The sequence below is a fragment of the Thunnus albacares genome, chromosome 5 (assembly GCF_914725855.1).
Source record: "Thunnus albacares chromosome 5, fThuAlb1.1, whole genome shotgun sequence".
Taxonomy (NCBI): Eukaryota; Metazoa; Chordata; class Actinopteri; order Scombriformes; family Scombridae; genus Thunnus; species Thunnus albacares.
The window spans coordinates 5,029,451-5,101,539 of NC_058110.1; the positions used below are offsets into that span (position 1 = coordinate 5,029,451).

Sequence of the window (72,089 nt, forward strand, 5' to 3'; positions counted from 1 at the left end):
TTTCAATTTCTATATTAAAATGTCTCCCATTGTTTTATGTGACTTGGCACATTGCTCCTTGCTCTCCAATGTCAACGGGCTGATAAATAAATTGATGGACAGTAAAGGGCAGTGTTATCATATGCCACAATAGACCAGTGTGTTCAGCAGCAGCTCGATCATCTCTCATTCCAGACCTTGTTAAGACTGTGCTTTCTCAAAAAGAATTCAGTGCAAAACTGACCTGCTTAATGTCTTTCTTGTAAGTCATGTGATATGTCATCTGTTATGACCTTTTGACTTTGGAAAGATATTTCAATATTCAGATCGGGAGTTGCAACTGTGCAGGTCAAACTGTAGATGTTGAGTTGTAGGATAATTTTGTTAAACTAGGAAATTAGACATATTAAAAAGTTCTTTATGGCATCAAAAATGATTCTGCTTGTAGCTTTTTCCGATAAGTGTAGTCCTTTTGCTTTGACTTGCAGCTCACATGTCTTCATCATAACCCATGTAGGTGTGTCCTCTCAGAGGCATTTTAGAGAAACAGCAGTGTGTTTCCATAATGTGTCCATAGTTCATAGGTTGAGGTATGATGTCTTGATGGATAGCCTCTGCCCTTTTTTTTGTTTTTCTTCTCTTTTCTCACTTGAAACATTGAGAAGATGTAATGCCACTGACTTTTCAATAATCCCACAGATTTAACAGGTTGTAAACACACCAAGGTTTAATCAAAACCAATGTCGGTTTATTTATTTATTTGCAAATTTATTTGTAACGTGTATGTTCTGCTTGATTTCTCCATTTCTGCAGCAGCGCTTCCTGACAAGCACTGTTTCATCCCAGTTGTAATTGCATACACACACTCCTGTCCTATAATTACTCACCTGCTCATCACACCCATAACATGAAAAACAGAAAATGACCACATCCACCATTTCCAGCAGCGTGTGTCATCTTCATTGCGTCCCCCCCATCCCTCCTCCTCCTCAGCCTCTGAAAAGCCTTCTCTCCCATTCGTTAAGCATAGCGTCTCCTCTCCGCTCAGCCTCAGCCTGCCATTTATCACGGTGGACCAAGGCAAATGGAGCTTTCAGCTGAGTGGTGATAAGGAATCGCAGCCACATTAAAACATCTGTCACACCTCCAGAGCTGTGCACAGCGGGCGATACAGTGGCTGGAAGAGGAGGAGGAGAGGAGGATTAAAGAGAGGAGGAAAAGAGGGTGTGTGGAACCGGACAGATCCATTTGGGCGCGCTCAAATTTATCCTTGATCTCCACTTTTTCCCCCTTTTTAAAAATCATTTCCCCACTTTCTCCTTTCGTCTTCTTCTGTCCTCAGTCAAATTCCATCCACAAGCTTCCTTCTTCTCAACCACCATCAAATTGTATGTTTTACTACCCCCCCCAATAAGACCACACTTCAAAGCAAAGACCACTTCAGCAGTTTATATGAACTTCAGGATGAGGCTTTATTGATCAGACATGTGCATTAGCAGTCAATGGCACACACACATGCATGCACACACAAAAATGCACCAGTGCTTTTCTTACACAGCATTTGTTCTTACACTCAATAGCTCTTCAACCATACCACACTTGTTCTGCACACACACTTCAGAATCTACAAAGTACAATAAAAAAGTCTCCATAGGAGAATGCATTTATAGCAGCATGTAACAAAGTACAAATTCACCAAGATACAGCATCTCAGCGTCTATAATTACCTACCTGGCTTGTTTTATTCAGATTTAGCAAATGACTTCAATGCCTTTTGGGTAATCTGTTTGATAGAGATAAATCCATGCAGTAACTGGTGCATGCTGGGTATTTATCCATGGATGAGTTTCTGCATCACAGTCCAATTGTTTCTGTGCAGAAAGCTAATGTAGCTTCAATTTTTAGATTTTCCAAGCTGTTTTCCAGTAAATTAGCTCAAGTCTTTCCACTGCTTTTCTGTCCCTCCACCCAAGTGTGTGTGCATAATTCGCAGTGATCAATGCACAGCTACAGCTGGTTGAAGGGGACCAAATCCATTGAACAGTTGATTTGGTTCCATTTTACCAGCTTTAGCAAAGCATTTTAGGGGTGGGCCTGGTCTGAAAGGTGGACAGAGTTGAAGAGGAAGAGGAAGTGAGGAGACAAATCTGGATGGAGACCTGAAAGAAACAGAGCGAGAGGGAAGATATTATAAGAAAAGGGGTTGTCCAGGCAAGCAGCTGCTCATTCAAAATGCGCTCATTTGTACATGCATGCACAAAACACACCCAAACATGCAGACACATAGCAAGCAATCATTGATTATCGGAGGAGACGTTGCCCTTGAAGGAGCACATGTTACTGCATAGAAGAAACAAAAATATACAAAAAAGAAATAGACTTTTTTAGAAACAAGATGAAGAAAAACAGAAGAGGACGAGAGTATGTGCATGTGAGAAGGAGATACAGAAAGAAGGGGAAAAAAACATTGTGGCTGATGAAAAAGAGATGAGAAAAACAAGGAGAAGGGCCCTAAGAGATAAGAGAAGAACACATATAAACAATGGTTGCAGACAAACTTGAGAAAACAATGAATTCATCACCTAACTGCCAATACTGCTAATGAAGCCAGCAAGACAGCAGGAAAATTAACACTCATTGACCTCTAGTGCTATGTGGAACATCTCCTCCTCTCATTCTAACACATACACACTAACACACACAAACTTCCTCATTGTTCCAATCTCTTCTCTTCCCATGATCACTTGTATTTCAGTTTTTTTGGCCCATGCATGGTTCAGCCCTGCTGCCCGCCTGAACGTGGGGGCACAGAGATGATGTACTCAGCAGTCTTCCTGCTAACTGCACGGCTCTGCTTGTCCTTGCAGCAATTTACTCATTTCCTAGTTCAATTAGCTTAGCTAATCATTTAATCATTAGGAAATAAACTGTTAAAGCAGAGTCTTGGCCCCGGAATCCAAGCTATTGATATTTTCTGTCTGGATATTTTTTGCACAACTGACTGATATTTTCTGATCATTAATTTTTTTTACATATCTAATCAGACACAGTATCTTTCCTTGTAGATTACAACTTTCCCTACACATTACTACTGATGTTCGAAGCTTAAGCTGCAACAATCAATATTTCAGTATTAATTAATGGATCAAATGACTGTGTAATGTGAAAGGAGTCGCTGTAGTGAAACATCTACAGAGCATTATCACCCAGCTTTGCAGTTCCCCTCAACTGTACAGAGCCTAGCATCTTTCAACTCTTTTCTGTTTTGCCAGAAATACTCAGAAATGTGTATTAATCCACGGTTGAAAATTGTTCTCAACAAATGCACTTTTTACTCCTCCTTGAGTAATGTCTGCTAAAAACTACAGTGCTACTGGCCTTATTCTTTAATATCACGAAATGTGATATCTGTCTAACTATAATTTCTCTTTCATGATTGTGTACTGCTACAGCTTTCACCAAAATGTAATTCTCAGCTTCATGAATTTCCCTTGATGTGCTCCTGTTAGTATTTAAACCAGTATTTAAGAGAGAGAGAGAGAGAGAGAGAGAGGGAGAGAGAGATTGCATTGTCAGTCCTGTCTCAAAGCTATCCACCCCTCTCTAGATAACAAATACATCAGCCTCACTGCACACAAATTACATTAAAAAAATAAATACTTAAATACAAGCAGTGCATACAAGGAAGCATGGAGCAAGACAAGGCCTGTTCATTCTTCCTATCTCTCTCTCCCTTTTGTTAGATAAACTTGTCACCTGAGACTTTGATGAGGGGGATGCATCCTTGGCTGAGAAAAAAAAACTGTGAGGAAAAGAAAGGAGGCTGGAAACGGAGGGGAGAATGGCAAGAGGAAGAAAGTGGGAAGTAGCACACAGACAAGGAGAGGACGAGCTAGTATGGCCTGAATTCTCTACCTGTCCCAGAGCTGCTGTTGTTCTATCTGCAACATGAAGCACTGCAATGTGTGTTTGTGTGTGTGTGTGTGTGTGTGAGTGTGTGTGTACAGAGTTAATGTGAATGTGTGTATTCCGTGCTTCCGAGCATATAACCTGCACGGCTGTTCATGTCTATTTTTTATCTCCAAAGTGTAAGTGTGAATGTGCATGGACAGTGTTCTCGTTGTGAGCAAGTGTGTAAGTTCTGCGTATTGGTTGGCAAGCTTCTGTGTGTGTGTGTTCAAGTGTGAATATCAACTTCAGAGGAGAAAGCCCTGCACATGAAATCCTTTTCATAGCAGGATTTTCAGTAGATTAGGGAGAGAATCCCTTCACTACGCCGTCTGCGCTTTATTCCAGCAATCTGTGGCCCACACACTTATCAAATGGGCAACGCTCCTTCACCCTGTGCACCTCCACTCAGATCCAACTTCAAACAGAATCATTACACTCGCAGCGTTTTATCATTAACCTTGCTCAGATGCCTGCTGAAAGCTTCACTGGTGAGCACTCTTTCAACATTAAACTATAAGGTGCTCCATTAAGATAAAAACTACTATAAATGGAGGTGTTGTGCGTTTGTTAGTTTAGCAGAGCAAGAGTTATAGCCCGGATAAGTGGCGCTGCAAGTGTGCACTCTTGCATGTGTGGATGCTGTAGGTGCCCTCTGTCATCCTGACTGCATGGTTGGAGATAGGCTGGCTACTTGTCTATTCTGGGACTGTGCTGCCCGCTGCATTCTTGCCCTTATATTGGAGACAGGGAGGAGGGGATGAGGTTTAGGGACAGCTGGACACCAGCAGAGAGGGAGGGAGAGACGTAGTGGTAACAACAGTCAGGGAGTCATGGTGGGAAGGTCAGTCGGGGTGTGAGGCGTCCCTGGGGAGACTTACACAGCAGAGGTGGTGTTATGGAGCAGCTGCCAGCCCACCACTATATACAGCCTTCGCAAGACGAGTGACACTTTGAAACTAGTCCCGCAGCGGACTCTGTCACTCTTGCTCACCGTGATATTTTCATTTCAGATGTATGGCCTGACACCAGGGCTGTACAAACACATCTTGCCGCAACTCCCATCGCTCACTCTGCCTCTTCACTCTCGCTGACCATGTTGCATGCTCTGTGTCTCAGTCTCTTTCTCTCTCTGTATTCCTCTCAGCTCTCTCTCTCCTTATCAGGAAAAGTGGCTCTCAGTGACTCACTGATTGACTGACTGTCAGGACATGGCTTTCCATTCAGCGACACGCTGTGGGAGGGCAAGGCCCGGAAAAACTCTGACAGCACCACTTTCTTGTTGTAAGGCCACTGTTACAAAATAACCATTAAAATCCAATTAGAATGCAATAATCTTCTATAATGCAGCATTTAAATTAAGCAGATTTAGACAAACCATCCTAATGAAGGCCTCTGTGCATGTCTGATGATGTTTGCCAGTTGGTAATTACCTTGATGCAAGGCACACTATAGTAATGAAACAAGTTGACCTGTGGTCAGGCTGTAAACTTTATCTTCTATGGCTGGCTGTATTTATTCCTGCTAATTACCCACTGACTAGAGGCAGAGGGAAAAGTGGGATCTATATATCAAACTGAGTGCCAACATTTAGGGTGGAGCTAACAGAACCAACAGATCCACAAAGGATGCCATCTCCACTGTTCTCCACTCAGTTTTCGCACACCTTAAAAATAACACCTACACCAGAATGCTCTTTGTTGATTTCAGCTCAGCATTTAATACAATCCCCCCCATGAAACTGATTGGAAAACTTAACACTCTGGGCTTGAGTACCACACTCTGGATATCGGACTTCCCACAAGCAGACCCCAGACAGTTTGGATTGGTGGTAACACCTCCTCCACTCTAGTGTTCAACACCGGAGCCCCCCAAGGTTGTGTGCTTAGCCCTCTACTATTCACGCTGTACACTCATGACTGCAACCCTCGATATGGAGAGAACTCTGTTGTGAAGTTTACGGATGACACCACCATCATCGGCCAAATTTCAAACAATGATGAGAGTTCATATCAGGAGGAAATCAAAAATATTGCAGAATGGTGCACAGAGAACAACATACTGCTCTATGTCAACAAAACCAACAAGCTGATTTTTGATTTTAGAAAAGTAGGCAAAGACACACACCCCTGTCTACATCAGTGGAACTGGGGTGGAGCAGGTGAACAGTTTTAAGTTCCTGGGTATCAAAATCACAGAGAACCTGTCATGGACATCACACATCTCCACCCAAGTAAAATAGGCTCAAAAATGATTGTACTTCTTAAGGAAACTTAAGAAGGCAAAATTCCTGTCCCAAGTTCTTGTTAACTTTTACAGAGAAGAAATAGAAAGCATCCTGATTGGACATATCACAAATTGGCACGGGATGTGCATGGCCCAACTTAGGAAGGCTTTGCGGCGGGTGATTAAAATCGCCCAGAACATCACCAGTACCCATCTACCGAGCATCAGTGATATCAGTGAGGTGAGGAGCCTGCACAGACCCCAAAGGATACTAAAAGACAATACCCACCCCAACCACAGCCTGTTCTGTTCCTGCCTGGCAAGAGATACAGAAGTATCCGCTGCTGTACCACCAGATTACAGAGCAGCTTCTTTCCTCAGGCTGTGAGACTCCTCAATTCATCCTTTGCACTCCAATATAAAAAATAGTTTCATTTTTATGACTTGTTATTAATTAATCCATTTATATAATTTCTGTTTTTGTGAGTAGCATTAAGGGACTACAAACTACATTTGGTTATTCAATCTTGTGTTATAAAATGATAATGAATCTTGAATCTTGATTGTCTATAGGATTGTGATGAGCATTGCATAAGTGGTGTAAAATAACAGTCCATCAGACCCCCCCCCAGCGAAGGCCCCCTGTCATGAGGTTAGCAGTGCTAATGCTACTGCAGTCCACTGCAGACACTGGCTGGCTGGCTTTTCTTCCACCACCACCCCTCCTCCCCTGCATTCGGACGTGAGCAGCACTCAGCAGCTGACTCAGCACTATTCCCGTGCCTGATTGGTTGATCAGAGAAGGAGACAGGAGCATAACAGGACCCTTTATCCTCTGCTTAGCCACTTCCTCACTCCTGTACTCTCCCTTAAGATAAAACATGTCTGCCGGATAAAAACACTTCCTGACCTTGTGCGGCTGCTCGGCTCAGGTGCCATACTGTGCCTACCATATGGCACCTGAGTGGTGAACTCTTTCCTTATCAGTCAGCAGCAGTCTCAGGGTTACTGTAGCTTATGATGATGGTATCTCTAAAGCTACGTCCACACTGTTGTTCATAATGTGGAGCAACTTTGACAGTATCTCCACACACATAAACAGCAGGGTTACCTGCTTGACCTTCTGTCGATATTTCATCAACAGTGCATCCAACCTAAACTATCTTTCCAGTAGATTTGTTTAAACTACTGTGACCAGTTTCGGTTATGGTCCTTAAATGCATCTTGACAGCATCTTTAATGTGTCTATAGGATATCATTAAGTGTGTCTGCAGCACTCATACTTTGTGATTATTGTGGTGTTTATCTTCCACCACTCTTGATTTTACCTCACAATGATTTAATTCTCAAAGCGGTTTTATTCCTTAACCTTTTAATCTAATGGCAACACCCTTAAGACGATCAATACCTATTTAGATGATATATTTAATTATATCCTCTCCTCCCTCACATGCTCTCCCCTATCTGCCTTTATTTGTAGATGAACACAACATGTAAACTGGGCTTAACACTTATTTAACCTTTAAAAAAGTACCAGAGTATGTATTCTTGATTAATATAACCTTACTGGACTCTTTAGGACTTTGTCTTTTCTTAGACTTTGCAGAGGTGAAATTCTTCACACTGTAAGTGTCCTTAATGAGCCACTTTATCCAGTAATTTCACCAAATATATTTCCAGAGAGTGTGCAAGCTAAAACACTGTTCAGTAAGGAGACCTCCGCATATTACATGTGCATGTGTCGTCTTACCAGCCTTAACTGCCCTTCAGACCTGTCCTCAACACAGTAACTCACCATCAATAACTCTAATGAGATTAAAAACATGGCGACAACGCCAGCATTGCTGTATCCGATTTTATGTGATATAAAATGCTGAGAAGAAAAAAGCTAAGAAAATTAAATGGAAGCGGTGGTGTCTAAAGATGCTTGGGACAGCCAATATCAGTAATTATCTGCTCATAAACTCACATAAGGATATAAAAATTGCTAAGAGCTAACTCCTGCACACAGTCTGTCACTAAACTTCTTGGCAAAGTAGAACAAAGGGAGATAAACGGAGACAGCTCGGATAGCAAGAAATGATGGGAAAAGCTTCAGTTTCTCAAGTGAAAGGAGATCGGATTAAGAGAATGAAGGGCACAGCGGAAATTAAATGAAATAGTTTTACATGTGCAAGCTCTTCATTTTGAAAGGAACTTTTTGAATTTTCTTTTTTTTTTTCCACAGAAAAAGATATCAAAGTGGAGAAGACGTCATCTCGTTTTGTCAGGGAATGATGTCATGATCCATGTGCAGTGGCTGCCAAACCGCAGCAGACCTGCCTTCTGTCTTCACCTTCCTCTCTCTACCTATGCAGTCTGATTCACACTCTGAGCACGTTCAAACACCCCTCCTCCTCCTCCACCTCTTACCCTGCTCCCTCCATCCCCTCCCTTAACGAACCACCGCCACCACTTAGGTATTTTTTAGCCCTGCATTCATTACAGGCCGAAGCAGGGCCACAAAGGCACGCTTGATATACGTTCTGTCGTGAAACAAAAAATCCAATGCAGTTTAAGTCAGAGAGGAGCTCAGGCATAAAGATAGTCCCAGCTGACACGCTTTCTATTGTGAGAGAGTTGGACACCCGCTCTTTCTAAGCCTATATATGCACAGAGATTGAGAGGCTTCATTACGACTGCTCTGTTCTAACTTGGGACAATGGGGATCGAAAGAGGCCTGAGCTAGTTAGAGACATCATGATTAGAATCTGTGTCAGATCAGCGTCTTGGTTGCTTGTGTGAAGATATATGTGTCGGGATGGGTAAGTGTGATTAAACTAAGTCAACAAAGCCTTTAGGCTTAAAGGCAAAATACAGTTTACTATGAAGGGCCGGAAGGTGTCTAAAGTGCAGTGTGGCCAGGACTCTATATTGATTTTCTTATCAACTGTTGGTCAAAGATGAATAATTTAGCTGTAAATTAAACATTTAATTTAGAGCCATTACATTTATTAATTATAGAAAATTTTAATATTCACTTTTCCAGAGGTGGGAAGTAATTTGGTAAGTATATACAGTATACACAAGTAATGTACTTAAAGTGGCTACAATAAGTATTTTTATCCTAACTATGGATTGCATGACTAGTTGTATGTGAAAGGGGGCTCTTGCAGTGATGAACCCACAAAGAATTATCCCCCCCAAACTTTGCAGTTCCCCTAAGCTCTACAGAGCATTTTAGCATCTTCCAGCTCATTGTTTTTGTTTTATGCCCCACAACTTACTATTGTTTTGGTTCACTCTCACTGCTCTCATCATCGTCGTATCCAGACACAACAGGCAGCCGTTTTCAGCAAAAGACCTCTGATAAACCCACTGTACACTACCTGTTCAGAACAAAAAACAGGCAAAGTTAGCAGCTAGCTGTTGAACATAGCGGAGCCTTTAGCAGCTAAAATGCCAGGTATTTCTCTCAGTTGGTGCAGAACAAACCAGAGTTAAAAAGATAGTGAATGACTCTGAATGAATGCTAATGTTGCTTCTGACGAATGTATAAATAAGCAACTGCTTGCTAATACGTTCACTATATCAACTTTAAACACTGATGATATGTCAATCTTGAGCTTGTTTCCACTGCTCTGAAGTGGTCAAAAATTTCAGAGACAAATATTGTACTTTTAACTCAGCTACACGTATTTAATAGCTGTAGTGATTACTTTGCAGATTAAGACTTTATATACATTAAGTATGATTCATTGAATCGCAGTTAAAATTAATTCCACCTCAAACAGCTAAAACAGTAAAATGCACTTATACTTTTGATACTTAAAGTATACTTTGCCGGTAACACTTTTACTTAAATAAGATTTTTAATGCAGAACATTTACTTGTATTGGAGTATACACTGTGGTATTGCCAGTTTTACTTAAGTAAAACATCTGAATAAATTTTCCAACGCTGTGCTTCTCAAACTTTCCCCCCTTTTCTTTCCACTTTCTCCTCTGCTCTCCTCCTTTAGGGACTTTGTAGCCAGGCCAGAACTCCCCTTCTGCCCTGCAGCTTTATTGTTCTCATAACAAACCACTAGAGTCCAAGAGTTTCTCTCTTTCATTTTTTCTCTCTCCATCTTTCACTGCCACTGCACTGACCCAGCCTGGCATCATGAAGCTTAGAGTGGTCCTCTCAGCTGTGTGTCTGGCCACAGACTGACCAGTGGAGACGCATGAAAGGAAATCAGATCAAATGGAAAATACACCATGACCATAATGCAACATGAAAATGTTGCATTATGTAATGTTATGTACTGTAACTGTTTAATGCAATTAGGAACTTATTTACCATTAGTAACACTGCCTCAATCTATCTTATAGTATACATGTGTTTCATGTCATGACATCACTGAGCCCAATGCCTCAGCGAACATGTTTGTGTGTAATAGAGTAACATGCATGCCACTGCTTTTATTAGTTATATTACATTTCTTATCATTAGAATTAACAGTATATGATGGAGTAGTCAGTATGGAAGTGATCAAAATCTGACCTCCACTCAGTCGGCACCATAATGCAAATCACCACTAAAACAAACAAAAACTACTTTATGCATTTTTACCATATAATATGACTTCATCATCACTAAAGTGGATGATACTTACTGTTATGTATATTCTCAATTCATAGTGCAATGATTTTTGTCAGCTTGCATTAAAAAAATGATTGCTTTATGTGAATTAACCCTAAACTACATCACTGCTTAAAGGATAAATATTTTTCTCAGTGTATTTATTATAATATATATAATTCTATATTATTATAAAAAAAACCCTTTTAAAAACACATTTATGAGCCACACTATTGCACAGCCTGAGATTATTACAATGAACACACACACTGTAGTTTATTTTGACTCAATCCCACACACACCGTCCTGCTGCTCAAAAACAAAGAGCACCAAATATGTATTAATCCGCCGCTGTAAATGATACCCAACAACCCCACAGCAGTATTTAATACTGTTTGAGTAACTTTTGCTAAAAATTACAGTTCCCAGATTTGATTCCATTGAGGTGATGTGTTGATGTTGCTGGACCCAACAGGGAAAAACGTTTTCACACCTCTGGGTGGAATTCTACGAAAGGAGACCATAGCTACTACAATAGCTTTAGGCCAATACACAGCCCACTCATGCTGTTCACTAAACCTATAGTTTCTACAGCACACTCTGTTGCTGATACAGCACTACTGGTGCTGTGTAAAGCCCACTGTTACAGATAGTAATCCAGCTATCATATACTGTAATAGTCTCTGTGCAACAAAATGGAGGCAATTATCTCAAAGCACACAACAATCAGTGGAACAGATCACAACACATAATTCTTTATGAGTTAGTGAGGTTTACTTTTGGCAACTGACTCTCTCTTTCTGTCTGCGTAATCCAGGTTCTTTATGATCCCACCCTCTTTCTCTTTTGTTCCTCTTTTTCTCTGCCTATTGATCATTTGTTCCTCGCTTTTCTTGTTAGCCATGACCCCTTCACACATTTTTAGGTTCTAATGTAGCCTTTACATCACAACAATTTCCTTATTCGTTTCTGTCTTCTGTTCTTTAACCCCTTCCTAACACCAACCTCTATTTCCATCTCTATCTTTTCCTTGTCAATAAAACAAGTTCTGAGCAGCGAGTACAATGACGTAGGAATGCTCATAGCGCATCCCTGCCTAACTCACTGTTTGACTGACATACTCCCTGACTGACAGGCTCATTTTACCAGCTGAACTCCACTGCTTTCGCTCTCAGCCTTGCTGGCTGCTTCACTCATTCTCTCTTTCTTGGCCTGTTTGCCTCGCTATCATCCTGTATCACTGGCTATAGCAGGCACTCAGCACTCCTGCATGCTGCTCCCAATTACACTCCTCCTCTGGTAGGCCCAAGGGAAATGGATGCATGAGGCCCCACTCCGATAGAAGACATGTTAGCATTGGCAGGTTGATGGAGGCATGGGCATGCTAAACGTAAATCACATATAGCCACATGACACAGACACAGTCAAACACAACTAATGTACATCAAAAGGCAATGTATCTGTTGTCCACTATGCTCATACACTTCATACACACTCACACACATTAGTTGATTAATATGATCTTCTGAATGACGCTTGACTTAAAATTATTACTTACTTCTGAAAACCCTTAAAGGCACTGAAACCTATTTTTGTACTAAGCTTCTTGCTTACTTTTTCACATGAAAGATTTCTGTAGTTGTGCTTTTGCTTGTGCTCTTCTCACTGGTTTGAAGTGGGTGGGCCTGAGTTGGTGAAAAAAGGTGAATTTCCATGCACCAATCAGGATTTAGCAGCATTTTAAAAATCAAAATCTACTGACAGCTCTGGGGGTTTCTACCTCATGTTGTCAATCAAATCAAACCACACCCACACAGTCCTGATGAAGCAGATTAGCTTTTTTTGTGTTTGTAACACAAAAATAAATCATAAGAATTTTTTAAAAATTGCTTATTAAGTCATAAATGTTTAATTTTAAACTGAAATACTCAAGATTTGAAAGCTGGTTGTCAGGGGCTTTAACAATCCTTTCAGTTCTGCTTCAGATCACTTCTCAAAAATGAACCTACAGAACACTCTCTCACACAGTCCTCATTCACTATTCTCATAAACAGTAATGGAAATAACAATCTGCCCAGGAATGCATTATATCTCGAGTTATACCTTATGAGATATATCACTGAGACTCTATTTTATATTTTCCCTGAGATGCCTCTGCAGGCAATATATTCTTGAAATGTTGCAGGAGATGGATGCATGTGCTCTGAGGTTGGGGGCTGTGTTATGAAAGGACAAAAATATCCTATAACTATTTTCTGTCATAATGTATTTTGAACTAATTAAAAATGGAGTGTTTATTCTGAGGTGGGTGATATCGTACTATGAGAACAAAGAATTAGAAGGGGGCAGGGGGCTTTGTTCTCATTTTTTGGTCAACTGACAATCACTGTGTCATAAAATTGTAAATGTTACAACCTTATAAACATAGACAGAGTGTAATTAGAATATTAGGATGACTGTAAACCCTGGCAGTAATTATGAGGGTGTCAATGTAAGGGTAACCTGCGTGTGAAAATGTGTATGTGTGTGTGTGTAATCTTCAGCGAGCAGGGAGAAACAGTAGCACAGTGGGGATGTTGAAGAGGGGGGTGCGGCCCACCACCACCATGCCCTTGTTCCTTTAATTACTTCCCTCTGCTTCATAGCTTCACTGCATAACAATTATCCTGTGTGTTCATTTGAAGGGAGCAGACCCTCTCTCCTTGTATTGTACAGTAATGGACAGGCTCTAGTATCGGCAACATAACTTGATGTACAGAGAACAATAGTGGGAGCCATTAGATTAGACTTGGGCTAATACAACTGTCTTTTCCCTCTTTTTTTCCTCCTTGCACCATAAACAATAAACAAGTGTCAAAGTTGCCCCTGGCATTGCTCATTCCAGATGAAGTTTTTCCTTTTCCTCTCTGCATTGCATCTTAAGACGTAAACGTGTTTGGCAAAGAGTATAATTGGAGGAAATGAGGAAATAAACTGCAAAATGATGTAATAATTTACAAATCCAGCTGGTGTCCTAGAACTGTTCTAATCAATTATGCACTGTAAAGGAATTATTCACCTTTTAGAGATATGTTTGTGGTTTTGCTGTGTCCACACGAAGGACACACGTGCATGTGTACACACACACATAAGCACAGGCGGATGGGAAGGGGTTGGGCCTTTTGCAGTCAATTGGAGTCTAATTCAAGCAGATGTCTGTTTAATTGATCGAAACAAATTACCTCAACATTGATCCCTGTCCCAGCATAGGGACTGATCGGCTTTTTGGAGGCGCACTGTGTGTGTGTGTTGTGTGTTTGTGTGTGTGTGTGTGTGTGTGTGTGTGTGTGTGTGTGTGTGTCTGGCAGGGTGAGGCTCTTCGACTCTGACCCACTCACAGAGAATGTATGACTTAATTGCTAAATTATAAATCGTAATTTGGTTTCTGATTATGCTGTGTTTTCTTAATTGATTCTCAGTTTCTCTTTGAACTGATGCACCATCATTCTCACATTAAAATGCTGGGCCAAATGACTAATTGACTTTTAAGGCTCATAATTATGAGTAATTCATTAGGTTTCTGAAGTAATTTATTATCAGGACTTTATCTTTTTTCTTTCATCTGATGTCATCTGTCTTTTTTCTTTCTTTCTTAGCAGTAATTTGTCATGATTTCAGGGGGATAGCTACAGTACCATCATGTTCCATCTTTGACACACTAATAAGCCTAGTGTCTGTTTTAACAAAGAGACTATTGTTTTGTGATGACTGAGTTCATGAGCAGCCTGCCAGTGTAAACTGTGAAATTACACATTTGTCTTGGCTTTAGCCCATCACTGATACTACAAATAAAAGCAGCTTCTACAGTGCGAGAAACAAATCAGTGAGCCACTGCTCTCAGTACAGACACACCATGTCCATGTAATATGGACATATTAGAAAAAAGAACATAAACAGCTGAATAAATCAATACTGCGGCTGTTATTGCTGCTGCTGATAGCATATGTTCTATTGCAACTTGCCAAGTGTGTTTGTGTCTGCCTATCTACACATTTCATTTACATTACACCAGTACATGTAACGGTATTTCTTTGTGTATTTTATGTCTTCCTATTATTGGAAGATGACTTTGGGGGGTTCAGATGTACATTCCCCCTGAGATTCACTTTAGAGACATAAACATAGGAGGGGATATAATAGGCTGTGTCTGTGTCCTTGTATCAGGGCAAAACGACACATACATTACCACTCCACCGCATCTATTTCAACTTCTATTACTCTTTACCCCTATTATATTCCGTGAACTGCCAGAGATGCACACTTACTATAAACATGATTAAAACAGAAGAAAAAAAAAATCCTGGTAATAAACTTTGACACTTAATATAAAATGCCTGACTTTACAATCTCATCCCTCCATCCTCTGCGCACATCTCCTCTTTTTCTCTTCTGTCACACACATACAGGTATACATGGATACATACTAACAGTCCATGATTTTATGTTTGTGCACATCCACACACACACAATCAGACAGAAACTCTATGTAAATGCTAAAGGCTTAATTTTCATTTCCCATTACTATTCAACCACACTTCCAGCCTCACCCCTACACAATGTTTATTTCCATGAACACCACATTTTTCTTGCATGTTTGTATTGCCATCAAAAAATACCACCCTAAATACCTGCAATTATTTTAAAATGGTTCCTTTTAACATCCTATCCATTTTAATTTGTCCAGCATTGAATCATCACCACTGTGGTGAAAGACATTTTCTACAAAGTTTTATTGGGGATGCTCCTATTTTGTCTGTTCAGCCATGAAGACTACTAATTGCAAACTACCCTATCTTCTCCTTCTTCTATTTATTGCTTTTTTGAGGGGACATTTTATGCATTTATTCAAGAAATTATAGTAGAGAGATGACAAGAAATGAGGGTAGAGAGAGATGCTTAACTACATTCAAAAAAGGTCCCCAGCCAGATTTAAACGAGGGCTGTTGTAGTTCATGGTCTGTGCCTTAACTCCTAGGCTAGTCTATTAATTTCATATGCACCAGAAATTTAAAACAAGTCTTTTTCTCTGGATAAGAGAAGTAGGCACTCTACAGGTGTTTGGAACAGTAAATCTAAAATCTTTCATGAACTCAGTAAGGTTGAGCAACTATTATGTGTTGACAGAGAGTTGAAAATCAATCATTCCCTTGTATTACCATGTTCATTATCATGTTAAACTACAGCTGTACAGTTGGTTTTGCATGAAATTCTTCATTCACAGACTCAGATTTCTTCGGTCGTTACAGTCAATGTTCCACATGACTGATCTGTATGTAACTACTGCTAATCCCTCACTGGACCTGTGGATTACTAGCTTTGCCTTTGCCCTTGTGTGGACTTCCAGATGGGGGAACCAGTCAACCAGCCAGTCTGTCAACCGGTAAGTCAACCAGCTTTACCAGCCAGCTACCCGCCAAGCCAGCCAAGGAGAGCAGGGAGGGAGGGTCAGGGCAGCCCTGAGACACCAGAGGTCTCTGTGTGTGTTTGTCTGTGGATGGATGGCTGTCTAGTGTGGAGCAAGGCAAAATGGTGCGGCTGGTTTACTTTTAGTGGGGCCCCCCTAGTCATCCAGCTTTGACTGTCTCAGCACGGTGCCGCAGTCAGCATTGTTGCATATTTAATGTCCTGATGAGAGCTTCCACCTGCTGACACAGGCAAAGTGACAGAACAATACCCGCCCAGCCCCCTCCCATCCAACACACAAACACACACACACACACAGATACACACACACCCACACACACACACACACATACATACACACACACCAGCCCTGAACACCATCATCAATCCAGTAACTCTCTCTCTCTGCCTCTCTTTCGACTCGCCTCATCTCACACGCTCACTCGCCACAACTCCCTACGCTCCAATCCCACTTCAGTGTACGCTGCTCTCTTGTTTCCCTTTTGTCATCCCCCCTTCTCTCTCTGTCACCCTCAGCACTGTGTCCTTCTATCTTTGAATTCTCCCACAGTACAACAACCTTTCCCTCTGGTTCTTACAAATCACTGCAATAAATCCCCCCCAACATAAAAACACACACGCACACTTGTACTTACTCACAAACACGTTTTCTATGTTTGAGGAGCTTTATGAATATGTTCCTCGCTGAAGTGTGTTTCACACATTTTTGGACATTGTTTATCTCAATGGCCTCTTCATCTGCAGCTGTTAAGATTAGACCTGTCTCTCATATTGATGCTTAATTAGCTTTGAAACACACTGTCTGACTGCATGTATTGTAGTGCTAAACAATTCTGTTCTAACCGAAGCGATTCTTCTCCTTTATTAACCCCCCTGAGATTAGATAAGATTGACAGGAAGTGTAATCCAACTGCAAATCCCTGTTGGCTCTGGCACAGTGCCCCGGGGTGTACACCTGAAAAGGGCCAAATTACTGCACTGAAACTGGCCCAAATAACACCTAAATAGGGACAGGTAAATCCTAACTAGGTCACATACAGTATTTATATACAAAGTAGGCCACTAAAACCTGACACACTTGTCATACCTGCTTCCAAATCACATCCAGATTAGTCATTGTTCACACACAAACACACACACACGCACACACACACACACACACAAAGTGGCACCTATGTGTTCTGCTGGCTCAGCAGACTGAGATAGATATCATGTAGACTGACACTGTAGATTTGACTCAGAACCACCGTCATAAGTCATTTTCTCATTCTTGCTTCACTTTCCCTCTTTCAGCTATCTAGTAAATACCAAAAGACATAAAACTTTCCCAAAACAGACACTGCTCTTCAGATTTTCAAGTACTGTGTCACAGAGAGTGAAAGAACACACAGAGCAAGATCTAACAAGGAGCTGCAAAGACTGCTGTAAAGGATCTGCATATTTTTGATCACACAAAGGACTGATTTAGATCAAGATCACTACATTAAATATGCAGTGTTCATAACCAGGCCCAACAAGTTGAGCCCAGATCCAGACAGTGTGACTACAGACAGGCATCTGAGCTTAAGAGTCCACCAGCCAGTCTCTGCTTCTTCCTCTTTCTGACCATCCTCTTGGACTGTGCTATCCATTAGCAAGCATTTAATCACTGCACCATTTACTGGAAACTGCTGTCTGCCTCTGGTGTTTGCATGTGTGTGAGTGTGTATTTTTGTAGCATTAGCGAATTCACACTATCCAATCCAAAAATCTGATAAATAACAGAAAAGGAGTATTCCGAAGAAAGCAGAACACGTTCTTGAAACCGTTGCCATTAGTGTATAAAGAAGTATGTTTGCTTTTCCGCAAATAAACTCAGAAGAACAGACTGAAAGAGATATCCAAAAATCTATTGTGGGCAAGAGGAAAATGCTGACTGGAGTTGTAGCTGCATCTACAGTCTTCTACTGTATGCATCTCTCTGCAGCACCAAGCTGACTGGACTCAACTGGGCTACACAGGGCAGACAAAGTATGTTCACACACTGCACATGTACATGAAGCATGCATACAGAACACCTGAGAATATGATATGGAAATAAAGCACACAACACACATTATCCAGTGAGTTTCCATAGAGTCAGTTTGCAGATTCAGTCATGTTTGCAAAGCACAAATTCTTCCCATTTAAATGTTTGAATTTTGTTCAGAAGCAGCGCTGTAATTTTTCCTAACCTGGGATACATACTTCTTTACATTCCATAGTTGCTCTTGTTCATATGGGCATATAAAGAAGTATGTCCCCCAAGCAGGCCACTGTCCTTGGTGGCGCATCAGGCCCCTCCACCCCAGCTTCTTTTCTTCCTCTTCCTCACCCCTCTTCCTCCCCTCCTGACACACACCCACTCAACGAGGAAGAAAAAGATGTTGAATCAGGATCCACACTGACCACTGAATGCACATAAGCCCCTATCTGATCCCCCATGGCACTGGCTTCAGGGTCCCTCCATACACTAGTGACTTAGATAGAAACTGAGTACACACAAGCAGGTAAACACACACACATACAAACTCAGGAGTACAAAAACAAATTGTTCATACAAAAACATACTGAAACGCCAGTTGTTACACCTCAATAACTTTTGTAACTCCTTTAAAAAATATTTAGCTTTGTTCTTCTGACCTGTCCAGCACTTTTTCCACCAAACCTCATTACATCATTAAGATGAAAAATTTTTTTTTTCAATTTAGATTGACACAAGACCTTTACTGCCTGCAGATTAATCCACACCTTGTTTCATTAACAACATATATAACTGTCACCCAGAAACCATATCTCACTCTTGTAACATTGAAACACTGTAACATTGCCTTTTTTCTCACTTAAGGAAACATTTTTTACACTAGCATAACTACAATGTCTGGCGATCATGTGTCTGCTCTGCTTTGACATACTGTACATTATGAAGCAGTTTCACACACACACACACAGACACAGACACCCGGCACGCGATTCACCTTGAGTGTCACGCTTAGAGGTTCAGCTGCAGCAGTGGAAAGAGGGAGTGGGGGGGGGGGGGGGGGGGGGGGGGGGGGCAGAAATGAGGGAGATGTTGCACTTACCTACAGGCAGATGTTGGATAGAAACCCCACCTCTCCTCCCTCTCTCCCTCCCCCTCCTCCCTGCCTCCTCCTCCCCTGCTTCAGCTGGGCCGATGCACCAAAGAGAAGAGGTAAAGCAATAAAGCAAGAGCAGAGAAGAAAGGAGACTGGAAAGAAGAAGTGCTTCGCTCTCTCTTCTCTCAGTCTGTGTCCCAGGTGCTGCCTCTGCAGTCTCTCTCTCTCTCTCTCTCTCTCTCTCTCTCTCTGTCTCTCTAACATCCCCACTCTGATCCTCTCTCTGTCTTTCCCTCTCTCTCCTCTCCTTAATCTCTCCCTCTTCCTCACACAGAAAACTTTTAGTCCGGCGCGCAGTGGCTCGTCCCACCAGTCCTCCGCCGCTGAGAGCAATTCCACTTTTACCTCTTTCTCCCCGCTCTGTGCTGTTCTCCTCTTGCACACAGACACTGTCCCATGCAGTCTATAGGCTAGCATGCTATGCAGTCTCCCCTTGACTGCCCACTCCCCTCTATATAGCATGTGCTCTCATTGTCTCTGTCTCATGCTCACACACTCCACACCACACTGTCTGCCCTCCTCCCTCTCTTTTAGTCAAACTACAGCAGCATTACAGTCCCATGCTGAGCAGACAGTGGTGTGATGAGGGTGAATGCCATGTGTGGAGTGGTGCATGGACAGGTTTATGAGAAAGAGCAGCCAGAGCAAACTAAAGGGATGCCAATGCATGTGTGTGACCTACTGTACATGTGTGCTGTCTGTCAATCTGCAAATGTATGTCAGTGTGTCTTGTGTATGTGTGTTTCTATGTGTATGTGTGTGTGTCTTCAGTTGCCCTTGTTGGCTGACAGAACCCCATTCACCTGAGACCACCTGCCCCCTCCCTCAGTCCCTGATCCACAAGCAACCACCCTCTCTATACACATACACATTGACACACAGCCCCCAACCTCCTCTACTGTTTCCTCCTCCCCCAAGCACCCCCCCCTCCATCTTCTCAAAGATCAATACCAATTTATAGGCAAATGCACAAAGGCTGAGTCGCGCTTTTAATGAATTGAACCATTGCTAACGTCAGACATCTAATAAAGGCTCCGGGAGAGGTGCTAAGAAAACCTATGGCAGAGCAGCAGGAAGCATATAAGGGTTATTTGGAGTGAAGTGTGTGTGTGTGTGTGTGTGTGTTTGAATTACAGGTGAACAGCTGTTACTGTGTCGCAATTTTCCAACTGGGCTTCCCCTTCAGATATCTGATTCAGTTAATATGAGGTCAGTTATGATATTGAGGACATAGAGAGTGTGACAACTAAAAAAAACAAGCAAACAAACAAACAAAAACAGGGCAGACACCAGTCCCAGCATGCATTTCTCCTGGAAGCATTGGCATTGCCAAACTGCATTAAGTCTTTGTTTTGTCTTTAGCTGTCAACCTTTCACCTTGAATGAACAATACAGGTAATCAAATCTCTATAAAACTGTTGACACAGCACATTATTCACACTTCTTATTTGTAATATTCTATTTTTTTACTTACAAGGAACAAAAGATACATTTTTCTACATGACTACTCCACAGTGAAGTGTGAAATTGCTGTTTTGTAAAAGCAGCTATGTCAATATTTCTTCCATGTGTCTGCACACTTGTGTTTGTGCATATCCTTATGTGTGTCCACTGCACAGGTACTATATATTGCTTTTCCATGCCATATAATTTGACTTTTGTGTCTTGTCCTTTGCTTTGAACAGACAAATTGCCTGAGTGTATCAACTGCATCTTCAGAATCTATGTGAATATGTCATCCTGCTTAGCCCCCACTAGCCCCTTTGTGTGTTCCTACCACTGTGTAACCAGTGCCATGGGGGCTGCGCACATCAGCCCTACCCGCCCAGTAATTAAACTAAAAGTCTCTTCCATAAATCACACTCGTCCTCTCCTCTCTCTCATTCCTTCCCTCTTTTCTCTACCAGTGATGGAACGAAGGTTTTGTAAATCACCAGCCAGGGCTGGTAAACGAGGGGGGTTTTGCTCATGTGCACACTAGCGAACACGCATACACACTTAAAGCCTGCACTAGACATGGACACATTGCAAAGAATTAACCTGCCTATCCACTCTGGCCTCTACACCACCACTGTCACAATATTCCAGGCAGGAATTACAATTCTCCAGGGAGAAATAGCCAACTGCTGTAGATTGCAAGATAAGGATAGTGTGTAATATACACCCACATTGCACACAGCTTTGCAGGAAATGGATGGAATTTGCCAACGTCTGGCATGACTTCTGTAATCTTTACAAGAGGGTGGTATTGAAAATCATGTTTCATCCCAATAAACCAGTCGGAAACAGATTGATATATATTGGAAACACTGTAAAATTCTCATCCTCTTCTTCTTATTAACCTTGTTCCTTTCTGTATGCTCTCAACATTCATAGTCATTGCAGTTAACGCCATATATATACAACCAAGCAGGCTGTCCCCCATAGGCCCAGGCTGTGCTGGGACACCCGACACCTCTCCACCTCAAGCAATTCACCCTGAAGCCTGTCAGGGCTCTGGACGCTTGACAGACAGCTGACCACCACTGATCTCCCTGGTATCTGCTAACTGGGTAAAATTAGCCTGGGCACCGGGGCGGGGGCAGAGGGATGGGAGCATATGCATGACACTTTTAGAAACTCGCTTCTACTTTAAATTTCTCTCTCTTTTTCTCTCTCTCTGGAGAGTGACACGTGTGCACCCTGTCTATAGATAGAGCTGAGGCCTGTTGGGATGGCCGCACCAACACTGAGCTTAACACTGGGACGCATTAGAGCATACTCGTGGTGTTTCTACTGATAAACCTCACCTGTCCTCCTCATGCAATTATAGCACACTGTGCAGGCCTGCGCAACACCATGCGTTTCTACACCAGGTTCTGCTACTGACATATGGAAATATTTTATGATGGGTGGCTCATATGCTGGCCAAAATGCAATGCAATAATTTGCTAAAAGATATTTATATAAAAGAATTTCAATAAGAAAAAAAAAACAAAGTGCAGAGAAAAAGATTTCATGTGATTTATAAAAATAAACGTTAATATTAATTTTTATATCAAATGACAACAATATATACATCATTTTCTGCATATGTCATATGTTTATGAATTCATAAGTTCAAATAAATTCAGCACGCACATAAAAATAGGCAAAAACCTAAGTTTATTACCTTTAGTTGACAACTTACTGTACTGACACTCGAGCGCTGTGCAAACTTCATACAGGGCAAATTGTGGAGTATACTGTAAGGACGCTTTTTATTCTAAATCATTTGCACTGAATATCAATATGGCTGAACAAGCTGATTAGAAAACACTCCTGAGTGTAACACTTCAGAGATAACCCTTGACCTTTTAACCTCATGTGAATGTGCAGAGATGGTTCTTTGCCAACATGCAAATCACAAGCTGCAGTTGTAATGCTTTCTCTGCTGCAACAATTCTAACAAGGAGTGGAGTGATAAATAAATAAGACTTCTAGCTCCCTAACTCACAATCTATCTGTTTTCCAAAGAGCAGAAAAAAAACTGTCCTGTGTGAGAAAGTGGCTGGGATAAAGCACACTGACACACACACACACACACACACACACACAGAAACACACATTCACAAATATATGCTGTAAGCAAACTCAGAAAAAAACACTCATTTCACAAATAATAAATACACAGACATTTCTACACCTACCATAGTAAAGGTGGTCCAGATAGGGATGGTGGCTCACATGGAGTGAAGCGGTCGCTGCAGGCGGAGTCTCTCCTCCCTGGGAGCTGAATCAGCGATGGAGAGTTTAAGGATGCAGAGAGGAGAAGAGGAGGAGGAGAGGAGGAGGAGTGAAAAGAGAGGAGAGGAAAGAAAAGAAGACGGTCATGGGACTTGCTTTGCCTCTCTCTCGCTGGTTATGGTGAAAAAGGAGGAGGAGGGGAAAAAAACAGGCCGACCAAACAAAAATAAAACAACATAAAAACATAATACCCTGTGCAGGTAGACAAGAGAGAAAAAAATATTGGCCAGTAAAAAAGAAACAATAAAACTTTGAGAGGTTTGTGTAAGAAGCTTCGATTTGAAGTGATGGCTGGGAAGGGAAATGCGTCAGCTGCCAGTCCCTCCTCACCACACCAGGCCATGTAAAGTTAGAAGGAAGACAGCTGATCAGACTGCCAGAGAAGGAGATGGTGCGAGATAGTGAGTGCTGACAGAGCTGAAGGACAAATCAGGGAGAGGGAGGGAATGAGAGAGAGAGGGAGGGGTTGAGGGAATGAAAGAGTGACTGAAGAGAGAATGTGGGTAAGGAAAACCAAGGAGGAGTAATGTAGACTGAAGAGTAAAAGCAAATAGAGGGAAGGTGGAAAAAAGAAAGACTGGGAAGGAAAAGATAGAAAGGCAAGGGAGCTGAAGACAGAAATAAGAAAAAAGGGAAGTTAGGAGAAAGATGAAATGGATGGAAGAGTGAAAGGAAGGACAAGAACAGAAATAAGGAAGCAAGGAAGGAAAGAGGAAAGGAAAGAAAAAAGCATAATGGGAGGTAAAGAACACAGGTGCAAAGTTTGGATGGATAAAAGGTGGCAAAAAGATGAGCAAAAAGACAAAGAAAGGTAGGTAGAAAGGAGTAGTAGCATGGGAAGCTTTTCAGAGTACACTCAATTATCTCTTACATTTTCCTGTCCTTTCTTGTCCTTTTGTCCCCATATTCCACTCAGTCACTTTCCTGTATGACGTCCAGTTGATGAAAACAATTCCTCCAAAATAAAGAGATGAAAGAAAGACTACAAAAAAAGTTTGCACACCCCAAATGAAGGAAATATGAAATTGTTAGGTTCTGGGGTAAAAGGTCAACTGGTACAAGCAATGTTTGATTTTCTTTTTTTTTTTTTTGTATTTAAATTTTTTCCACGGAGAGTCAAAAATAGAAGAAAGCAAGTTCGAATGAACGGCACTAAAGGACACACTGTCGGGGGGAGCAAGTGACAGGTTCAGTGTGATCAGAGGAAACCCCCACCGTCCCAGGGTTTTTATACCAAGGTAAGAACCGGAGACACGCAGCCCTCTGCCAGCCCACTCGCGCAGCCATGCTCCACGGCCTTATTTAGTGAAGAGTGGCAAAAAATAGCCTCCCAAGTGCTGCTGGGGGGTAAAAGTGGGTGGGTGGGAGAGTGGGAGGGATAAGGCGGGGAAGACTGAGAGGTGAGTCAGAGGGGTGTCAAGGAAGGTGAGGGTGGTAGTGGTAATGGAGTCAATTTCAATCATTCTCTCTGCCATTTGACTAGTCTGGTCTGAGCTTGATTTACCCTTCATTCACATGCATCTATTTCTTTTCCTGCATCTGTTGTCACCTCTCAGTGTGTCATGTTACTGTCCTATATTCTGCCCTGCTCAGGATACTTAAGCTACTGTACTTACACTCTATCTGCACCATGCGTCTTCTAGCCTGCATTACTTTTCCTGGGCTCAACTTTTTAACAGCAGTCCATGATTAGTCCTTTTGATGGTTATTTTGAATCTGTAAATGACAGATTATTAACTAGTCATTTTACCTAAACATTTTGAAATATTACCTCAAAGCTCAATCTGGAACCCTACATATTTTTGCAGTGCAGATTTTTGAACATTATGACACAAAATTTTGTTTGCTTTATCAGCAATCAGAATTCTTAATCCAAGACTAAGTTCAGTAGATAAATAGAGGGGACTTGCTGCACGTAGCCAAACTGGGTGTCCTGAACTGGCGCTTCTGACCACACTGGGGGTCATCAAAGCTTCACAGGGGGTCAAGACCCCTGTTGATTTTAAGGGATTTGGGAAAAAGATGGTGCACATGTCTTAAATGGTAAATTGACTGTACTTGTATTGCGCCTTTCTAGTCTTCTGACCACTCAAAGCGCTTTTACGCTACGAATCACATTCACCCATTCACACACATTCATATGCTGAATGGGTACAGGGGCCACTATGCAAGGTCCCAACCTGTCCATCAAAAGAAATCTAATCAGTCACACACATTCTCACACTGATGGCATTGCCATCAGGAGCAATTTGGGGTTAAGTATCTTCCTTAAGGACACATTGACATGCGGACTGGAGGAGCCGGGAATCAAACCAGCACTCTTCTGATTAGTAGGCGACCCGCTCTACCTCCTGAGCCACAGCTGCCTAGCATTTCAATCATCATGCAGCATAGGTCTATGGATGGCAATCTCAGTTGGTCCACCAGTTTGGTGCGGTCTGAAATGTCTCAACAACCATTGAATGGACTGGCATAGAATTTTGTACAGATATTCATGGTCCTCAAAGGATGAATCCTAATGACTTTGTTGATCCCCTGACTTTTCCTCAAGCACCACCATGAGATCGACATTTTTATTTTTTAGGGAAATATCTTGATAACTATTGGATGGATTGTCATGAAATACACACATTCATGTGCTCCTCAGGATGAATTGTACTTACGATTGTGATCCCTTTTCCTTTCATGCAGCACCATCATCAGGTCAAAATTCTTATTTCCAATAGATCCAATATTTTGGCTTATGACCAAATACTTGCAAAACTAATGACATTTTTGTCAGCCTCAGCTGTACTTGTGTTTAATACTAATTAGCAAATGTTAGCATGCTAACATGCTAAACTAAGATGGTGAACATCGTCAGCATTTCCTGCTAAAAATCAGTATGTTAACATTGTCATTGTGAGCATGAGCATTATAACAAATCTTTTCTTTTTTATGAAATAGAGTTTTAACTCTTTGGGCCTCAAACGGTCATTTATTTGAAACTATGTGAGAAGTTTGGAGGTGAAATGTCTCTTTGATTAAACTGCTAACAACTCACAGACATGTGAAATGTGACAAGAAGCTCCAATCAGACACTTCTTTTTGTAAAAGGGGTCACAAGCCAAAAGGTTTGGGAAGCACTGATTTAATCTTTAAAAATGCAGTGTAATTTATAAGCTCATCATATACCATGTATTCCATGTCAACTTTAAATTTGAAATGTAACCAGTGACTAAAGCTATCAAATAAATGTAATGGAGTAAATAGTAAAATATTTCCATCTGAGTAGACGTATCAAGTAGCATAAAAAAGAAATACTAATGTAAAGTACCTCAAAATTGTACTTAAGTAGCCCACAGTACTTAAGTAAATGTACTAAGCTACATTCCACCACTAGTATTTTATGGTATTTTTGCCTTAAATTAGTAGCTATGTATAATGTGTATCTTAATCACATGGAAGTCAATCTCAAAAACACATGTGTCTTAAAGCACATGTGTAACTCTACCTTCTCGAAAGTCTTGCCCTTCAAAGTTGACACGCACTGAAATCAGCACTATAGTTGCAACCTCCTTAAGCCTGTCCCCCTCTCTATCACTCTCCCCTGCCAAATCTCCCTGCTGTATTTTTAGCCCTGCCAAATAAAGGGGTGCAAGGCCTTCCACCACCAAGCACCCACCCAAACTCCCACACACCCTCCCCACACTGACTTGCCACCAGTTGTAGTCCAATTGCACCATGCCCCAATCCTCAGCTCCAGGGTGGTGCTAGGTATATATGGAAAGTTATAGTGTGAGAGATGGGACCCTCATAGAGATGGCGGGGCAAGAGAGGTGTTCACTTGGTGTACGGCTCAGATCTGATGAAGAGTCTCACGTGAGGGAAATATATCTGTGCAGGAAGTGGCTGAGAGACACGGCGAGATGGAGAGAGAGGACCCGGGAATTGAGAGGACAGGAGGAAGAGAGCAGAGATGGGGAAAGAAAGGATATTGATTTCCACCTTAAAGAGGCAATCTCCGCTTCTCAGGAGCTCCGGGGACTAAGCGTGTGTCTGCGCTTGTGTGTGTGTTTGTGATCTGTCGTGGGATCACAGAAGAGACTGGAGACACTAGTGCAGACATCAAGCACACACACACACACACACACACACACACACACACACACACACACACACACACACACAATTTTAGAATGTTAATGATGTTCAAAAAAGTAAAACAGAGAACAAAGGAAAAAGACAAACACCTTTAAACTATTCACTTTTCGTCTTTGGCTTCTTCACCAGTGTCCCATTGCTCCAATTAGTCCCATTACTCCTTATCTTTTCTTTTTTTCCCTCTTCTTCACATCCTTTGATTCCCATTTTTTCTCTCTTTTTTCGTTCTTCTCAGCAACTTTTTACATTTGCTTACATTGAAGCTTTATATTTCTCTCAGAGCTCTCACTGACAAATGCTTAAGTTTAACACAAAACATGAGAGCAGTGTAGATAAAAAAAACAAACCGAGAACAAGAATATAGAGTGAAATTGGCGTCAATATTAGTGACACATGAGTATTTCATGATCCACAAATTGACGATGACAATTTGTGAATGAATTATTGTGCTCAAAAATGTGTTTTCTAATCAGCAAACAAATATAACGCAACATGAACAAAGATAAACTGATTTTACAAATAAATACAACCCAACTTTTATATATAGAATATATAAAATATATAGAGAGTATTCTACATATTTCATTGTTTAATTTGGAGAACTTGGTAGTTTTGCACAATTGATAGAGTTTGTCTTTTTACAGAATTTTTTATTATAAGTAAAAAATGAAAACACAAGCCAGTTAACTAGAATTGGCTTTCCTCTTTGGCCTCCCATGTCATAGTAATGTTAGGAGTATTTTTGTGTTTTTCTGGTGTTTCTACAAACAAAATACTCCAATATTGACTAATAATATATATATGCAAAAGAAGAATTTCAAAAGAAAATGTTATTGTTGTGAAAATGATGATGACATGTAGTATACTGACATTTATTCAAGCTTGGTCAAGTTGTGTCAGTTTGAAAGTCAATATTGAGTTAGATTACATCTTTAATTTCTGAATACACAAACGCTCAGTGAGTGAAGTGTTTGCCTACTGTGTATGTGTGTATATGTGTGTGCTAGGGGTGTGCCCGAATACAAATACATTATTCGGCAAAGCACAAATAATGGGTTTTTTACGAATATTTGTTTCATACAAATATTTAAAAAAATATTTGTTAGTTAGAGGTCTGTCTGCAATGAGGTGATGAGTAAAGTTTAGTTCAGTAGTCAGTGCAGTTGTCTATGATCTGGGAGACTCCAGTTCAAGACCCAGTGTGGGGACTTCCTTCATAAGGTAGTTTACTTACAAACACTTATTGTAACACTTTAATTTTCTAAAATTAAAAGCGTAATAAAAACAAAAACAGGATTTTTAAGCCTCTTTCCACTTTTATTCAAATACAAATACAAATACAAATACAAATAATTTTGCTGCCTCAACAAATACAGATACAAATACAAACACTGGGCTTTCTGCTCAGTGTTGGGAAGGTTACTTTGAGGCAATGCAATGCACACTGATTTGATTGGCAAATGAGAGGCGGTGTAAATTCAAACAAGAGAATCAATCAAAAACAATGCTCAACATTTAAGCACATACTGCCAAATGAATGACGCCTGTCTAGATGTAGAGACAGTTTGATGGTGATGCACTCAAATTTGTCCCAACAGCTTTGCTGACCCACGTTGTATTGAAATTTGCCATATGAAGGCATTCCTGCATGACAAAATACGCAAAGCAACAGAATGAATGTTATATTTTACATATAAGCTTTTTATCAAAAATAATATATTCAGATATAACCCCTTTGTAATCACTAACATTTTGATTAGTAACTGTAATTCAATTGCATATTTATTCTCAGTAACTGTGACGGATAACAATTACATTTATTTTGTAATTTAATTACATAATGCTGTTACATGTAAATAGTTACTGCCCAACACTGTGTGTGTGTGTGTGTGTGTGTGTGTGAGTGAGTGTAAGCATTCCTGCAACATGCCTTACTGTCTCTTTCCAGTCACACTGTACCTGCAGTGCTGCATGTGTGTGTGTGCTGATCTGTGTGTTTGTGAGTCGCACAGTGTTGTCAGTGTGGGCACTTTAGAGTCTGTACACTCATCTGATCCAGCTTGGTGAGCAGACAGAATAATAGGGTTGTGTTGTAGAACAAAAAACGATGAGCTCCTTCAAACTCTGTCTCTCTGACAGAACAGTCCTATCGGGGCAAACTGCTACTACCAAGACCAAACACCAAAAATTCCCTTGTTTTTTCCCCCTCCTGTTTCACTACTCCTTCCCCTCCTCCTCCCTATGATGCGGTTAAAGTTCCCTGGGGACCATTACTTTAGCTGGCGTGTGAAATGGCCCCGGAGATGAATGCTTTTTCTGCATTACCTGGTGGCTGGGGAGAAGCAATGGATACAGTGTACAGATCCCGCAGACACTTTTTAATCTGGGAGAGAGAGCTCTCTCATCCAAGCCAGCTACAAGATTGAAAAAAGTAAATGTAAACAGAGAAGGGAGAGGCCAGAAGGCAAAGATGAGGAAGCAAAAAAAAAAAAAAAAGAAAAGACGGAGGAGTGACAAAAAGAGTAAGATGTGTGATTGTATTTTTAATTACTACCACTGGAGAAGAAAGACTATGACTTTGGGTAATACCTTACCGTAGGAAGACATTGACTTTCAATTTGGCTTTAACCCTAATTGTGCCGGACTAGCTGGACCAACTGCCAGTCCCTGAGCACCTCATGAACAAGGAGACCAAACTGTGGGTGGGGGGCCTCTGTCCGTAAACAGGAATTAGCTCACATTATGTGTCCACACTGAGGAGCTGGAGCCAGAGGAAGCAGATGCTCTCAGAGGTCAATGACCATACCAATTGGTTAAGTAGCAAAATGCAAATCAAAACACAAACAGACTCAGGGACCCAGCTCATATGTTATTCACAGCCACTGTGAAGCAGCCAGTGACCTTGTACATTTTCAAGCTAAATTAAAACCACAATGACAATCTTGTGAAAGAAAGAAAGAATAAAGCTTTTTAAAGATAGGTGTCTACAGGTGCATATCTGAACAAGAATATGGACTTGCAGTGGCAGACTTTATTGTTTTTATTGTTGTCCACCATTGGACATCGGATATATATATATATATATATATATATATATATATATGTATGTGTACATATACATGTACGTTTGGCCTAAATTTTAAATTTATACAAAGAAGGAAACGTAATATGAGGGAAATATCCCTCCTGTTTTTCAGTGCTGGGCAAGTTACTTAAAAATTGTAACTAATTGCTGATTACAGATTAGTCATTGTAAAAGTAATTAGGGCCTGAGTCCCAAAGGGGCGAAGATCCTATTGTATTTTGTGTGTTTGTTTGTTTCTTTTTCGTCTTCTTCTTCTTTCTTTATTATTATGCCACTTCAGCCCTTAATTTGATCCCCTAAACATGCTCAAAAACTCACCAAATTTGGCACACACATCAGGTCTGGTGAAAAATTTGATAAAATGTAAAAATGATCCCCCAAAGTGCCAAAATGTGCTCTATAGCGCCACCTATGTATCTAATATGGCTGCCATAGCCCGTAGGAATGTCGTAGAGAGATCAAACCAAAACTATTATTCGTCTCATCAAGACTTACAAATCATACACAGACACCCCTGACCTAAATCCAACAGGAAGTCCGCAATATCAAAGTACGACTTTGCGCCAATTTTGGACCCCCAAGAAACGCTATCCCCTCCTAGGGCGTTAATGGTATCGGCTTCAAACTTGAAGACATGACTTATGACACTGTGCTGAACAAAAGCTGTTAAACACTTTGTAATAACTCCATCGGTTTAGATATTGTAAGCCCTGAAAGTTGTAGTGCCACATCACACCTTACAATGTAAACCAATGGGGAGGCAATCTCTAGGCATGAACTTTGTGTCAAACAAATGGTTGAATGCTCATTGAGTGAGAGTGACAGTTTAGTGATAAAGTGCTCCAGAAAAATAAAATCAAAACTAAAATTTGTAGCTCTGTACTGCAGTTTTTCCTTAATTAGGTCCCAAGCACCTAGCAGAGCAGAGTATTTTTCTGTGTCCAGCTGCAGTTACTTATTGTCTCTACATACCTGACAGTACACATTTCAATCAAACTTTGACCAGGTCATGTGGATTAAGTCTTTACTTTTCTAAAAATAAACTTGATGAAAATTAGGAAATTAATTTGTTTTACACACAAACTCATCAAGCATTTTCAATTTACTAATTGAAATTCAAGTGAATGGGCCCAAAACTTGCATAATTTTGATGCCACAGGTGTGAGCAAGACAGACATGTCTCACCCTGCAGAAAATTCTCATCCTCACACCATTGAGATTTGATGCTTCGCCATGACAGAGGAAGTTGTTATAACTTTATTGTACATGCTCCAGTCTGCACCAAACTTTACATGTTTGATAAGAGTCCCAGCCTGAACATGTCTACATGACAATATTCCGTCAGTAATACAAACTGGCTGAATAGTGCCCCCTAAGAAATCAGCGAAGCAGCCCCAGCAGCAGGCAAAACAGTGGACAAAGGAAGTGATGTTTATCTCCTTCTCGCATTGTCTGAAAACAGCCCGGGTCTGAAGACATCTACATGCCCATGACAGAAGACCTTCGATTGCATCGTGGCCCAACGTGCATGGAGGTGCGAGGGCCCGTTCATCGCTGCTTGCAGCTTTTATTACATTATTTATTACTCAGCAGCAAAAATAATGTGTTATATTACTCGTTATTTTACTTTCATTACTCAGCCGTCAGATCCATCAAAGTTGCCCTTTTAAACAACACAAAGTCCTCCACACCCACACACTGCATCTCATTTAACACATGTAGAAAATGAAACATTTGTGTTTTAGCAAGTGGGCAGGACACAATTTGGAAGGATTTACTGACCATCCAACAGCTAGTGTTAGCGTAGCCTCGTTAACTGCACACAGCACTCCAGCAGTGCAGACCCCAACTGCATGATTCACACACCTTCCTATTCTGAACTAAACTAGCATCAGGTGACTCCTGAATGTGGGCGTACCCATGGCAAACATTACTAAGCCAGCTAAGTACACATGTCATCGCATTTCTCCTGCTCCAGAGCAATCTGTCTGCTCAACGCAGAGACCACACTGATATCAACCATCCATTAATCCGGTAAGACAGCGAGTATGCCAACCCTCAAGTGTAAAAGTAACAGAGCATTACTTGGATTAGTAACTGTAATATAAGTAGTGAATTTGAAATTGTAATCCCTTACACTACTCTACTACTCCCTTACACTACTGAAAAAAGTAACATACTGCCCAAACACTGCTGTTTTTATTGTAAAAATCTGTTGTTTTTTATTTTACTTGTACATTTTTATTTTTATTGGTTTTTTGGGGGGGGGGGTTGCCCTTTTTATTTGTATTAGCTGCTTTTGTCTTGTGTTGCATTATGGTTTTTCTGTATCGGAAAAGTTCATGGAGAAAAAAAAAGTCCCATTTGTTTCCCAGCCACTGAGGGTGCAGGCCAGAGTGTCTAATTAATATTCAATGTTGCATATTTGAGTGACAGGTAGTTGGCAAGGGAGATGCAGTATCAGCTTACTAACATGCAGTATTAGCTTAGTATGCTAGTAGCACGCTTCTGTAGTTGTAGCTTGCAGGCCAAGTTGTAGACACTATAGCAACTTTTTTGCGGACACCATCATCCAGTATGCCAACTAAGTGTCATAACATTTTTGGTATTTTATGCAAATTAAGTTTAACAAGACTAAGAGTCTACAGCTACATTAGCAGCTCTGTGAGGCTTTGTTTAGCCACAGGGGTGCTTTATGCTAAATGCTATTGTCAGCATTCTAATATATTCATAACCATGCTGATGTAGAGGAGGTATAATGTGAACGGTCTGTACCAAATGTCATAGCAATCCATTCAATAGATGTCAAGATATTTCACTCCTCAGTGATGCTAGAGGAAAAGTCAAGCGATCACCAAAGTCATTGTGAATGGCTGTAGAAAATTTCATGGAAATCCATCCAATAGTTGTTGAGATATTTTAGTATGAACCAAAGTAATTAAATTAATTGATTAATTAAAAGTATCTGAATGTATAGCATTGTAGCATCAGGAAATCTAATAATGTGCCTTTACACCTTAGCTGTGAATTTCCACTTAGACTCCTAAGAGCCCATTTCTATTTAGAATAAACAACTGCACTGCCAAACTCAGAATTGGCAGTAAGTCATATTAATGAAGGGGTAGTACTGGTGATGTTGGATGACATTGCTGCAACTCATTTAAAATGTCTTAATTATTTCAAATGGTTTCATTGTCTGTGACACACTGAAATACTCATATGTTTGTACACTGACCTTCGTGTAAAACTATAATTTTTCAATTCAGGAAACACGAAATGCAGATTGTTAGTTGTTGTCTTTTAATAATAAATAATAATACATTTTATTTGGAGGCGCCTTTCAAGTCACCCAAGGTCACCTTACAAGAAATAGAAGTATAAAAGAATTTAAAAAAAAAAACATCAATTAAAACAAAACATCAGCATAAAAACAGGTAAGGTGCACATTGTCCAGTTATAGAGAGTATGCCGGTTTGAACAGGTGAGTTTTAAGGTGGGACTTAAATGAGGTGATGGAATCTGACTGTCTTATATGTGGGGGGAGAGAGTTCCAGAGCCTGGATGCTGAGCAGCTGAAGGCTCGGGCATCCATGGTACTGAGGTGTGACATGGAGATGGATAAGAGTCCAGCAGAGGTTGAGTGGAGGGTGTGGGAAGGAGTGTATTCATGAAGGAGGTTGCAGAGGTAAGTAGGGGCTAGGTTGTGGAGAGCTTTATAGGTGAGGAGGAGGTTTTTGTAGTGAATGTGGTATTGTACAGGGAGCCAGTGAAGTTGGATGAGAACAGGGGTGATGTGGTCGGATGATTTGGTACAGGTGATGATCTGGGCGGCCGAGTTCTGAATCATTTGCAGTATGTTGATGAGTTTGGTGGGGAGTCCAGTGAGGAGGGCGTTGCAGTGGTCAATGCGGCATGTGACAACTGAGTGAACCAGGATTTCGGTGCTGGATTGGGACAGCGATGGGCAGAGTCAAGACATATTGCGAAGGTGGAAGAATGCAGTCAGGGTGATGTTTTGAATATGGGGTGCAAATTAGAGGGTGCTGTCCAGAATGACGCTGAGGCTCTTGACTTGTGGGGCAAAGGGTACAGGGAATCCATTGACGATGATGGGTGGAGCTGGGGTGAGTTGGGATTTGGTGAGGGTGGATTTGGAGTCGATGAGCAGGGCCTCGGTTTTATTGCCGTTCAGTTTCAGGAAGTTCCTGCTCATCTAGCTCCGGATGTCATCAAGGCAGGTGATGAGGGAGATGGGGGGGCGGTGGCAGTGGTGGGTTTGGAGGAGATGTAGACCTGTGTGTCATCGGCATAACAATGAAAAGGGACCCCATGGTGACGGAGGAGAGTGCCTAGGGGGAGGAGATAAATGATGAAAAGATGTGGACCCAAGACTGACCCCTGGGGGTCACCCAGTGAAACACCCAAACACCCAGACTTGTGGTTCTTTAATTGCACAAATTGGCCGTGAGGTATGATGTGAACCAGGAGAGTGCAGCACCAGTGATCCCAATGCCAGCCAGATGGTCTAGGAGCAGTGGGTGGGAGATGGTGTTGAATGCTGCGCTGAGGTGGAGGAGAATGAGAATGGTAAGTAGTACTGAGTCAGCTGCACGGAGGAAGTCGTTGGTGATTTTGACCAGGATTGTTTCAGTGCTATGTTTTGGACAGAAGCCGGATAGGAAGGGTTCATGGAGGTTGTTTGTGTCGAGGTGGGACTGTAATTGTGCGGCAACCACCCTTTCAAGTGTTTTGGCGATGAAGAGGAGGTTGGAAATGGGCTAGTAATGGTTAAAGTCAGCTGGTTCAGGACCGGGTTTTTTCAGGATGGGTGTGATAGCAGCCAGTTTGAGAGTGGGAGGTACAGTACCAGTGGTAAGGGAGGAGTTAATTATGTTGGTGATCATGGGGCAGATGGATGGCAGACAGGCTTTGACAAGGGAGGTGGGAAGAGGATTGAGCTGACAGGAGGTGGTTTTGGCTTTATGGATGTGTTCTGAGATGGTGTGTTCTGATACCGGGGTGAAGTCAGAGAGGGAGCTGATGAGAGGTTGGCCAGTGGTGATCATCCAGGGTGGATCATTTGAGGAGGTGCACGATGAGCCCATTTGTTGGTAGTAACCCCAAAGGTTAAAGTGGGAAGAAGCAGCAGGTCTGACGGGCAGCTGAGTGAAGTGGAGGAAGCACCGGGCCCATCGGGGTGACAGAGTCCATCGAGGGAAGCGCAGTCAGGCGGCGGAGGAGAAGGCTACATATCGGCTTCTCATAATCGGCAGAATTCGCAGATGCCGATGTTTCACTTTAGAGCTTTTATCAGCCGATACCGATGACATGCCGATAATATCGTGCATCCCTACTGACAAACACCACGAAGACCTGCAACAATATGGAAGCCTGCCTGACTTGATTAGACTGAATATAATTCTGACTGGATGACCTCCTAAAACTCAAAAAAAAAAAAGTAATGTAAAGGAAAATTACACATCCAGTGAAATCTGAAAATTACAAAACATTACCATGTGCAGAAAGTGCAACATTTTGCAGGAAAGGCAAAATCCTTTTCATTCAATATTGGCATAGTATCTCGATTCATTGCAGTGTAGAAATTTTAATGAAAATTTCATGTTATGCAAGTGACATAATTTTCACCATGCAACGATTGTTGTGTGGTTACCTCACTGGCTGACTTTTTATCCAGTTTTAGGGCATATTTTTGCCATACACTTTGTGGATCTTGGTTGTTTTTAACTGAATATTTTAACCAGATGAAGGATTTTAGTCATTGGATGTGGATCTTAAGTTGTTTTTCATGCGGTGACAACATGACTGCAGCTGGCAGCTTGGCTCCCAGCCGCATCGGATGTCTTCTGTCCACAAAACTGCATCAGAGAAACACTGAGTTTTGACGTGGGAAGTCCTGACCGGGAAGGCTGGCTGTGGATCACCATCTGTATGAGGAAAGACTTTACCCCTGGGAACAGTGTGGGGATTTCAGCTGCGCAAGTAACTTACCTGTGAATATAACTCCTGATTCCTGCTGCCTATGGACCTTGGACCTTGGTAAAAATGGCTATCACAGTAAGTTACGCAGTTTTTATAGAGACTATTGGGATTATTGTGTATTCTGGACTATCTACAGGTGATTTGCCGGCAGTGCCCAGATCAGACTAGCTTGGCTAGATTTGTTTGTCTTTAACCTGTGGTTAATCTAGCCAACCAACGTAAACAACTAAAATCATGGCTGTGTGGGGAAAATGCCTGCATAAATACTCACAGCTGAAAGACAACAAGAGGGCTGAAGGTGGAACTTAAGAAAAGGGATTAGTTAATCATGGTGTAGAAGGCAAGCCGATTCCTTTGGCTGATGTCCTGGCTTTAAAGGATGGTGGTGGTGGTGATGGTGTGGTTGATCCTTGGAGCTAAACCCATGTCCCAACCCTGCTCCACTCCCTGCCTCCTGGAGCTATGGGTCCTGGTCAGGAACAACAAAGGCCATGGTAAACATTCCATTTGGTCACCATCCCCAGTGGCTCTACAGCTGAACAATAAGTTCCAAGCCTTAGATGAGATGGACTGTCCATGTAGTGGTGCACAGAATTATGTCACATGGATCAATCCGTTGCCACACATTCAATGAGGATCTGCAGAATGCACAAATCACTTTAAGTTGACAATCGCTACATCACTGCCTCTATCTTGTACAAAGAGATTTTCTGATTTTTCTCAAAATAAACAATAATAAAATACCGCAAAGTCATAAAAATAAAAGATTACACCACCTCTCAAACAAATCTCAAAAACAGTCTTGGCTCAGCATAACACCATATTTCTTAATAAACAGTCATACAAAATACTAACAGGAGCGACAGTGGCTTCCTCACATGAGGGCTCCTTGTCCAGGCTCCTGCCCTGCACTCTGACTGCTACAATGGCAGGCGTACTGCCCAGAGTACCTAAATAACTTCACTAGCTTGCCTGCAGAATGCACAAATATCACTTTAAGTTGACAATCGCTACACAGCATTTTCTGCCTCTATGCTGTACACAGAGATTCTCATTATCTGATTTGGTCAAGCAAGATTTCCCTGTGACTCCCCCTGCACATACACTGCTCATGTAGCAACACTGATGCCTGCTGGTGATTTACTGTACCACTGCCTAACAATGACACTGGCAATGAATAACGTTATGCCATAAATTTTCAACTGAAATATTATGTATAAATATATATATATATATATATATATATATATATATAAATATATATATATATATATATATATATATATATATATATATATATATATATATATAACACACCACCTCCTCCCCATGAGGGGTGGTGTGTCTTCCTCAAACTCGGGTCCTCTACCATAGGCCTGGGAGTTTGAGGATTCTGCGCAGTATCTTAGCTGTTACCTAGGACTGGGCTCTTCTGGACAGAGACCTCAGGTGTCGTACCTGGAATCTGCTGGAGCCACTCTCCCAGTTTGTGGGTCACAGCCCCCAGTGCTCCGATTATCACTGGCACCACTGTTGCTTTTACTCCCCACATCTTTTCTAGCTCCTCTTTCAGCCCTTGGTATTTTTCAAGCTTCTCATGTTCCTTCTTCCTGATGTTGCTGTCGCTTGGGATAATAAATTCCACTTGGGCAGAGGACGTGTTCAACTAAAAATAACTTATTAAACAAAATATGAGAAAAAGAAACAAAAAAAAGGTAATTACCTAAAAATGTCAGCCACCAGGGCATAACCCAAGAATTATTGGCACAGGAAGGCGAACCAAAAAGGGAAGAAAGGGTTGGGGCTTACCAAGGCAGCAGGGATCAAACCAAGGCAGGCGAATTCACAACAAAAGAAAAACCACCTGTGACACAGCAAACCAGCAAACAAAATTGGGAGTGCGAAGGAAACCCACCACCGGGGGAGTGGACTGCTGATTGGGTCCCCAGCACCTGTGAAGTAAAAGAAAAGAAAATTAATATACAGCAAACAACAATGGTACAAAAGCCCTGGTGGTGACAATACAATCTAAAACAACTACATAGGCCCCAAATTAATATTTACAGAATATTGAAACACCAAAATAACCCAAATTGTTTCAATTCTTAACACAAATCAAAAAAAAAGAATAAACTAACTAAGTAAAGGGAATAATTATGTCAGTAAAAGAAAATACACGCAAACAATAAGAAAAACGACCTATTTAAAAAGGATTACAGACTGAGTGGCCAGAGCTGTACGCAGGAGTTACCATGCAGCTCAGTCAGCAGGACAGCTCACCCGCAAGGCATCAGCTGCGAAGCAGCAGCGGTGAAACAATAGCTGAAACAGCAATAACTGAGAAAATACCGAAGCAGCAGCCGTATTTAGGGGGTGGTGGCCAGTGCTAAGCCACGCACCTCTACAGCCTCTACAAAAAGGGCGCAAATGATTTTTATGTAGTGGCATGGAGAGCCACTACATCATACGGCCACATTAGCCATCACCAATTTGTCAGACTGGATCTGGAAGTCCCACAGGATCTTAGCTTGGTCATTCTCAACCACCTTAGGAGGTGTCTTCCATTCAGACCTTGGGACTTCCAGCCCATACTCAGTGCAGATGTTCCTGTGCACTATGCTAGCCACTTGGTCATGGCATTCCATGTACGCTGTTCCTGCCTGCATCTTACACCCCGCTATAATGTGCTGAACTGTCTCAGGAGCATCTTTGCACAGCCTGCACCTGGGGTCCTGTCTGGGATTCGCTTGGATGTTCTTGTAAAAGTCCTGAAAAGGGTATTTCTCTGAAAAATACATGGACACAAACTTTCCTCTGGTCAGCTCTGTAATGGCTGAAGTTAATCAAAGCATACTACAGTGAAACAAAACTATCAAAACAAAATATGATAACTCAGCTCATCCATACTGAAGTGGTTACACTAACTCCATCGATGACAGAGCTTAACTTAATTAATTACTTAATTACTCTACAATAAGTGGACATACTGCAATATTGATATTTTTCTGAACACTTCACACACATTCAACAAACCCGTGAATATAAAATGTTTCTACAAAAGGACTCATACCTGAAAAGGGGTGATATTTTTGTCTGGAGCCCTCTGGTGAATACAACTACTATTAGTACTGCCAGTGTTAGGGTGATATCATCAACATAAAACATAAGGAAACACAAAATCCGCTATTCTCTGCTGCAGCTGACAACAACATTTTAAACATAAGATAAAATGTAACATGAAAATGCTGGTAATGTACATTATTCCATCTGTTACACACTACCCTTCAAAATGAGATGTTGTCCTCAACATCATTACCTTTAACCTGAAGTTCTTGAATACCATCAAACATGTACAAAACACTGGTTTACAGACTGGAACTCTTTTGATACACCCAGTTCTTTTCACAGTCAGGAGAATGTGTATATCTCCAGTGTCTATAGGAGTGCCACAACTGCTCACAATACTTTTGAATTAACCACAGTCAGCTTTGTAACCAAGTCCTCAACTGTGCAATGTTTGTGACGTTAACAGCACTCAGCTGTGTGTTACATCCTCGAGCATGTGATGCGCATGAATTGTTCATGCATGTATGATCATCAATACTCGGTTTTGCTGCAAGTCTGTGAGTGTACAGTATTTTGAACAGTCTAAAGCAGATATCTATGGAGGACCACAAGGGTAACAGAAATTGTGATAAAGCATTTCTTTAATTAATAACTAATTGTACAATAAAAACAGGAGTTAATAAATTGGTTTACAAAGCCATTAATAAATCCATGAATAAAAACAGGAACTATAAAAATAATTAACAAATTAAATAATTATCCATCAATAAATTGTTCAAATTAAAAAAGGATTTATAAAAACAATTTTAAAACAGTTAATAAATACATCATTAAAAACACATTAATGAATTCCTAAATAAATGATGGAATTTCAAAATCAATTTGAAAATGCAGTTTTAAAAACAAATAACTGAATTTGCAAACTGAATTAAGAATACAGCAATCAGGCATTTGAAAGGGCAATTCCCTTATATTTTCCTTATCCTATTAGCTAATTGATTTGCTGAGTCATTTAGCTTCTCCATTTAACCACTCCACTTAGCCTTTTCTTGACACTCTGGGTCTTGCACTGGTAAGGGTAAAACAGTGCAAATTAGCCATGTAACAAGCTCTCCGATTCGCTATCACTTGGCATGTCATATGCTGAGGTATGACATGGATGTGGGAACGAGAAGGTGGTAGAGGAAGAATTGCGCATTTGAAGCACTAGAATGGAAGAAACAGCCTCAAACACAACTCTGACGAGGGTGCTTCAGCTAAGGGAAAACTTGGAAGCATCCAACCAGTGGCATTTAGAAGACGCTATTCAGGCTAAATTTAATGAAGTGGAGCATTTAATTTGCCGAAAGGGTAACATTTCAGTGATTCTGCCCTGTCTGGACATATAAAGAGACCAGTTACAGCTGCAGATCTCCCTTGGAATCCCATGCAGGGAGATAGCGAGACATTTCGATGTGTCTTTGAAAACTCTCCATCACAGAATGGCCCAGTGGGGATCAAGGTAAGAAACCTAGCTGTTTAGCTAGGTAAGGCTAACAACACCTAGCACTAACTGTCAGCCCATGCAAGTTGTTCTTAGAAAATATCATTTTCACTGACGGAGGAAAGATACTATGACAAAATAGTTTCCGCAGAAATTTAAATTTAAATATTGTTTATTCACCTTTTTTTCAACTTTGGTTCTAATAGCTGCGACTTTGTGTTTACTCAGACGAGATGACTTGAACAGCAATATCAGTGACAAGGAGTTGGATGTGACTGTGTCTGACATTCATCACCAATACCCCAGCACTGGCTACAAGATGATATTGGGTCACTTAAGATCAAGGAAACTTTTTGTCAAAAGTATGAGCACTTGACTCATTTGTACAATGTAATTGAACACAGACAGCAGAGTGATCAACACATTTCTTTCAACAAAAAACATTGTCCTTTTAATCTTGTTATAGATCATAGCTAATAATCTTGAAGTCAGAATGCCTTTAAATAGCCTATCCTCATAATTTATATGAACTGTAAAAGTAACATATACAACTGTATTTATGATAAACTTGTGGACAATGTATGCCACATCATGTATTAATGTAACTCTCCTTTCATAAAGGGACATGTGTTGGCATCATTAGGACATGCGGATCCTCAAGGGGTAGTGATGCGCAGGCTGTCACTACGAATCTTAAAGCGAAGATGTTACTCTGTAGCTCTCAACAGCATTTGGCATATTGATGGCAACCATAAGCTTATACGGTAGAACAGTTGCAATGCTTTCACAACTTCTGTTTATGGCAGTGAGTTGACTATAGATAATGGTGTATTTTGGTAGGAGGGTGTGGGTGAATGTGTAGTATGGACTCTCTAACAATTCAGGAATCTCACTTATTTCTGACTACTTAAGAGCAACAACTTCATTCACACTGTATTTATATGAGGGGTGTTCTGCATACTTTTTATCTAAAGGTGATCTGCATCATTCCTGGGGGATGACATTTCCTTCAACTTCCTTGATTAGTTATGGTCTTAATCTAAAATTTTGTACTTTGCCACACACATTTGCCACACTATCATGGGTGTTTCAATGCTACCTCTTCCAGAAAGTGGTTTAAACGACCTTCTTTTTCATATATGCAGATGGAGAGTGGTTGTGCATGGTGGTATTGATGGGTTTTCACAGCTCATCCTTTACCTGACTGCAGCGACCAACAACAGAGCCCAGACTGTCCTGGATAGTTGCCTGTCTGCAGTACAACAGTATAGTTTCCCTTCCACAGTCTGCCCAGATAAGGGAGGGGAAAACATTCTGGTGGCACGCTTCATGGCGACCAGACGTGGACTCAATAGGAACTCTCACATTGCAGGAAGAAGTGTCTACAATCAGAGGTGCTTGACACACCGATGAAGTAATTTGATAAGTTGAGTTTCTAGATATTTGCATTACAGTATTGCATTTTCTTTGCAGACATTTACTTGTTAATTACATAAATTACACAAATCAATAAAAATAAAAGTACATTCGGTTTTAAAATGACACTTGGAAAAATGATAATTATTATTATAAAAGGCTTCTATTCTCTTAGCATATAGTCTAATGAGTCCAGACATTACCACATTACTTTCTAATACTCGGAGTTAAAATATTTGAGACAGCCTATTTAAAATTCTTTTTGTCTGCCCTGGGGGTTATCAGTTATACAAGATATTCCTTGTATTCCTGCCCTCTCACAAAGCAAACAGACTTGGGATGAGATAAATGTAATTAATATAGGTTAAGTTGTTTTACTTTTAACACACACATTCATTTTGAACTGAAAGTGGAGGTCCATCAAGGAGCATCTGTGTAGCTTTACCTTCACATGATGGCTGTGTTTGTCTTAATTACCTTATAGGTAATTTGTATAAATATATATATAATGAACAACAGTTGGGAGTTATTTGAATTCATAATGTCATCTGTGTTTATCTTCTCGCATAAATAGAGGAACAGTAGTCATCGTCAGTTGTATCCATTTCTGGCCTCTTTAAAGCAAAATTTTCAATCCGAAAAATGAATGTATATTGCTGTGAATAGCATTTAAGCATGCACCTCACATCTAGTCATCAAGTTTGGTAAAGATGCAGACAATGCTTGGTAATGTGAATAGTGTGTTTTGTTGGGTCATCATCTGGCATATGTTTTAATTTTATATACAATGAAAAATTATATATCCCAATAGTTTTTAGTACTTATCAGCAGTGTGTCAATGAAAAGATGGCAATGACAAATGAATGGTGAAATGGACCCGCTAGTGTTTTTGACTAGCTGTTGTTTTGTTTTGTTTTATTTTTTGAACAGCTGTGGAGGGACTATACCTCTATACCATTTTTCTTCACCTGGAAGCTGAAGGGTGGCTTAATCCAGGCAAGGAGACAGACCTCTATGCTTTGCATAGATGTTACATGCCACATCCAGTCACATCTGCAACAATTCCAGAGAGCATGGAGAGCACCACCACTCCTTAAGATCAGCCAGAAACCAGTCCCCGCTGCAGCTGATGTTGAGCAAAGCAAGAGATGGGAACAGGACAAACTTTTGTCAGGTGATTTTTTTGATCAGTGTAGTGCCAAAATATGTAACCTTACCAGAAATAAATGTATCACTTTTACACCTAATAAACATTTAAATTCCAGGCAGATGACGAATGCAGAGTTGTGGAGAGGGTTGCAGAGACCTGTGACAGACGGAGTTCGCATTCCTGAGTTGGAGCTGTCCCGTGCCCTATCTGTGGCAGAAATGGCAACACTGCGAAATCCAACTGTACCATTGCCAGAGACAATACAAACTTAAATTGAGACAGTAAGCATTTTTCGAGAAATGCTGGATCATGTATGATTTGTCATACAGATAAAAGTACTGGTGATTGACTTGTAGTTAACAGCTGATATGATTAATATTTGTGAAAGTGGTCACTGATAGTGAGGATTTTACAAAAAAAAGACTGCAGTTCCCCTCACCTCTACCGAGCATTTCAGCATCTAACCACTTGTGTTAGGAGAAAAAAAATCCATTGTAAACTACCTGCCAATCATTGAACAGCAGACAAAGTTATCAAACCAGATATTATTTTGGGAAGACCAAAACAAATGGAGAGTGAATATTGAACAGGCATTCATCACGTGAAGAGAAATACCACTACAATTGGATAATGATATTGTTTTGTGTCTGCTGAATATGTAAATAAGCAGCTGCTTGCTATCATGTTCAACGTGTCGTTATAAGGTGATAATAAGTGAGTTTTGTTTACATCTTATTGTACTGCTGTGGCCAAAAAAAGTCTATTTGCCTGGTCTGTACATTCAGCATGGTTGTAGTGATTTGGTAGTTCCCAACAACCTGCATTCCTGTTCATATTACACATTAGCGTAATACAATGCAATAAAATGACTGAAAGAATTAATTTGTGTCAACATTCAACACCTCTTAAATATTACTTAAAATCTTAAATTCAACACATTTAGATCAGTGCACTATGAAATAGTGAAAATGAGAAACCTCAACATTTCTTTAAAACTTGCACAATGAAACTGGTGGCTGTCTAAGCTACACCAACAGTTGGTGCCCAAAGAAAAGCACTGCACATTTGTGCTTTGAATGAGTCAAAGTCTTTGTGGACTGGCAATCTTAAAAGAATGTTACATGTGTTTGCTTCTGGAAAAATCTTGCCCGACTATTCTGGAAGAATTTCAATTGTGGGCTGAAGGAGAAAGCCATTGGGAGGTATAGTAGAGGACCCAGATGCAAATTCCAGCACATTCTCCAAGGTCAAGGGGGCACATTCTCCTTCTAGAATGAAAATTGAGTTTTTTGTTGAGCATTTAAAATAATGTTTTTTTCATTCAAAACAATTATCCCACAGCAACTTGCAAGTTTTCTTTAATTAAACTTATGGCATTCTTTATGTTTAGAAAATCTCTTTAACATATTGTTCATATTACAACCCTTGGATGCCAGGACAGACAGGCCATCACATTCACATGATTAATTTAAAACTCCTTTCTGAATGCACAAATGTATGTATTATGGTTAACAGATGAGACTATGTAGATTTGGACTAACTTTTTTTTCACAGCAGCTATAATGAGTAAGGACAATGATTACAACCCAAGACAAATTATATTCCATTTAACAATTTAAAAAAAAAGCTTATTATATTGAGGATTTATTTTACAAGGGTTTAGTACCTTCAACATCGATTAGTCAATCTCCTGGAGGAGTCCAAGGGTGTTGAAGCCCTCCACCTGCACACACATTTGCATGTAAAATGTAAAAATCAACCAAAATATCAGCAACAACTAAGTACATCACTTTATTGCCTCTACTTTATGAAAATTTTGTTTCCACAGCATTTACTATATACATCACATCAAATATGAAGCAGCACCACTCTATGTTTTGTTTTAATGGAACTTACCAGTGCCTCCTATGTTGTGTATACTAGGGATGTGCATGGTAAGTTAGTTGACTAGAGCAACCGGAGGCCCATCAGCAAGTGCTTCTCATAATAAAGCGTAGAAAAATTCCAATCCAAATCTTTTATTGGCTGACATGGCAACACTTGCCAACAGCAGATACATCGTGCTGTGGGCCCTTGTCCATTACTGTGTACTGTTTAATCTGCCTTCAAAAAAGAAGTCAACAGCAGATTGCACCAGTGCATCCCTCTGCTTCAGTGTTGTGATGCTTCTGCAAGCTCCAACAATAGCAAGACTGTCCTCTTCTTTCTCTATTGCAGCTTTTGCATCTTCAACTGTTGTTGGTTCTTTAGTCTAGAATAGTTATGAACAATTATTGCCTTGAATGTAGCGTGAATGCTAGCACAATATACAATAGCTGTAGATCACACTGAGGTACTAAGAGACAGGTTTGATTTGATGATATATTCCTTATCAGTGTACACTGAAAGTAGGACTCGCCTTCAAAAGCCTCTCACTCACTTCCTCCAGTGTTGCAGGGTGAGTGAGCTGACTAAACAACCTCTGTGAGAAGAAATTTGGCGCCACGCCTCAATGAATTACACACACAGATATCATCCGTGTTATCTGTGTATACAGTTTTTTTTCCAAGGCTGTAAACAGAATATATTTAATTACTATAATGGAATGTCCAATGCTGAATGTTTCACCATTCATACCATACGCGTTTCAAGTTCTCTTGTCAGATGAGAAACTACAGTACTAATCCCCATAGAGATGCTGCTCCTACAGATTGTATGAGGATGTGTTGAGGACATTTTGTCACAATTTACCAGAACAAAACCACAACAACAACAATAATAAACAAGGATAAGTGAGATATCCACATAGGATTAAATGCTGGGTTTTCCCCACATGCAACTAAACTTAAAAGTGTTAAAAACTTCATAATCATCACATTTCAACACATAAATGGAATACATGTGAAATTACCATAAGTGTTAAGGGTCTATCTTTTGTCTGTCTCAGGTCCTTCATCAGCAACCTTAAATACTCTCGAGTGGGTCCACCACCATCTACTGCACCTTTAGCTGTTTGTTCATTATCAACAAAAACCACATCCAATCTGGCCTCTGGACTGAAATACTGCTGTCTGAAGGCCTGAAGGGTACTCCTCAGTACATTGTGGACATTGCCATTGTAGTCTCTGCATATGTTGATCTGATTGCTGGTGGGACATGAAGTTTGATCAATCCTCTCCCCAAGTCAGTTCAGAATGGTTATAAGGTCAGTCCTGTATAAGGATAAAATCAAACACTGAAAAAATAAGGGATTGAATGATAAAGCTGGCAATATTCTATCTTTACTTGTCAGCAAATCTCATAAAAACAAAAGGCTGGCTACTGTAGTTATTTGCAAACTCTGATCAAAGATGACAAAATGTTGATTTTGTTGGGGACTATTTTCAGCAGCAGTTTATTCCACACTTCCTGAGCTAGTTAGTACTTGTGGCATCAGGATGGTGTGTGTGGGATTCAGTCAAAATAAACTAATGTGTGTGTATGTTCATACTCGTAATGTCAGCCAATGTAACAGTGTAGTTTTTTAATATGTTTTTTAATAGTATGGACAACAATGGAGCTTTTTGGCACAGAGGAATAAGATATACCTGACTCAATACTTGGCTGGCTTTAGTCTTCTCATTTTTTGATAAAAAGAGTATAACATATCACTAGACACATCCTTATGTACAAGACATGTTACTAAAGACTAAAACCATGCATTTGCAAAACAACATACCTTTCAGGGGAGTAAGACCTGTCATGCCCAGGGGAAGACACAGGTGATGGCAAAGGGGGGCAAGTTAACTGGTTGTTGGAATTAGGAGGTTCGACTTGATTGTTGGAATCAAGTCCTGGGACAAACTCCAATGACAATGCAAGAGTGCTTGCATACACAAATAGCTAAAAATTACATTCTCTGATCGAAGTAAGCATGTGTTGGTATTAAATTATCCATTTAACCTGGTAGGATCAACTTATAACCACATAATTACTAAGATGACTTAGACAGAAGGTCTAAAGAACGCAGCCGGACTGCTTTCCAACAATATGGAAATTACATATAGACAGTAATAGTAAGACATTAATTTAATGAAGTGAGAACAACTGTGAGTAAAATGAAATTCAATTCAGAGTCAACACAAATCATATTGCCGAGTAGCTGAATGTTGTATAAGCTTTAGGTATATCAAAATAATTAACTCATAGTGATCAATATCACCACTGTCACTGTTATTAGTTGTTGTTGTTAGTTTGTTGTTGTTGTTAGTAATTTCTTTGTTTTCTGCAGTTAAAGCCTTGCAAAATATTCAACACAAAGGTTACACAGCTAAAAATCAAATCAAATCAAATCAAATTTATTTATAAACCACATTTAAAAACAACAACAGTTGACCAAAGTGCTGTGCAATCATGATAACAAAGGCCATGAAAACACGATTGAGACACAAAGACTGGTTTAAAAGACAAAAAGACATTTCTTGGTTTTAACACACCGGGTTAAAAGCCAAGGAATAAAAATTTTCCTATCTTAAAATTTTTATTTTAAGATAGAATTTAAAAACAGACAGTGTGGGAGCCAGTCTAATATGCAGAGGCAACTCGTTCCAGAGTTTGGGGGCTATAACAGCAAAGGCACGATCACCCCTGTGCTTCAACCTAGATCATGGTACAACTAAAAGCGACTGGTCAGCAGACCTGAGTGACTTTTATGGGATGTGTGGTTGTAAGAGGTCAGAGGTAGGTTGGAGCTAGTCCATTCAATGATTTAAAGGCAAACAATAAAATCTTAAAATCAATCCTAAAATGTACTGGGGGCCAGCGGAGGGAAGCCAGTACCGGGGTGCTCTCACTTGTGTGTTCCTGTCAAAAGACGAGCTGCAGCATTCTGGACCAGCTGACAGTCTTTGTTTTCCCTTAAGTTACCTAAAGGTTGTTAGTCTTATTTGGTCTTGGGTTCCTTCACTTCAAATGTTCCTTTAATGTTGTTTGTCAACTTTGAGTTTCTTTATGACATCAGTTGTGGTCAGTTTTTAAGTCTGTTTTGGGCCTAAGAAGAACAAAATAATCTAAGATCTCAGGAAAAATTTAAATAAAATAGAATGCTCCTTAGTTCGGTTCCCTTTGATTGGGTTCCTATTGCCCCCTTGGAATGGCGCAACATCCACATGTCAGCATCCTGCCATAATGACGGTATCCACGAGCAGTGATGAGGATCTGGATGGCAGATGAAGCAGCTCAACTCACAGATAGAATCGTCCCTCAGAAAAACACAAAACAGCCCTAACACAAGTGTGTAGAGCAGTTATCACACAATCTGAATTTCCTTTCAGTGTCCATCAAATTAGAATTACAAGAATTAAATCTGCACACACACAGAATTAAACCCTTACAATGACTAAAATAAACATGTCTATAATGCATTATAAATATACTTATAATGAGTCATAATCTGCTTCTAAGTATTCATAATGCTGTATAACAATGACCATAATACATTATGAAGCATTATATAATGACTTATAAAAGTATCATATCTATCATTTTATAATGCATTATCAATGCTTTTCACTCATCAGGCAATGAGAACCCCTGCCAGGCCAAAAAAGTATTTTTTAATGCCAAAAATAAGGCCAAATATCCATTCATTCAGAAATCAATAGCGTTTGGGAGCCTCTGTGCAGCGCTGTTCCAAAACATGAGTTAACCTCTGTGTTGTTGCCTGGGAAACTCTTGGTAGCGTAGCTCCTTTTAAGGAATACGGCAGTGTGTAATATGTGTGCGTAATGGGTGAGTGAGTAGCTGAGTGAGAGAGCGAGCGGCAGAAAAGTGATGTGAATGCGAGCGGAGCAGAGGAAAAGGTTGGCGATAAGTGGTCAGTCTGATAGTAAATGTACAGTACAGACTACAGTGTGTAAGTTAAGAAATGCTGCAGCTTGTCAAGACCGAGAAAAGTCATGTCTGTTTTTTCCCCAACTGCTGGAAAAGTTAAGGGGGTTAGCTCCACAGTTAGCAACAATGGGTTAGCCTAACCTGAAGACACTAGACAGAGAAATAGAGAACGGAGAAATGTCTGGCTGCTTAGTCTCCCGACTTTTACTCAGCGCAGCCCCAACCCCCCTGCCAACACAGGTGAAACACTAGTTACTCTAAGTGCATTAAAAGTTTTACAAGTAAAAAGAGTAATTTAATACAAGTCACACATATGAGTGGATACATATTTCTCTTCGCACAGAATTATTTTTAATAGCATATGTGATCAAACTGTCACACTGTACAGCCTTGTTATGTTATTCTGTTTTATATGTGTGTAATATATTCTAAAGTTTAATTATAATGAACCCTCTGGTTTCTTCAGGCCAGTCAGACAGTAACATAGAGCATCCGGTCAATTTTCAAAATAAAACACCCTGTGCAGACTCCCCATTGTATATCAATAATAAACATAATTAAAACAGACAAATTAAGAAACCATTTAACTACGTGGCCTACTTACCAATAGTACAAAAATCAAGGAAATGACCAAATCAACGAAGTCTGAGCAAGTTAACAAAATCGGGCAGTTTAGTTGCCCTGCTACTACAGTAATTACAGTAGCCTAAAGACGCTCCTTTGGCTTTGGCTAGGCTGCAGTAATTCCTTAAGTAGGAGTGCAACTGAATTTAAAAGGTGCTTGGCTTCCCTGTAGACAAAACGCTCTGCTTCTGAAACATTCCAGGTGGGATAGGACACCATGCAGAGGACAGAGCAAAACTGTGTTGGAGCTGAAACACGGCACACACACATGCCCGGTGGGATCCTGGTGTTGTAACTAACTTATAATCACATTTTCATGAATTATGACAGTGATTATTGATTTATTATAAAATCATTATGATGTTTTACAACTATGAGAATTATAATACACTGTGATCCTTGCAAAAAAATGTCATTGAGTGACCTGCAATTAAGTATTGTGATTATATACCTTATGTCATTATAAAATGCTTTGATGTGTTATGACTATTGTCATAAAGAGATATGAATATTTATGAGTGCTTATAACTATAATTATACAGTGTTTTAAGCAGATTATAACACAATATAAGAATGTTTATAATGCATTATGGACATGGCTTCATAGAAAGTGTTACCATAAACTTTTCTGAACTAAGTCTCTCTCCCTTTTTTGTACATAGACATTTAAGATACCTTCATCTGGCGTGATGCTGACATGTGGATGTTGCACCTTTCCAAGGGGGTAATAGGAACCAAATCAAAGGGGACCAAACTAAGGAGCATTCTATTTTATTTAAAATTTTCCTGAGATCTCAGATTATTTTGTTATTCTTAGGCCCAAAGTAGACTTATCTAACCACAACTGATGTCATAAAGAAACTCAAAGTTGACAAACAACGTTAAAGGAACATTTGAAGTGAAGGAACCCAAGACCAAATAAGACTAACAACCTTAAGGTAACTTAAGGGAAAACAAAGACTGTCAAGAACCGATAACTGATAATAAGTGCATTTTGGTCAAACAGAGGATACATTCAATTTGTGTATCAAGCACTGAGAGTTGAATACTTTTTTTTTTTAATTTACGGCAGTTTTTAGTTGTACATTCATTTGTTTTTAATTTTATTTTTTGTGGTATAACTGAGTTAAAGATTTGCATCAAACAAAGAAATGTTTTTTATAAAGAGATGCTTTGCATGTATAAAAAGAAGCTATCAGGAAAATGAAAAAGGACAGGATGCCTTTATAAATATATTTTCTATTATTTTCCTAAGTCAGCAGTCGTGTGTTTTGTTTGGCCTAGAGGTCTTTTCTCCTTGTAGCGGTATTAGAGATATTTTTCTCTTTTGAATTAGCCTGTTATTTCTATACTATTCTTGAATTTCATGTCGAATTTGGTTAAGTGTCAGTTTAATTTTCAGTAGTTTGTTTTTATTAGTTTTGTTTTTATCACAGATTGTTGGAGAACTTATCAAAGACTGTCAGAGAGGTTCCATCCATTATTATGTTAACCATAGGCGACACTTTGTGTACAGACAGGGTCTTATACACAACATATTGAGAGAGCCTGGTGTTCTTATAAGGAGAACATCTACCGCTTCGGGGGGAACCGAACAGCCACAGCTCTTAAGATGAACCTCAGATTCATCGAGTGGAACCACCAGAGTGGTTGGACATCAGAGTGTTTTTTAATGTGTAAAAGTAGCACAACACAAATGCTGTGTTTTCATGTCAGAAACCTTATATAAATTTAATTTCTTTGTTAATGTCTTGTTTCAAAATATAAAAGTGACATTTGTTGAGTGGTGTGAAGACATTATTATTAGGCCTCAATAAGGAAGCAAGGACTTTTAAAATGGGCAATTTGTAACTTGATTCTTGATTATGAAGTTGTATTTGTCGGTAACTAGTAATTTATGGTAGCTACAATTTTTAAAAATATATATATATAGATATATAGGAAATTGGTTACAAGGTTGGACTGATCTGCTGAAATTATACAGAAATTGGTGAGAATCTAAATGGTTAAAAATCATACTTCAGTTTACTGGCCTGCAGACTACTTGGAAATTAAGCTGCAACAGCTCACTTCAATTTAGCGGTCTGCTAAGTAGAAATTAGACAGAAACTAGTTGGAAGTTAAGCTGGTATGATCCACAGAAGTTAAGGAGAAATTACTTGGAAATTAGGCAGCAACAACTCACTTCAATTTAGGGGTCCACTCAGTAGAAATTAGACAGAAACTACTTGGAAATTAAGCTGCAACAGCTCACTTCAATTTAGGGGTCTGCTAAGTAGAAATTAGACAGAAACTAGTTGGAAGTTAAGTTGGTATGATCCACAGGAGTTAAGCAGAAATTACTTGGAAATTAGGCTGCAACAACCCACTTCAATTTAGGCGTCCACTCAATAGAAATTAGACAGAAACTACTTGGAAATTAAGCTGCAACAACTCACTTATTTGTGGTGAAATTTGAGGTAAATGCTGGGGTAATTTTGGGGTAATTTCAACAAAATTTCAAATAACTTACTTGCTTATTATATCTACTTACCATGAAAATTGAGAATTTTGAGGTAATTTCGGAGTAATTTCAAAGAAGTTATTTGCTAATTATCACCTAATTACCATGAAATTTGAGGTCAATTTTGGGGTAATTTCAAAGAAATTTCAGAGAAGTTACTTGCTGATTGCCACCTAATTACCATGAAATTTGCGGACCTCTAAAATGAAGTGTTACTTAACTTCTTAAACAATGTTAAGATTTCATAAGAAAACTGTAATATCCAAATATGAATTGTTGGGCCTCAAACCACAAGGTCACACAGAGAAGGTCTACATGTAACCTGTGAGACAAGGTGCTTTTTCCTTTGTTTCCCCCGAGACAAAGGAATAGCGCCAAAATGCTGCTTACAGACAATGGGAGTCCATTGCAAACTCTATTTCCAAGGATGCTTTGCGATTTTCACACCTCAGCAGGGAACAGTCAACATACAGTCTCTCATTGGCAGAGACGCTCCTGCACAGCGGAGCGTCCTGATGATGCAGCCATGACATCACTGCCCCTTTAAAGACTGGACATGCCCTGAAGCACACGTCTTTCCCATGTCACTGAGCTAGGGGTAACTTCTGTTCCTCTGTGAGTCAGCTTGACTAAAGGGGGATCTGGAAGTCCCACAGGATCTTAGCTTGGTCATTGTCAACCACCTTAGGAGGTGTCTTCCATACTGACCTTGGGAATTCCCGCCCATACGCAGTGCAGATGTTCCTGTACACTATGCTAGCCACTTGGTTATGGCATTCCATGTATGCTGTTTCTGCCTGCATCTTACACCCTGCTATTATGTGCTGAACTCTCTCAGGAGCATCTATGCACAGCCTGCATCTGGGGTCCTGTCTGGTGTGGTAGATCCCTGCCTCTATTGATCTTGTATTAAGTGCCTGTTCTTGTGCTGCCATGATTAGTGCTTGTGTGCTTCTTTCAGTCCAGCCTTTTCCAGCCACTGGTTTTATTATGGATTTCTTGATATCAGCCACTTCTTCCATCTGTTGGTGGTACATGCTGTGTAGGGGCTTGTCCCTCCATGATAGTTCCTCCTTCTCCTATGCATCATCGGGTTTCTGCTGCCTGAGGTATTCACTTAGCAGCTCATCTTTGGGGGCCATCTTCCTGATGTGTTCCTGGATCTTGGTAGTTTCATCCTGGACAGTGGTTCTGATGCTCACCAGTCCTCGGCCTCCCGTGTTCTCCTTAGTGTACAGTCTCAGGGTGCTGGACTTGGGATGAAACCCCCCGTGCATTGTGAGGAGCTTCGTGTATAATTGGCGTCACAAAACAAAGTCTCTCAAGGGAAACATCTGTGGTCGGAAGAGGCTCTGAGGTGCAGTCCACTCTGCGCAGGGTGACAGCTGGCAATCCTCAAAAGGTAAGGCTTTTAGGTTCCTTACACCAATTTGACTAAAACAAGTGACCGTGTGTTGGGAGGCTGCTCTGGAGAGTCACTGAAGGCCAGAGAACCTCACAGACACAAAAGAACCGCGGGAAAGACCAGATAGATGACCACAACCATACTTCTGTACAGAACAGTTGGCTGAAAAGAATTTGGCTCGAGGTTAGATTAGGTCAGTTTAGAATACGTCTGGTGAAAACTAGTATTGGTGTTAGGTCAGGTTAGAATAGCTTTTCTTAGTGCAGTGCAGCCCAACTAAAATACAGCAACAGTGGTAGCAAGAATAAGTCAGATAACCCAAGAGGGGTTGAGAGCTCCGACATTTCCCGAGAGGGGAAGAGACTCAAGAGGAGTCTGTGGCCTAAGAGAGGTCATTTTTCTAAGTTGTGTGTATAAGACTCAAGAGAAGTCTGCAACCTAAGAGAGGTCATGTTTTAAGTTGCATGCAAATGACTGAAGGGGAGTCGGTGGCCAAGGAGGTCATGTTAAGTCAGGTGTAGAGACGCATACAATATTTAACTGTGGGAAAATAAGTTTCCTGTTTTTGTTTTTTTTCAGTTTTCAAGGGATTCAAGAGGAATCCAGAGGAGGTGCTGGTGTAATAAGTAGAAGCTCGAGCCAAAAGAAGTGAAGGTGTGATAGGAAGCTACAATTGGAAGCCAGGTGAAATTAGAAGTAGGGATGCACGATATTGGATTTTTTGTCGATATCCGATATGCCGATTTTTCAAACTCCTTTGGACCGATTGCCGATGCTGATACCGATATATGCACATATTTTTTTCCACCTAATTGTAGACAATATCAAGTCTCTCCTGTAGTGGAATTAACTTTTGAGGATTGCCTGCTCTTGTCGTGATGGCCCACTGGCAGATGCAGACATAAAATACAGTGGTTTTCAAAATGTAAACATTCACTGTGCAAAATAAGAAAACTTCTTCAACTTAGGTTATATGTAAAACATGCCATTTATTTTTATGTGACATTTTCTTTCAAACAAAACTGTAAGAGTAATCTTACTTAAACAGGCTTGGATGATGCTCTCCCTGAGACAATCCTGACAATAGCTACAAGTATGGCAAAGTAAATAAATGCTATTAGAGCCAACTGAAAGAACATAAATAGACATAAATAAATGTAATCTGTGTCCATACTGGGATCATGTGAAAGTACGTGCATTGCACAATTGTACAGCAATTATAACCAACTGAAAGAGCTAATAGACAGAAACAAATGTTATCTCTGTCCAGAATGGGATCATGTGAAAAGTGCATTGTACAACTGTACAGCAGTTAGAACTGAAAGAACATAAATAGTCAGTGTACTCTATTTCACATTGTTGAGCCTATTATGTGGCTATACAATCCTTAAAATTATAAACTTAATTTGAGCTGCACTTTTCTATGAGCTACAAACAACCCTGTAACAGCAAGGCGATGTGTAAACAAAACAAACAAAAGTGCATGAAAAATAAGCAGATTCAGTCCTTACTGTAAACATAGCCCTCCTTTTAAGTCCAATGAACAAGGCTAAATGACTTACAGGCCTGTATCCTGTAAATCAAATATGAGAGGTAGATTTTTCTGTACAAAAATTAGCATCTCTGCCTTTTCACACTCTATGCGATTTCTCTTTTCGTCTATGACATGGGAGACAGCGCTGAACAGCTGTTCACTATCAACACTTGTGCTGGGCGCACTGAGGTACTTGCATGCCACACGGGCAAGAGCAGAAAAGCGGGCCTGGTTGGATTTCCAGTACTCCAAAGGGCTGGCATTTTTTTTTTATTTTAAAGCTTTTTGAGCTACATTTCTTGTATGAAAGGTGCTATACAAATAAAGTTATTATTATGATTACCTGTGATACTGTCTTGCTTGTGGATGTTAGTTCTGAGATGACATTCTCCTCAATAATTTCTTCGTACATGTCCAGCAGTGTTCTAGTTTGGGTCCTCTTAAGTGGGGGGTCCACAGTATTGGCATCTCCGTGCTGACCATCACCACCTACCATTTCATTCACAACTTTCAGTAGCAGATGGCGTGCCCCTGCCTTCTTATCTGAGTTGAAATACCGATCTTTATACCTTGCATCGAGCATGGTTGCAACAGAATAAAGAGGTTCGCTTTGCACACCATTAAAGCGAACACTGACAGCTTCCAGTAGAGTACTTTTGGCAGTTTGCACACCACGGTCTGAGTCACTTGTCCTGCCAAGCAGCCATGTCAGTGCCACCACAGCAGGGATGACATCTGCAGCAGAGGACTGTGCAGAACTGATCTCTCTGGTCAGCTGCTCGAAGGGGGCGAGTAGGGTGATCATATTTTCAAGAATTGCCCATTGATTTGCCATCAATGTCACCGGGAGATCAAAATCAGCAGCATACGCACCTAAAGCCCTCTTCTGCTCCACCAGGCTCTACACCATATAAAAAGTTGAATTCCACCTGGTGGAGACGTCTTGTTGTAGCCTTTTAATGGGCATCCTGAGCTCATTCTGTACATCTTCAAATCGACTGCATGTGAATGCTTGAAATGTCTGACTATTCTCCTCCCCACGGCCACAACATCTGCAACACTGTACTGAGCCAGGACACCTTCATTCTAGTTAGTGAGAAAATGGCAGAGACTACAACTGTTAAGGAAACTATTTCACCATTTATTATTAAACCTGCTGAAAAGTCAACCACTGCTACGGTATCCACTGTTAAAGTAACTACTCCCGTACTTGCTGTTAAATCAACCACTGCTACTGTATCCACTGTTAAAGTAACTACTCCTGCACTTGCTATTAAACCAACTGTTGCTGTAACTACTGCTAGAACAATTGAGAAACCTAGTCACACAACTACTGTCAAAATTGTTGAAAAGACAACACGATTACAATTATGATGATTCACAGTCTGTCATTACAAGTATAAGTCAAGCCAAAATGTTTAGACCCCGACAGGGAAGTGTGAGACCAGTGTTTGATGCTCTTTGGGAAGCCGCCAGTCAGAACGAATGGTATAAATGGGCCCACGGTAAAAGAAATGGAATTGGAAGAGTGTATAGTGTGCGCAGGTACACCAACTGTTTTACTTACTGTTGTGCCTGAGACTTACACTTTCGCAGGATGTGCGGCAGAACAGAGACGCAGGTGTGTAGAAGAGAATTTTGTAGCTAAAGAAGATCTGCCGAGCAGGATGCCATGGGATGTGTATAGACATCCAATGTGCAGCATTATATGTCGAATGTTGTACGGCTTCCCTCTGAGACATGGACTAGTGACCCAGTGTGAAGACTTCAACTGTGATGTGCGCGACCAATGTAAGAGGTTTGACATATCCACCTCACAAAAAGAACCCCCAACAAATTACAAAGTAGACGAGGGTGCTGAGTACGAATATTATGCGAGTGGGGGATACACAGGGCAGTATGGAGGTGTTGTAGTAGGCAATACCTCTGTTAACTGTGCAGTAACATGGGTCCTATCTTGGTTCCCTTAATCCAACATGAATCCACGGTTTGTAAGCAAACCAGTGTGGTATGAAAATAATATTTCTTTAAATCAGAAGTGTAAAACCCTAACTATGACCCTTCCCAGTGTACATCTGTTAAATGAACAGACGTATGCTGTTGCAGACAGTTATTGGATGTGTGGAGATAACATTCTTAGAAATACCTTGCTGAATCAATGGATTGGACTTAACCCTCTTGTGCGTATGTAAGTACCAATTGTAATTACTTATGAGGGAGTGGAGGAAGTGTTGGCAACCGACAGAGGGAATGACCGTTTATGCAGACAGAAGAGACAGGAGATATCTGATGAACAAATTTATCTGAACAGTATTGGTCCAGAGGAACTCAAGGCTCAGAATGAGATCAGGGCAGGATTGGAGTCTATACTTCCTTGGATGACTATTAATAAAAATGTAAATTGGATCAATTACATTTATTATAACCAGCAGAAGTATGTAAATTACACCTCTGAAATCTTAAAACAATTAGGTCGACAGCTACATGAAACCAGTGTCATGGCCATGCAGAATAGACAGGCATTAGATTGCATTTTAGCAGAGAGAGGAGGAGTCTGTAAACTTTTCGGGACACTGTGTTGCACAGTGATTTCAAATTATACATCGGCTGATGGAGCCTTTTCCATCACTATGGGTAAGCTAGAAGCTTTAAAGGTTGAGATGGCTGGAAATGCTGGTAAGGGTGGAAGCATTAAGTTGGATGAGTTGGAAGAAATTTTTGGGAAATGGGGGGCCGCTTTGGCTAAAATAGGAGTGAGTGCATTGGTAGTATTAATTATGCTTTTCTTGTTGACATGTTGCATCGTGCCTATCCTGAAGAAATGGTGTGTGAGAGCCATGGACAAAAAGATGGACTTTGTGATGGACATACAAGGAGCCCAAATGCTAAGTATGTTGACCCCAAAACAGCTGGTGCGCAGAGTTCTTCTGGCACAGAGGGGGGAGGATACACCAGATCTGTTCCCAATCCCCGACTATCTGGATGACAAGTACAGTTCAGAAGCAGAAGGGGCGGTGTAAGAGGAAAAGATGGACAGTGCGCACTCAGAGGAGTATATGCCATGAAGGACATTGAGTATATCACATATTATCATTCTGTACTCTTGTATTCATTTTTATCAGTGTTAACCCCATATCATGTTTGGTTTTATATCATTTTTTTACTGTTTTTATTTCTATATTAACACTCATATTATTCATACATCATTTATTGTGTTATATAATTTTCATATGTTTTGACTATATTACCTTTTTGTGTTTTAATGTCAGGAAGTTACTCACACGCAGTTCATATTACTTCATTTTGCAGTATATTGTCCAGCTGCCGGAGTCCATCCAAATGGAAATGCTGCCCGGCGGGAGGGGGGCAATGGAGGAATTTTCATAGGAAAGACAACCACTAGGTTTTTCGCCATCAGGAGGAATGGACAGAGGCTAGAATGTGTTATGTTCATGTGCTACTACAGACACCATACATATGCATTTTTATGTACTCTCATACTTGGATCACATATGATCGGGATGCTAGGTTAGTGAGAAGACACTGGTTGTGCTCACAAAATCGAGTATCCAATTGTACCTTAACACATAAAAATCACGTATCACACGCTATCTTTGAAACTGATATGATGAAGGATTCATCCTAAAGGGGGATTATGCAGAAGCGAAGAAACATGATAGTGTGTTGAATTGTACCAAACAATACACAGACCACTTCAGGTTAAATAAACAGCTGCATAACCAGAAAAGTTAGGTAAGGAGTTGTTTGTGCCAACTAATACACAGCACTTCATGTTAAATAAACAGCTGGGTAACCAGAGGAGATAGATGAGGAGTTGTTTTTGAAAGGTCTGGTTACAATCTCTGGAGAAGCAAATACTCTTGTTGCCAGGTCGCTTTGACCTATGCCGATCATTGACACACCCAAAAATGTCAGGCCACCAGACAAACAGGAGACATCTGGGAATAGTCTTTGCACATAGTGTGCAAAGATGAAATTAAGAAATGTCCTACTCCCATTGGTCAAAATCCAAGTGATCATTGATTCACGAAAGTGCCAAAAGTCACCTCCACATTGGTATAAATAAGGGTTGGGTGTGAGCTGAAAGGGGCTGCTGCATTGATGATTTTCTGAGTTTTGTATGTTCGTGTGTAATGAAATAAACTCCCATTGGTTGTCTGCTCATCTCTCTGGTCTCAGCATTTGGTGTGACCATCTTTAATATAGCCTGATTTGAAACCCCTATATGGGGTATCTGATAACTGGCAGGACTTACGTGTTGATGGCTCCTATCTTTTTCCCATTCAGCTGACTTTTCAGGACCTGCCTTATTCTGTGTAGGTATTTGGCTGTGGCGGCCTTCCTTGCGGCCTCATAGTTCCCATTTGCCTGCGAGATCCCAAGGTATTTGTAGCTGTCCTGAACATCTGCAATGCTGTCTTCTGGTAGTTCAACCCCCTCGGTTCTGATCATCTTTCCTCTCTTCGACACAAAGAGCATTACCCTTCATGGAGAAGGAGGCTGGAGGCCAAGATCAAAACAACACGGAGAGAAGTTAGTCAACTCTCAGAGCTACAGAAAGGTGTGGGGACAAAAGGGAAAGTGAAAAGGAAGTACAACAAACTGTCTATACCTGAGGCACTGGAGACTGCCAAGCAAAGGCTCACAGCTCTGGCTACCCGCCTGAAGAGATACACAGGAGAAGCTGAAGCCAGGAGAATAAATAGGATGTTCTCCACCGAACCATCTAAAGTGTCCTCTCAGTGGCAAGGTAATAACATGAGAACAGATCCTCCCAGGGCTGAGACTGAACATTACTGGGAGAGCATATGGGAGAAGGAGGCATCACATAATGCTCAGTGGCTAGTGGATCTAAGAGCAGACCACAGCAATCTCCCAGAGCAAGATCCAGCAACCATTACAATGGCAGACATCCAAGAACTGCACTCCATGAACGCCTGGTAGCACAAATGAACCAACTGCTGATGGATGGGACCCACCCAGAATGATTAACCCAAGGGCGGACAGTCCTGGTCATGAAAGACCCCCAGAAGGGCACGATCCCATCCAACTACCAGCCAATAACCTGCCTCTGTACAACATGGAAGCTCAGGCATCATGGCGGCTAAGATGAATATGCACATGGCCCGATACATGAGCAGGGCCCAGAAAGGAATTGGTAGTAATACCAGGGGAGCCAAGCACCAGCTACTGGTCGATAGAGTAGTCACCCAAGACTGCAAGACCAGGCAGACTAACCTGTGCACCACCTGGATTGCCTTCAAGAAAGCCTATGACTCAATGCCATGCACATGGATACTGGAATGCTTGTACATCATCAACAGGACACTAAGAGCCTTCATCAAGAACTCAATGGGGCTGTGGAAAATGACTTTGGAGGCCAACCCCATGTCAATTGCATCCCCGCTGCTGCTATGCATAGGCCTGAACCCCCTCAGCCAGATCATCTCAAAGAGTGGCTACGGATACCAGTTCTGAAGTGGAACAACCATCAGTCATCTCCTCTACATGGATGACATCAAGCTGTATGCCAGGAATGAGCAAGAAATCCACTCACTGATCCACATCACCAGGATCAACAGCAACAACATCAGAATGTCATTCAGACTATATAAGTATGGTCTGATGGTATCAAAAAGAGGGAAGATGATCAGAACCGAGGGGATTGAACTACCAGAAAGCAGCATTGCAGATGTTCAGGACAGCTACAAGTACCTTGGGATCCCGCAGGCAAATGGGAACCTTGAGGAGGCTGCAAGGAAGTCCGCCACAGCCAAATGCCTACACAGAGTAAGGCAGGTCTTGAAAAGTTGGCTGAATGGGAAGAACATACGAGCCATCAACACATACACCCTGCCAGTCATCAGATACCCTGCTGGTATAGTGAGATGGCCAAAGGAGGAGATAGAGGCCACTGATAAAGACAAGGAAGCTCCTTACAATGCATGGAGGGTTTCATCCCAAGTCCAGCACCCTGAGACTGTAAACTAAGCAGAACAAGAGAGGCCGAGGACTGGTGAGCATCAGAACCACTGGCCAGGAAGAAACTACCAAGATCCAGGAATACATCAGGAAGATGGCCCCCAAAGATGAACTGCTAAGTGAATACCTCAGGCAGCAGAAACCCGATGATGTAGAGGAGAAGAAGGAACCATCATGGAGGGACAAGCCCCTACACAGCATGTACCACCAATAGATAGAAGCAGTGGCTGATATCAAGAAACACTACCAGTGGCTGGAAAAGGCTGGACTGAAGGACAGCACACAAGCACTGATCATGGCAGCACAAGAACAGGCAATGCCATAACCAAGTGGCTAGCATAGTGTACAGGAACATCTGCACTGAATATGGGTGGGAATTCCCAAGGTCAGTATGGAAGACACCTCCTAAGGTGGTTGACAATGACCAAGCTAAGATCCTGTGGGACCTCCAGATCCAGACTTACAAACTGGTAATGGCTAACCAACTGGACACGTGTTGATCGACAAACAACAAAAGAAGGCAGTGGTGATAGACATAGCAATCCCAAGAGACAGCAACATCAAGAAGAAGTAACACGAGAAGCTTGAAAAATACCAAGCAAGGGCTGAAAGAAGAACTAGAAAAGATGTGGGGAGTAAAGGCAACAGTGGTGCCAGTGGTAATTGGAGCACTGGGGGCTGTGACCCACAAACTGAGAGAGTGGCTCCAGCAGATTCCAGGTACAACATCTGAGGTCTCTGTCCAGAAGAGTGCAGTCCTAGGAACAGCTCAGATACTGCGCAAAACCCTCAAACTCCCAGGCTTCTGGTAGAGGACCTGAGCTTGAGGAAGACACACCACCCCCCCCCCCATGGGAGGGGGTGAGAAAGTGATTTTTTCAATATATATATATATATATATATATATATATATATATATATATATATATGTGTGTGTGTGTGTGTGTAGCCTGGAGCATTGGGACCGTGAGGGAGAAACAGTCCATCGAGGAGCTGCTAAGTTCAGCTGCACAGATAGGAAACACCTCGGCTGACAGGATGTACCACTTTGTTTGGAAAAAAAAATCTTTTTGGTTTATAACTGCAGTTGGCAACCAGCGTATTAGGTGCATTACCGCCACCTTCTGCTCCTGAGTATGGACCAGAGATTAAATCCTACACATTAATCCTGTCTGTCTAATGAACTCAATGTAAACTCCACTGCTCCACCCACTTGTAAAATCTGTCCAGCCTGGCTCATAGGCTACGACAAATATGAGAGAAACTATAAAAACGGGATTCCCACAAACAGCCATTTTAAAAATAAAAAATATTTGTAGGCAGCTACATAGTTAAATAATATATCTTAACTGCTTTAACTCAACCTTAACTCCTTAAGTGTACACACGTTCTGTACTGACCGTTCTTGAAGAATCTCCCCCAGCCAGCCAACCGAATTCCACCCTGCAACCCAGCAACTCCGGCACCTGGAGAAGTATTTAAGAGTGACAGAGAGAAATAGAAGGCCAGAGAGGTTACACAGTACAATACAGCAAACTTAAGAGCAAGGTGCTCTGGATAAGGCATCAGCCACAATATTTTCATAGCCTCCACATGTAGCTTAAAAGGTTGATCCATGCATGGAGCTGTAAGAACAGGGGGTGAGCAGAGGACAGATTTTACATTTTCAAAAGCTTGTTGACAAGAAGCTGACCAAACAAACTTTGCCTTTCTCTTTGAAAGATCTGTTAAAGCAGGTACAACCATCGAAAGATTTTTACAAAAACTGCAGTAATAACCCACAAGACCCAGGAACCCCTGCAGTTCCTTCTTAGTTGCAGGCACTGGATACTTCTGGATTGCAGTCATTTTTGCCTGTACCGGATGCACAGTCCCCTGCCCGACTACTTTACCAAGATATGTGACGGTGGCCCTAGCAAACTCACACTTTGCTAAGTTAACAGTCAGGCATGCATCACCCAGACAGTTGAACAGCTTCCTGATATGAAGTAAGTGTTCTTCCCACGTATTGCTGTAAATCACCATGTCATCCAGGTACACAGCACATCCCTCAAGCCTAGACACAACCATGTTCATCAGGCGCTGGAAAGTTGCCGGCGCATTACACAAACCAAAACTCATAACAGTGTAAGAGAAAAGACCAGAAGGAGTAATGAAGGATGAAATTTCCCTGGCTCTTTTGGACAGAGGTACTTGCCAATAGCCCTTCAGTAAATCAAACTTACTGACATACCGAGCTGAGCCGACCTGATCCATGCAGTCCTCAATGTGCAGCAGTGGGCAAGCATCTGGTTTAGTAACCCCATTTACTTTACAATAGTCCGTACAAAATCTAGGGCTCTTATCAGACTTATCAACAAGGAAGCAAGGTGACACCCAGCTGGAAGACAAGGGTTCTGTGATACCATTCTCAAGCATATATTTTATCTCTGCGTCCATCACCTTCTGCTTTTTTGTTCCGACAATCGGTAAAAACGCTGGCAAATCGGCTGCACCCCACCTACATCGATGTCATGTTCTACCAAGTGTGTACAGCCTGGTGTATCATTAAAGAAACACATATTGCTCTAATGAGAACAGACAGCTCAGCATCTTTCCCTCGGACCCAAAAAAAAAGTGCCCAAACAGAGACTCCAGACTCGGCGTTTCAAAGTTTCTCAACTGGCCCCGCAGCAAGCTCTCATCAGGTGGTGTAACCCCATCATTCTCCTGTACAGAGGAGAAAACAGAACTTGCCACTGTTGCAGCCACTGAAACCGACTTAACAGGCTCTTTCTGCTCCTCACCATCAGAGGCCACCTGTGACACACGAGCATAGTATGGTTTCTGTAGGTTCTCATGACAAAGTTGAGTGGATTTCCTATGCCCTGGTGTTGACAACAGGTAATTCAGATCTGAAACCTGGCGTAAAACTGTAAATGGTCCACTGAACTCAGCCTGAAAAGGAGAAGTAACATTTGGCAGCAGAGCAAGAACTTGATCACCCGGACCAATCTGACGTTGCTCAGTTTTTCGGTCATAAAGACGCCTCATCTTTTCCGGTGCAGAGACTAACCTCTCTTTAGCCATTTCCCCCGCCACATACAGCCGATGCCGGGACCCATTAACATACTCTATCAAGTTACTAGGAGGTTCAGGTTGCATTACAGCATCCTGCAGCAGAGAGAGCGGTCCATGCACTGTATGCCCAAAAACAAGCTCATTAGGGCTGAAGACGGTGCTTTCCTGCACCACCTCCCTGGCAGCTAACAATAACGATGGCAGCCCTTCCTCCTAATCCTGATTCAACTTTACACATAACCACGCAACAGAGACTTAAGGGTTTGATGAAACCTCTCCAGAGCCCCTTGACTCTGAGCGTGATATGCAGAAGCCTGGTTATGCTTAACCCGCAGCTGACAAACCTCAGCAAACAAACGAGATAAAAAATTTGAGCCCTGATCACTTTGAATCACCCTTGGAACCCCAAAGATTGAAATGAACTGTGTAAGCGCTTTTACCACTGACTTAGCAGTAAGGGTACGCTGCGGATCTGCAGCCGGATACCTGGTGCTCTGACACATTACTGTAAGCAAATAATTGCTACCAGATTTGGAATGAGGCAAGGGACCCACACAGTCAATAATCAGGTGCTCAAAAGGCTGCGCGATCGCTGGGATAGGACACAGAAGAGCTGGCTCAAGGCACTGATTCGGCTTCCCAGTCAACTGACATGTATGACATGTTTTGATGTATCTGGACACATCCCTTTTCACACAAGGCAAAAAAATAACGCAAGATGTAATCATACATCTTACGGACCCCCAGATGTCCTGACTAATCATGAGAAGTCTTCAACACTTCCTCACGAAACTTGGAAGGAACAACAATCTGAAAAACTGGACTACCAACAGAGTTTTCCCCATGTGCAGGATGCACACCCATGGCAACTTCACCTTGGACCAAACCACAGTTTAGCACCAGTTTATGCAGTGGAACAGGCAACACAGTTAAATCCATCCCCCGCATCAGAACATAATCTCCCGTATCTGTTTCCTGAGAGAAAGGCAACACAGAACTCACAATATATGAATCAAAAGCCCCGGTGTCTCTCAGAATTTTTACCGGCATGGTGACGTCACTCCCCACTAGAGACATGCAGCTGTCAGACACCAAAGCCGAGAAGTCTGACTCCACCAACCTGCATTTTGCTTCAGCTCTACTACTGACAGGAAGAAATTACAGGACTGACAGATTTAACAGAAACAGTACACGCAGCAGACTTCCCCTGCGCTCCACTATTTCCCCACTTAGGACAGTCAGCTTTCCAGTGCCGCCTGCTTCTGCAGTAGTTACAGTCTTGGTGACGTCAACCTGCATCTGGCCCTGTGCAGCCTGTTCTGGACCACTCAGACGAGGACTAACTCTCTCCTCCCACCTACCGGAGGCACGAAACCTGCTACCATTATCGCAAGCCTGATACTCACGGTCACCCCTGTGCATAAGCATATACTCATCTGCCAATTTAGCAGCTTCTGTAGCCGACTGCACTCTATGTTTGTTAATATAGACAGCAATGTGACAGGGAACAGAATTTTTAAACTGCTCCAAAATGACCAGATCACTTTATCAACTTTTAATGCAATACACCACCGACTGAAATGAATCACCAGCTCCTTGGAGAACTCAACATGTGTCTGCTTATGACCGAAACCTCTGATGGTACGCCTCAGGCACCAACTCGTAAGCCCTCAACACTGCAGCCTTGACCATTGCATAAACCTTACTCTCAGCCACAGCGAGAGCAGAGTAGGCCTCCTGTGCTTTACCTGTCAGCACACATTGTAAAAGTAATGTGCGGTCAGAGTCTGACTACTCTCTACTCTTAGCTACCTGCTCAAAAAGAGAGAAAAAGGTATCTGGGTCACGTTCACAGAACTCAGGAACCAAACGCAAATTGTGACATCAAAAGAACCAGAAACACTAGATCTACCAGGCGCAGCAAAAGAAACACGGCCTGCGCCTGTACCAGAAGCACTCAAACTTAACCTGCGCTCCTCCACCTCCAGTCTTTTTATTTCCGCCTCTCTCGTCAGCTTCTCCACAGCCAGTTTTTCCCTTTCTGTTTGCAACAGAAGCAACTCCTTCCTCTGCAAAAGTTAACCCACTCTCACCAGTGCCAGGTGCATCGAAAATTTCAAGCCCAGGATCAGCAGCCTGCAACTTCGTTCTGACAATACTCATTTCATTCAGGATAGTTTTAATGTTCTCCTTCATCCTCTTATCCCCGACTTCCAGCTTAAAATGCTCTACGATTTTTAACAACTGCTCATGTGAGCAGCGCTCTAATAACTCCTCCGACGGAGCTCTCAAGAAATCCTCCACACTAGCCATGATTTAAACACAGCACAGCTTACCTGCCCAAAACACCACACTGCTGATGCGCCAAAACCAGGCTACAAGTCCTACCCGCTAGCCCACTGAGCTTGCACAGCCCCAACACAGCCAAACATCAACGCAGCCCCGTCCCCCTAACTTCCTAACCAGAGTCCAACTAAGCTCCCCCCTAGTCTTCAGGTGCTACTTGTGGCGGGTATTTACGCACTTTAGCCCAACAGCCCGGTAAAGCAACCATAAAAATGGTGACTCACCTACAGCCGCAAATGTGCCCCCAAGACAACTGCTCCAGCCACGTTCCCACCACACAAACAACCCCCAAATGAATTCCAAAGGGAACCTGCTCTTAAGCCTAACAAGGTACAGAACAATGGCGATCTACTAAGTTCACGCACAGAACTGACAGAACTCAGAGCCACATACAAAAAAACTCACCAGCATAACCAGCCTGGCAAAACAAGCAAAAACTTCAACCAAATCAGCAACTCGCTACAGCAGCTTACATTATTCCAAAACAATAAACAACTTACCACACTCGTCAATGCCTCCAAACAACAGATTGCACAACTCATTCATAAAATGAGGCGCACAGCTTACTATGCCACAGCTGATCTCCAACGTCACACCAACCCCGGGTCAACAAAGATGAAATGAGCCCCCATATGTCACAGCCCAGCTCATAGGCTGTGACAAATATGGGAGACCAGACGAGTTTGCCAGTTAGGATAAGCATATTTATTTACAAAAAAATAAATTAAAACGGAAAAAACGTGGAAGTCAGTAATCAAGTGTAGGCATGTATGGATGTGTGTGTGTGTGTGTGTGTGTGTGTGTATGTGCGTCAGCAACAAAAGACAAAACAGCCGTGCCACACAGCGCTGGGAGAGGGAAGGGCGAGAAGAAGAAGAGAGGGAATCTCCGTGGAAGGCCAAGCTTTATATATGAGACCACACCGGGCCCAGGTGTGGCTCATGAAGCCAATGACGAGTCCTGCAAAACAAAAAGAAACCAGCAAAACGAACCAAAACACAGGAGTACCTAGTGGAGCGGAGGGGTCGTCACAACAGGTTCATTAAAGTTTTAAGGCTTCCTAAATTCTTCCTTCATATATTGTCTTTCTTGATCATTCTTAGCCTGGTCACACACTGCTGTGGGATGGCATCCCATTCTACAACCAGCATTTGTCGCAAGTCAGCCAACGTGGTTGCGTTATACATATACACACATACACATATACATATATATATGTGTGTGTGTGTGTATACATATATTTTTAAGAGCAGCAGCACTGCCAATGCTGTACCACAAGGGCTACTGTTGGTGGGTGAGAAGGAGCAGACTCTCCACCGCCTACTAGCACGGAGATGATGATTGATTAATGTGTACTCTAGCTGTGGACTGTTTGGCCGCGTACACGGAATCTTTGAGATGAGATGTGCGAAGCGGCACTCCCGTGTCAGTTTCCAGTCGTCCTTTCTGACTTTTTCGACAGAAAAATAGAATTCCTCTCCAGGACATTGTAAGACATAGTAAGAAAGAGTAAGAAAGAGTAAGAAATTTCCTATGCCTTTACAAAAGTGGTTTATCTGTATTGTAATGATGATGTAAAGGACTGCTGCATAGATTGAAGCTTTTTTGCTGATTAAAATCAACAAAGTTGTTCCAATTGCTTACATAGTTTTCTGTTTTTGTTTACTCTTAGCGTGACTGACATGTATAGATGTCATATGTTGGCATGAGATCAATGGATTGGAGGATCATGGATCAAATTCGCACATTAGGCACATTGGGCTGTTTCACCAAAATGAACCAAATTTTGTATTAACATGTGGCCTAAATGGATATATGAAATCCTGCCTTTGCTTTGATTCATATTGAACCCATATTTATAGAAAGCACAGACTCTTAGTGTTAGATACCAATCCATCTGATTCTGAATGCTTCATGGATTACACTGAAGATGATGATACAGTGGATCCTGCTGGAGATGCTGCTCATGAGCTGCCTAAACACAATGTTGTACAATCTGTGAACCACAAAACAGAGGACCTTGTCACTGGCCTTAAACGAAATCTCTGCCTTTTCATTCTTAAAGTTAGAGAGAAACACTGTGTTCCAGCTGTTGTGCATACAAGCATAATAGAGGATCTCCAGACAATTTTTGAATCCTTTTTGACTCACTATAGTGAAGCAGTAAGGTTTCACCTCCAGAAGATCAACATCAGTGTTGATGATGATGATGATGATTTGACTGAACTTTTAAGCCAAACGAAGGTTTTTGAGGACTGTATTAGAGCCATAAATACTGAGTGGACACTGGAACAATATTGCTGTCATGAATTTGGGATGGTGAAGTCAATTGAGATCCACTTAAAAGGTGAAGATCAAACTAGCAGGGCCACATTTCAGTAAATACCACTTCTCAATATTTTACAGAGAGTTGCTGAAAATGAAGATGTCTGGGCAATGTTAAACAGAGATATTGACCCTAGCAATGATGATGTACTTTGAGACTTCACTGATGGCGATATCTGCAAGAGCAACCCTTTGCTTTGTCAAAAAAAAACACTGTCCAACATAAATTTTACTTGGATGAGTTTGAGGTGGTAAATCCCCTGGGGTCAAATAAGGGAAAACACAAACTGACAGCAGTGTATTTCAAAATTAGAAACTTGAACAGCAAGTTTTTATCAGAGCTACAAAACACATACCTTCCTACTCCTGATCAACACAAGTTCATTCAAAAGGGCTTTACTGATTATGATTAAATATTTCAACCTCTACTGTCTGATGTTGAGATTCTGGAAATATAGGGAGTGTCTTTGAAGTATGGTGGAGAGGAAAGGATCTTTCATGGTACCATAGCTACCGTCTCAGCAGACAACTTGTCAACACATGCAGTTGCTGGACTGACTAAAACATTTAGCTCAGGGAGAATCTGTCGGTTCTGTAACGCCACCAAGCAGGACCAAGAACTGCAAATTATAGCTACCAATTAGAGGCAGCGGAAGCAAATCCAGACAATGCTGTCATTTATGGAATTAGGAATGCATGCTGCTTCTCAAAGTTGAAGTTTGTGGCTTCTCATATTGTTTTTTTGTTTCCACCAGACATAGTGCATGATTTCCTCAAAGGCATTATCCCTGCCATTCTCATTTGCTGTTAGAACAGCTGGTGAGGGAGAAACAAATCAAATTGGCCCAGCTCAACTACAAGATACATCATTCCCCTTATGGAGTGAATGACAGAGTGTCAAAACCCCCCACCCATACCTGAGCATGCACTGAGACCCAGTGGACATCTTCCAGGCACTGCCACAGAGAAGTGGACCCTCTTTAGGTTACTGCCACAGCTGAATGGGAACCAGATTCATGGATGTGGTGCATGGGATCTTTATCTATTTCTGAGAGAGACTAGTGACATCATCATGGCCCCCATAGTGAAAAAAAAATGCTGGTTACCATACTTGGAGGAGAGGATCAGTTTTCCGTGCCCTTGTTGAAGAGGTATTTCCAGGGAAACATAATTCAAAAATGCACTTCTTGATGCACTACCTGAGATTTTTGAGGGAATATGGATCACTGATCCATGTCTCTTGCTTACGGTTTGAGGCCAAAACACTTGCCAGGAGACATCAGATGCGGCAGCGTTGGGAACAGACAAATGGTAACTGCTTATGAAAAAAGTTAATGCTCACTGCTGATACCTAAGATGTACCTCTGCATGTGCTTCCAGGGTACCTCATCAGAGCTCTGCAGTGTAAACTTGGGGAAAATGTGATATCTGACCATGTCATTAAAATTAAGTCCATTACTGTGGATAATGTGGCATACAAGTTAGGCAGCTGTCTTGTTATTGGAGCTACACATGCAGAGAATATTCTAGTGTTCATGAAGATCTGCAAAATTTTTAGAGCCTTGCACAGCTGGTATCTATGTGGAAAAATCTAAGACCCTCAAGTTTTTACAGCCACCTACACTTCTACATAGTTGAGGAAGACCCACACTGGATAGTGGTGTTGCCTGGTGAAGAACTAGCTTTCCATGGTCTGGATAGCTACCTCAATTCGGATGGCAGACTCAGTCAAGACAATTATATCAATGTTAATGCTGCTGATGTGTACAGACATAAAACAGAAACCATTTCAGTTTAAACCTTGTCTAAATGCAGAAATCATAAAGTATGCCTATTGCATGTATAAAAGGTATTGCTTTCTGTCATTTGCAGAAAACGTAATTGATGGTGAGACCCGCCTTTCCCTGAGTGAGAGGATGACTGACAAATTATTCCCCATCATCAAGACACAAGTTAAATTTGCCAAGTTACTTGATAATTTAAAAGGAAAACATCTCCCCAAATTCACTGGAAGGTAAATTCTTGATTGTAATTGTAAAGGCATCTTTTACTCATAAAACACTAAATAGATAGATAGATAGATAAAATGTTCATTCCACAGAAACATGACGCATCTAGTTGTGAAGTCAGATTTTGACAGACAAATAAAATTCACTAGCAAGGACCACACCATCAACAAGATACGTTTGGATGATTTTAGAAAAACAATAGATATACATAGTTCTTCCAGTTGCTAACTGCGTTGTGGGGAAGTTTACGGGGAATCCGCCGCAGCACCTGGGCAACAGCAGACCCCCTCAGGACCCTACGAAGGAGAGGAAGAATCATGAGGAAACAGGAAGAGAGAAATAGGGTGGGGGGGGGGGGGGGGGTGAGGGGGGGCACAGAATACAAGAGCAGAAGAAAAGGAGAAGTTTAGGTGGTATTTATAGGAATCCCGGCGTAGTGGCGTAGTTGAGCTGTGGTCTTGTTCCTGAAACTTTGCTGAATAACTGTAACTCATTAGCAAAGACCACACCATCAACAAGATGCGTTTGGATGCTTTATTAAGGAAAACAATAGATATGCATAGTTCCTCCAGTTGCTGACTGCGTTGTGGGGAAGCTTATGGGGAATCCGCCACAGCACCCAGGCAACAGCGGACCCCCAAAAATCTCCAGTTACTTTGCATTGGTTTCAGAAGGATTAGCAGAGACTGAACTTTGAAGTAAAATTGGGTATGTCTGACCAGACTGATCTATTTTAGTTCGTTTGAGTAGTCAGATCAATTTTATATAAATGGCACCAAATCACGACTAAGTTATCTCATGGCATGTTTTGTATAAAGCAGGTCAAGACCATACTCTTAATTTATGGAGACCCAACATTCCCTCATGAGCAAGCACTTAGCGACAGTGGCGAGGAAAAACTCCCCTTTAAGGGGAAGAAACCTCGAGCAGAACTGGGCTCTAGGTGGGC

At 41.3% G+C, this 72,089-nt stretch overlaps 2 long non-coding RNA genes across 5 annotated transcripts; one reads left to right on the plus strand and one right to left on the minus strand.

Annotated features, from left to right (window-relative positions):
• Positions 1–1,432: 1,432 nt before the first annotated feature.
• Positions 1,433–24,334, minus strand: LOC122982142. 2 transcript variants are annotated; one of them, XR_006403400.1, is made up of 4 exons: positions 24,010–24,334; positions 23,042–23,124; positions 9,420–9,521; positions 1,433–2,138 (listed from the first exon to the last, which is right to left on the minus strand). It is a non-coding gene; the product is annotated as an uncharacterized LOC122982142 (long non-coding RNA). The 2 variants fall into 2 exon arrangements; XR_006403399.1 differs by lacking the exon at positions 9,420–9,521 and having other exon boundaries at positions 24,010–24,325.
• Positions 24,300–44,838, plus strand: LOC122982143. 3 transcript variants are annotated; one of them, XR_006403402.1, is made up of 5 exons: positions 24,300–24,376; positions 41,144–41,277; positions 42,061–42,309; positions 43,262–43,505; positions 43,597–44,838. It is a non-coding gene; the product is annotated as an uncharacterized LOC122982143 (long non-coding RNA). The 3 variants fall into 3 exon arrangements; XR_006403401.1 differs by lacking the exon at positions 24,300–24,376 and adding an exon at positions 40,362–40,933; XR_006403403.1 differs by lacking the exon at positions 41,144–41,277 and having other exon boundaries at positions 24,312–24,376.
• Positions 44,839–72,089: the final 27,251 nt, after the last annotated feature.